This window comes from Dipodomys spectabilis, unplaced genomic scaffold (genome assembly GCF_019054845.1).
Source record: "Dipodomys spectabilis isolate Male_0828 unplaced genomic scaffold, ASM1905484v1 ptg000197l, whole genome shotgun sequence".
Classification (NCBI taxonomy): Eukaryota; Metazoa; Chordata; class Mammalia; order Rodentia; family Heteromyidae; genus Dipodomys; species Dipodomys spectabilis.
The window spans coordinates 15,364,494-15,434,531 of NW_024870874.1; the positions used below are offsets into that span (position 1 = coordinate 15,364,494).

Below are 70,038 nucleotides of genomic sequence, written 5' to 3' on the forward strand. Positions count from 1 at the left end.
CTGCCACCACCCACGGTTGCCCCAGCGCTGGCCCTGGCATCTGTCTCTCTGCCCTTCTCTCAGAGGGCTCAAGCTCCATCTTCTACCTACCAGACTGGGGCCACCACCACCAAGAGCCTAGCAACACCAGCCTCCAGCCACCAGCCACCGAGCATTCTGAGCAAGCAAAGGCTGGGAGCCCAGGTGGAGCCAGTGGTCACACCTCCCGTGCCCTCTTGGGCTGCTGACCAAGGGAGGAGAGTGGCTGGCCTGCACAAGGGCTGCTCTACAGTAGGCTAGCTCACAGGATGGTCCTGAAGCAGCATCCATCCTGGGTCCATGGGGCCCCTGGAACCTCATCCTGGCCTGTGAACCTGCCCAGCTGTCCAACCCAGCGCCAGCCAGCGGGAGTGAGAAGACCCGCCACTTACGAGTGCAGGCCATGCACACCACCCTCGATCTGGGCCGACATGGTCCGCTTCTCAAACTTGAGCTCTCCTGAGTACATCATGGACCTGGCAGGTGGGTGGGTGGGCAGGTCAGAAGTGCTGAGCAGGAAACACAGAGAGACAAGACACAGACAGACAGACAGGCAGACAGACAGACTGACAGACAGACAGGGAAGCAGGAGGAAAGCCTCCCAGGGGCCTCCACCTGCTGTCCCCTCTAACGACTGTGCTCACCGCAGGACAGACAGGCTCCGGGCTCCGATGTCCTGGCAGCCATGTTGGATCCCCGCTATGAGGTAGGGCACAAACTTCTGAATAGAGCCTTTGTCTTGGATGGAGCCCGAGACACCCTGTGCAATCTTCACCTTATCCCCTTCACTGTATGGAGGATGGAGAGGCTGAGCCCAGCAGTCTGAGGCTCAGAGTACCCCCACTCCCCTCTTCCCCCCAGAGGACAGGCATGTGTCCCTAGTCCAGCCACATGCCAGACTACAGTGGAAACAAGCCTGGCCTGCAGGCCAGGTCATCCACACTCCAGTCCTACTTTTGCTATGTATGTCTGTACCTCAGTTTCTAGAACTGGGACATAGGGACTAGGGTCATTGTCTGGGGAGGTGGGGACCCCAGGGCCAGGACCCGACCCCTGGGGCAGGCACCTGAAGTATCGCTTCTGGCTGCTGCTGCTCTTCTCCATGGCGTCCAGTGAGCCCATGCCCCGGTACTTCTTAAGCCTCACTCCATCGGAGAAGAAGTACTCGCCGGGAGCCTCTGTGGTGGCAGCCAGCAGGGACCCCATCATCACTGTGGGAGTTACAGAGTCAGTGCCTTGTGACTCACACTCCCCCTACCATCCCCACTGGTTCCCCAACCCACCCATCCAATCCCAACCCCCTGCCCGCACCTGTGGAGGCTCCAAGGGCCAGGGCTTTGACCACATGTCCCACGGTCTGGATGCCGCCATCAGCTATGACAGGCACACCAAAGCGCCGGGCGTACTCGGCCACTTTGTAGACGGCTGTGCCTTGGGGCCGGCCACACGCCATCACTGGGGAAGGGTGGAGTACACAGGCAGAAACGAGTCAACATTAGCCCAGAAGCAGGAACAGGAGAAGGTCAGCCCCTTCTCCTTGTGCCTACTGCCACTCTGGAGGCAGGAACAGGGCTGGGTGGTGTTCTGAGACCAAGGGTCACTGGAGGGCCCTCCACACACATCAACAGCACTAAGGAGACTCAGATTGGGGAATCCCACCTGAACACCCTGCTATACTCTGACCAGAGTATAGCACCTCCAGACCGGTGGTCCCCATCAGCACAATCTCCCCTGTGAAACTTATATTTGCAAAAGCTGTGACTACAGTTAGTTACTTATGGCCTCCTTGGAGATACTGGTTTGAATGACTTAAATTGTCCAAGACCCTAGCCAGGTGTCAATGGCTCACGCCTATAATCCTAGTCACTCAGGAAGCTGAGACCTGAGGATCACAGTTCAAAGCTAGCCTGGGCAGGAAAATCTGTGAGACTCTTATCTCCAATTAATCACCAGAAAACCAGAAGTGGCCCTGTAGCTCAAGTGGCAGAGTGCTAGCCTTGAGCTGAAGAGCTGAGGGACAGCGCCCAGGCCCAGAGTTCAAGCCCCATGACTGACCCCCCCCCTGCCAAAAAAAAATGTCCAAGACCCTTAAGTATCAGGGAAAGTGGAGATTCAAAGAAACCAGCAGTATGCTAGGGACAGGGGCAAAGTTAGACAAACTAGAGAAGTAGCTTTCTCTCTACTATAAGTCAAGGTTCAGAACAGTGCTTGGCACAGTAGGTGCTCAATTAATATTCATGAAATGAGAGCACCATGTTTCATCATGGAAGTTAGCTAAGATGAAGGGTAGAAACTTAAAAGGTGGAAGACCAGAAGGAGGAGATGTTGTACTCAGGGCTTTGGAGAAATGATTCTTACAAGAGGGGCCACAAGCAAGCCTCTAGGGAGGGACCCTCTCTACCACATAGGGGACACTGGGCAAGACTCCCCTCTCTGCCTTCCATGTTCATGCCAGCAACCTACCCTGAAAGAAGGCCTTCCTCTACTCTGATATCACCATATGGTGGATTTACAAATTCTCTACATGCTCTAGGACATGTTGTCTTCATGTCTTAGGTATCTGTCATGTCACAAATCCAACCTAAGCCTTCATCCAGTGGACCACAACGCCCTCCTTGGTGTGGGGTAGTCTCTGGGCACAGTTTCCTTGAGCAGAGTCTGAGAAGCACAAGCCCTCCTCTGTTTACCCCTACCTCACCCACATCTGTGGGTCGGATAGGGCAGAATGGTGCCTGAGTCACCCTGAGTCCCCCATCCCAGGAAGGGCCTAGTAGGGCCTCACTAGGCATCTGTGGAACAAGAACAAGGTGCTGGATGGCTCTAAATGGCATCCCTCTGGCCCTAGGCACACGTACCTTCCTGGGTGATGCAGATGGAGCCGCAGCCCATGCCAACACGCAGCCCATCCACACCAGCATCGATCAGGTTCTTGGCCTGGGCCGCTGTCACCACTGGGGCATTAGGGAAGAAAAGAGCAATGGTTGAGAATGGGATGCTCCCAGCCTGCCCAGAAGCTTCCTGGGATTTCAGTCTAGCCCCTGAAACCCAAGGTGACCCTAATCTCATCCTGCCCCTAAGCCCCCTCACCATCTAAGGGCAATGCCACTACTTAGAGGTGCTGAAGGACAGCTGAGAGTTCAGGCAAAGGGAAGGGACCTGCACTCACCATTCCCGCCAATCACCTGAAGGTGGGGGTACTTCTGCTTTATGTAGTGCACCATGGCGATCTGATACACTGAGTTCCCTTGGGAGGAGTCCTGGGAGCAGGGGAGAGAAAAGCTTAGAGTGGATGGCTGAATGAGGGGGGGGGGGACTCTGAGTGGACAAACCCCCCAATTCACAAGAACACTGTTATGATGAGAATGTTCTTTTTCCTGAAAGTCGTTTGACAAGTCCAAGCTCATTCTCAAAGGGTCCGCTTTCCCAGAAGGCCAACCAAACACTAAGGTAAAATCCTGAGAACTCCTTCCTACCACTACCCATGTCTATCCTCACAGCAAGGAATCGGCTCCGTTCCTATAAACTCACTAGCCAAGTGAGCCTCCTCTCCAGTTGTACTTTAAGGTGCCAAGGCAAAGATTAAATGAATGTGTATAGGTATAGGTCTTAGCTTAGTGCCTGGCAAGTAGGGCAGGGGGCCCTCAGTGACTGTGACCTATAATTATTAGGGTCAACTTACATACAAAGAAAACTCTCAGGGGGTCCCACAGCTTGTTCTGAGCTCTACAAGACAGTGAACAATTCTGACAATAAGGGAGCGTGCAGATCAGTAAGGGAGGCCTCAAGCTAAATGAGAACCCAGACTTGTATTTTGGGAAAACATCACCTCCTTACCAGCACAATGGCATCAGCGCCTGCCTGGGTGAGCAGATCTAGACGGTATTTGTCATCCTCGCGGGTGCCCACAGCTGCCCCGCACAGCAGCTGCTTGTGGGAGTCCTTGGAGGCCAAAGGGTAGTCTCGGTTCTTCTTCAAGTCTGTGCGTGCAATGATGGCCACTAACTCATCACGATCATTGACAATAGGTAGCTTCCCTGGCCAGGAAGGAAGAGATGAGATGAAGAAACAGACTTGAGGATGAATGGGAAGACTGGAATGTCTAGGGGTAAATATGAAAATGAACACAACACTCCACTGAAGTACCCAAACCAACCACTAGGTGACAGGATCCGACCAAGAAATGTTCCTAAGGTTCTGGATGGTGCTCTTCCCAGGAACAGGAAGCAAAGAAATCCCCCAGATCAGCAAGTTCCAGGAGCACTTCCTATCCTACTGCCTGGTGGGAGGGGCAGCCCCTGAGCACAAGCATTTTTTCACCTGCTGGGCTAAAGGTCACCCTGGTCAAAAACTCCCAGGCAAGGCACAAATATGAGGCTGCCTGTAGTGGGGACATATGTTCTACCTAACACATATGCTTTTACCCAATAAACTCCCTACTGTGGATCAGGACAGTAATAGCCCAGAGACTTAGTGAATGTAAAGTAAACGGCTTCAATATCAAATAAACTTAACTGAAGGACTTTCCAGAGCCTTTAGGAAGCCCATGGTTGTTGTTTTTTATTCATTTATTTATTGACAGGTTCTGGCTACATTGCTCAGGCTGGCCTCAAACTCACCATCCTCCTGCCTCAGTTTCTGGAGTGCTGGGATTACAGGTATGTACCACTCATCTGGCTTCAAGGCAATAAATCTTATGCAAGATGGAGGACATAGAAAGCAGTATTTTCCAGACTTAGTGCTGGAGATCAAACCCAGGGCCTTGCTTACATTAAGTTCTGCCACTGAATCATAATCTATAGACTCTGAAGATGACAAGGTCCTTTTTTAAGGGGCTGGGGACAAACCCCTCCCAGGACTAGTTTCATACTATATTGGGAAAGATACTAAATCAGGGACAGGTTTCCCTAAGCCAGGCAAAGGTCATCAGGAATCATGCTCCAGCATGTGTGGTGTCATTCAAGTCATTCAAGTGAGCATCTTGGGACAACTTGTGACGCTTGAAGGGATGGAGGGACCTAGACCTCAAGAGTTCGCCTGGGGTTAGAGTGTCAATTCCCCATCTGCTCCCTCATACCTTTCTTGCTGCGCTGCAGGATCTCATTTGCCTCTTTCAATGTCACACCTGCTGGAGCCACCACCAGGTCCATCCGCGGTGTCATCACCTGTGGGGCCAGGAACATTTGCCTGCAGGTTGGCAGGTGAGAGAGGAGCCAGACCTCCCACTGGTCCATGGTCACAGTCATCAGCCCAGGGCCCCCAGGGTCTAGGCACTTTTCCATACCACAGCCTTGATTTCCCTGCCCTGCAGGTACCTCACTAAGGAGGGTGGTGTGGTCCTTCTCAGCAAGGAAATCGATGTCTCGCGAGGTGACAATGCCCACCAATTTGCTGCCCATGGTGCCTGTGGCAGTGATGGGGATGCCGGAGAAGCCGTGTCTTATCTTGGCCTCCAGTACATCACCAACAGTGTGTGAGGGGCTCAGTACCACCGGGTCTGTGATGAAGCCCTGCTCAAACTTCTGTGGGCAGAAGGGGAAGCAAAGGCTAGGAGAAACCCACGGGAACTGGGTAGCATGGCCACAGGGAAAGATGGGGAACCTTTAATGGGGGGAGGAAAACGAGGGGTAAGCCTTGAACTCCACTGTGAAGACAGACAGATGAGACCACACCATGATCAGCCAAAGGATGCAGCTGCAAGGAGGAGAAGTTGGGGTGCTGCCAAGTGGCATCTTTCTGAGGATGGGCCTGGTACTTGCCTTGACCTTGCGCACTTCATTGGCCTGGAACTCTGGGGTGCAGTTGTGATGAATAAAACCAATTCCTCCCATTAGCTGGGGTAGCAAGAAAGTGTGGTCAGAGCCAGGGGCTAGCCCTTCCCAGCCCTACCCCTCTGCACCCTGCTCAGTACTCCCCCTCCCAGGCCCCATCAGGCATGGGACTCACAGCCATTGCAATGGCCATGTCGGCTTCCGTCACAGTGTCCATGGGAGAGGAGATCAGTGGTGTCTTCAGTGTGATCTTCCGGGTCAGGGCTGATGTCAGGTCCTGAGGACAAAGTAAAAGTCCATTTGTTCCATCACGTCCATTTGACAATCATGTCCCAGCACTGACTCATATACTATACCAGGACAGGCCCTGGAGGCTTGTCAGTGAGCCAGGCAGAGAGCTGATGCTCCACTTGGAAAGAAAGAAGGCAGGGCTGGGAAGGTGGATCAGTGCTAGAGTGCTTGCCTTGCATGCCTGAGGCCCTGGGTTCGATTCCTCAGCACCACATAAGCAAAAAGAAAAAAAGCCAGAAGTGGTGCTGTGGCTCAGGTGGTAGAGCACTATCCTTGAGCTGAAGAGCTGAGGGATAGTGCCCAGACCCAGAGTTCAGGCCCCATGACCAGACCCCAAAAAGAAAATCAAAAAAAAAAAAAGAAAGAAAGAAAGAAGGCAGGTATGAGCCATACAGGCAAAATGTTATCTTTCAGGATATAGGCTACAAAGATAGTTGAAGAACTCTAGTGCCCCTGGCAGTATGCACTGAGTGGGTTTGGGGTAATGAAGGCTAAGGCAAGGAGAGGAACAGCAAAGGATCTATTAGCCACTCAAGAAAACTGGTGACTAAAGGTCTAGAATTCAAAACAAGAGTCAAGATGGCAAATACAGGTTGAGTTCTCTAATCGGAAGATCCCAAATCCAAAATGCTCCAAAATCTAAAACTTTTTGAGCTCTGACATGATGCGTCCCTCATGTGACAGATCACAATAGAAATGCAGGTATACACAATATTATGTAAAATTATCTTCAGGCTATGTCCGGTGTATATGAAACCCATGAATTACTGGTTTGGACTTGAGTCCATTACCAAGGTACTGTTATATGTATGCAAATGTTCCTCCCCAAAAAAACCCTGAAATCCAAAATACTTTTAGTCCTGACCATTCTGAATAAGATATATTCCACCTGTATACATTTGGGAGTTACCTATTTAGGAATGGTATAGATATCAAAGACCCCTCTAAGATTCAGGTCAACAGCTGGCCAATCTAAACCCCAAATCCCACCCCCCTGTTTGTTTTTTTTCTTTTTGTCAGAGACAGGTACTCAAACACATTAGCTGATGCTTTTGCCTATTGGCTAGCTCTCTATCAACTGAGCCACACCTCTAACCCTTTTTCCTAAAAATCTGTCTGAGTCAGCTCTCTGCACATAGACTAAACATTATCTTTCCCAACACATAAATGATGTAGGCATGTAGGGCATGGTCTTTCATGAGAGTCAAACCAGAATAAATAGAAATAATAACAGCAACAGAAATGGTGAGTTTTTTTTAATGTGCATGAGTTCATCAACAGATCATCAAACTTCTTCTTGAATTGACTCATACCCTCATCACTGCCCCTTTTGGCTTCATACACTAATTGTTCATTGATTTGGCTCACGCTGAGCCCCCTGTGGAAAGCAAGACACGTTTCCTGATTTGTTCCCAAAATCCTAGTCCTTCAAACCCTCCTGCCAGTTCTTATCCATTGTGAGGTCAGTAGACAATTGCTGAACACTATATTCAGAGTGTATTCATAATTTTACAGCTTCCATTATGTTCTTGCTCAGCATTTCAAACATCCAATCTTTATAGTCTATACAAAGCAGCCACAGCCAAGCCCTGGCCTCACAGGGCCTTTCCCAAACCTCTCCCTCCCTACTGGCTCCAGCAGTGACAGAGCATCCTTCCATAAGCAAGGCCCTCACACAGGATAGGTCAGAATCATCCCCCTAGCTACCTCTGCTCCATCAAGCATAAGAATATGCCCCCAACAAGTTTCCAAGAAAAGTCTCTACGACATCCTGCACCTGAGCAAGAAGTCAGCCTCCTCCACAGCACACCCAGCCCCCTCCCTGTGTCAAAGGCAGAGGTACTTACCACCTCGTCAGCAATGAAGTCTATGAATCCCGGGAGGATCAGGAAGTCACTGCAAAGACAGAGTATTACTGGTGGGCAGGACTTTGCCACCCCATTGGAAGCAACTCAAAGTTCGGGATAAGGCCAGAGAAGCAGAGGTTAGGGTCTTCTGATCCCTGCTGTCACATCAGGAAGAGCCCTCTTCATTCCCCTTATTAATGTCCTACTAGCCCAAGTATTACAAACAAAGATGGCAGAAGGTCAGGCCTTAGGCACTTCCAAAGCAAGTGGCCCAAAATATTCATTGCCTGCAGGGCTCAGAGTTGGTCAAGAGACACAAGACTTTCCCACATGGCCAAACACACAACAGATAAACTGCCTATGCTTGATAATGTCTCAATCTCGTCAGGAATGACCATTAAGTCAACACAGAATACACAGAAACCAGGTCGCACAACTCAGTAGTGCAACAAGGTATGAGCATGGCCCAGCCCCGAGCGTACTGCGTACTCCAGCACGCTCCGGGGCAGGGGCTGCTGAGTCACACCAAGTTCAAAGCAGTGTGGTGGGACCCCAGGCGGCTGAGCGCCAGGCATGTTCTAACACAGCAGGCACTGGGACAGGAGCTACCGAAGATATAGCTAGAATGAGAAAAGAGGAGAGTAGGCCTCACATCCAGAGTGCCAGCTGACAATGCTGGCCCTGGGAACAGCAAAGCCCAGAAGGAGAGCCCAGGTCTGCATAGGCATATTAGGTGCAGAGCCTCGGCCCAAAGGCTTGATAGGTCCGACTGGCCAGAGTCACAGCAGGCCTTGACAAACAGCCTCAAAGCAAATATCTCGCCCTCAGAGAACACTCTGAACCTGACTAGGTGAAGCAGAAGGCACTGCCCATGCAGGAAGGAAAAGCCACAAGGTGGATGGAAGTAGGCCTACAGAAACTTCTAGGAGTTCCTCCTAGGACATGCCAGTGAAAACTATCAAAGATATACTCTTTCTCTCATCACCAATGGCCACCAAAGCAACCAGGAATCTCACTCTTCACCCCAAGCTCTTCTGAATAGGGATGAAGCCTCCCTGAAGAGGCCCTCACTTATGGGAAGACAAAGGGGAATCCTCTCCAGAAGTGATAGCCTATCCTGGTGTTTAAGAAAACTGCCTATCCATCAGGAATGCTTGCGAACCAAGGTAAAAATGGCAGGAGACAGGCCAGGAATGTTGTTGGCTCACCAGTATCCCCATTCTGCCCCAGTCCTGGGTTCTGATGCTCTTTCCTGGCAGGGACACAGTCCTGCAGCCAGGAGGTACAGCTAAGTGCCAGGCCTGCGGCTGGCAGGACAACTGGCCTAGGGCCCATGAAAAAGGCAAACTAAGCTAGAGGTACAGGTTGACGACGGGTGAATCAATATCCTTCTCCAAAGTCTTATGTGGACGTGGGAGGGGAAGTCACACAAAACTCACTGGGGTACCAGTGCCAACCTGTGGTCAGGCAGGGCACAAGTGGAAGGAGCGCTAAACAGTGGTAGAAGGCCCTATCCCACTTGCCCCCTCGCCCCTCTTGGGGGACACCCAAGAGACTGCCAATGCTGGGCTCTGGGGATGCCCCTGCCGTTGCTGTGAGCCAGGCAGGAAGGGGTCATCCCTCCTCATCATACAAGGTCTGGTTAAAGTCTCCCCAACACTCCCACAGCTGCTTCCCGTTCGCCCCAGGCCCCTCCAAGTGGCCAGGGCTGCCCCTGGGAGGAGGGAGGAGTCAGGCTGCCTCCCGATCCGGCCAGGAACGGGTCAAGGCACCCAGAGCCGTGATGTCGCTGTGCCACGTCCGTCTGCTCCGGGCGCGGGCCTCCTTCCTTCCCTTGCCCAGCCCCCCACCAGCCCCAAGTCACTCTTATTGGGCCAGGGCGCGCGGGCGTCAGCACCGGGCAGCGGTGCACGTGTGGATCGGGGGTAGGGGGGAGGGTTGGGGTTGGGGAGAGCGGATGGGCACAGCGCGCACCCAGATGCAGCCGAGCCCCGAGGCTTACTTGTAGGTGAGGCCGTCAGCGTTGGCGAAGAGCTGCTGCGCGGTGAGCCCATCCTCCGGCACGTAGCCGGTGCCGCCGCTGATCAGGTAGTCCGCCATGCTGCTGGGAGATGCGGCGACCCGACATAAACACCCGTGCGGGCCGCCCCGCTGCCTCCGACGCGCTCGGCGACCACGGCTGCGGCCAGGCCGGCGGGCCGGGGGCGGGGGCTGCGGCAGCGGCGGGAGGCCCGGGGCGCCGCCCTCTCCTCCCGCCCCTCCCTTCGGGGCCGCTGCCTCCGCCCCACGCCGCACAAAGGCCCTGCCCGGCGGCTGCCGCGCGCACGCCCCGCCGCCCGCAATGGCACAGCCACTCTGCCAGCCCTGGCGGGGGTGGAGGGGTAAGGGGGCAGGGGTGGGGTGGAGAGGCCTGGACACGCCCCCTTAGCCACGCCTCCGCGGGCTCCTGACCCCAGCAGTGCAGCTGCCGGGTTCGCCCTGCAGCCTGCGCTCCCCAATCTCCGGTCAGCCTGAAGCTCCGGTTGCCAACCCCAAGGGAACCACTAACGCACTTTCTACCTTTCCAGGATACAAACCCCCACTCTGACCAAGGTCTGGAGCCCTGAGATACTGGCCTGGGCCCACAGCTTCCTGACACACAGCAGATGGAAGTTGGACCACTACTCTCTCTCTCATCCTCATATCAGGGAGTCAGGCATTTTAAACAAAGACACGCCTTCACCTTTGGGCGGCCTTGGAGCCCTGGATAATCTACAAAGCATTTTTCATAAATGATCACATTTACTTCATTATCTATGAATTGCCAATTATTAGGTGTCCCCTCCTTTTTTTTTTTTTTTAAGATACCAACACCTACAGTTCAGAAAGCACTCTTGGTCCCAGGCACGGGTGGTGGCCAGCTCAGCTAGGAAACCGGGTGGAACCAGGGGATTGGCCCCGGAGAGGAAAGCTGGCTGTGCTCTGGGAGGGTCGTGAGAGAGGAAGAGCAAGACTTAGCTTAGACAGGCTTGACTTAGACACGTCAGGATGTGTACAAATCAGCACAAAGGCTGAGGAAACTTTTGAAAACTTCCCAGAGCAGAAGTTGGGTGACCCTTATTGCCCAGCAAGATACAGCTTTCTTCTAAGGGCAGAAAGATTAGGAAGCAAATCCCCTCACATGCTGCAAGATGCTTTCCCTCTGGTGATACTGCTTAATGCCCCTCCTTGTGCCCCCCCACCCCAACTAACTTCAGATGAGGTGAGAGGAGGCAGGCAGGCAGACACAACCCTCTTCCTGACCTAGGGGCTGTCCATGGCTTGAGCTCCCTTCCTCCCCTCCCCCCCCCCCACTCTGGGAGATTCCCTTTGTTTATCTCCCAGCAGTGTGGTGACTGCCAGGCCCCGGGGAGCTTTGGCTTCCAAGGCTCTCTCTGGGATGCCCAGCCTCCCCAGCGATGCCCCCGGGACCCCGCCACAAAAACACACTGTTCCATCCCTGTTCAGAGAGGAAGAGAGATCTCCCACAGAGCTCAGAGTTACAGGAGACTCACAGATGTCCTCTCTCAACTTTGGGAGGGTGACACCGAAGACACCCCCCCCCCCAAGCTTTCCTCTTCATTCAATGGAATCCAAAGGTGGAGGCATCTGAAAGCTCTCCGGCCAGAAAGGAGGGAGGGGAACCTTGGGGCTCCTAGCTCAGTGGGAGTTGGGACTAGCTCCCAGGGAAGCAAAGTCTCCAGCACTCAGAGGCCCATGAATGGACCAAATAGGGAGTAGGACCAACAGGAGGATCTCTCACTGGCCACTTGGGGCTAGAGCAGTGAGACCAGCCAGAGAAAGCACATTGCCATTCTAAGCTGGCCTTTTTGATTATAAAACATCCCGATGACAGGCTCAGCGCATGAGCCACTCCCCTGGGTTCTGAGACTTTCTAGGGGACCTGCTTTGGGTCACTGTCCCATACAATATAGATCAGGAATGGGTACTATTCGGGGTTCAGCCAGGGCTGACATCTAGCCTAGCCTCCTCTGGGCCTCACAGGAGCCTGAGTTGTGAGAATCATCTTCCCAGTGACTACAGACCTCAGGGCTTCATGCCTCTGCTTTGACCACTGTCAAAGCTCAGCCACACTCTAAGCTGCTGGACTCAGCCCTGAGTGATGCGGTCCTTTTCCAGAGACTTAATCCCCTCCCCTGGCTTCCCTCCTCCCTTTCCTGAGCTTCCCCAGCTACTTCCTCCACCGGGAGGAGACACCCAGGCAACCAGTGGACCTTCTCCGCCTCAGGAAGGGTGGTTGATCCCCTGAGACTCTCCACTAGCAGCTTCAAGGGCAAGAGGCAGGTCTAAGCCTGTTTCCTGGGGAGAATAGAGAAATGGTGCCCAGCAGGGCACTGAGGTCCAGGCAGGGTGCCCAGAGGCCTCTGTCTACGCTGGGGCTATTTGAAGAAACAAGATTTCAAAACATATTTAGAGGAGAATAGGCAATCACGTTCATATCATTGAGCTGGGACAGGGGGCATGGCTCACCCAAGATTAAGCCCGAGAACTACTAGCGACACTGGACTCAAGCCCAAGACTTCTCATGGCCTCTTCCCTTAGCTCCAGGTTGGTAAAGGCAGATGGAGGTCTAGCCAGAAGGTTTGGAATCTCGTCACACCAGTGCCCAGCTTAGGCTCAGGTTTTACACAGGCTCAAGTGAGTCTAAGTGTGGGGTAGGAGGTTACTGGGTTAGCACTGTCCTTTGATGTAGCAGTATATCTGGAGAAGGGATGCTCCCTAGTGACCCCAGCCTAAGTTCTAAAATGACATTTTCTTTCTTTTTTCCCTTTCTTTCTTTCTTCTTCTTCTTCTTCTTTTTTTTTTTGGCAATACCTGCTCTAACCAAAATACAGCTTCCACCAAGCATGCAGGATCTGAGTGTTCTAGCCTGAGCTATCCCCTACAGTGGCTCCTCCCTGTCTCCCTGTGTCCCAACAGCTGAATTTCTACCATAGGAGAAAGGATAGGGCTAGCATAAGCCAGAGTCAACTCTAGAGAAGCAGGCAGGGGGGGGGGGGGAGGGCTGGGGGAGGCGCAACTAGGCATCAGAGCTCTTTAAGCCCTTAAAAGTTCTTACATAAGCAGCCAGTCCTATGGGCAGTGCTACTGGGCTAATTCCCCCCAGACCCAGACCACTACCCCCCCCCCTTCCCAACCTGGCTGCCAGGTCACCTCCCCAAGCTGCTGAGCACCAGCAGATGGGACAGAGAAAGAAGTCCAAATCCTCTGGACCGGAAGGACAGTGGGATTGCATTTCAAGCAGCGATAAAATCCAGAGATTAGCCGCTGTCTCCTTTGCAGCCAGTTCCCTTGGGGCCCAGTTCACTAGCCCCACTGTTAGTAGCCCCACTTTCTCCAGGGACCTTCATCGCCTTCCAGACCCTAGCAGGGGAGGGGGGCGGGGAGGTGGCTTCTGAGTCTTCTGAGGAGGGGAGCTGCGAGGAACCTCCAGGCACGGTGAGGAGCGGGGAGTGTATTCACCTGCCCTCGGGGAAACAAGCACCCCGAGCCGACACACACCTCCCGGCCAACGACTGAATACCGTTCTAGGAGCAAGCAGCTGAGAAGGAAGCAAAGTTGGACAAGCACTGTTTGTACCACCGGAGTTGGAGCCACCTGGACCAAGTGTCATTGGGTGTGGGGCGATCCAGGGATACGATCTTAGGGAGCATTTTATGACCTGCTCCCTCTCCCCTGCTCACCCTAGACCATTCAGCACCCGGCCACCCTTCGCTCGGTGCCCGCTGGCATTCCGGTGCCGGGCTGCAGAAGGGCGTCTCGGGAAGTTCGCGATGGAGGTGGTGGAGGAAAAGGGTGTGTGGGGCCCGACCTTCCCCTCCCCCGCAGCGCCACCGGCTCCGGGAGCCGCCGCGCCCTCCAAGGCCGCCCGCCCCGGATGCGCCCCGCGCGCTCTGCCCTGGGCGTCACCTCTCGGGCTCGTAGCCGGCCTGCAGCAGGCGGGCGCTGTACCGCTGCGCCGCGGTCTCGTGTCCCGGGTGTTGCCGGGCTCCGGGCTCCGGAATAGCGGCGGCTCCGCCTCCCTGCAGTGGCGGCGGGAGCAGCGCCGACTCCAGTGACCGAGCGCACGGCCCCTCCATGCGGAGGCCGCGGCTCAGCGCGGCGGGAGCCTCTCCGCCTGGAGGCTCCCGGGCCGAGGCTGTGCACTGAGCGCGCCGGTCGGGTCCCCAGAGGGGGCGAGACCGGGGGCGTGGCCTGATCGAAGGGGCGTGGCCTCGCGTGTCGGGGCGGGGCTCGAGTGGCGCGGGGGCGGGGGAGGGGAGGACCGGAGAGCCGCCTGGGCCCCGCCCTTGGCGCGGAGCCCAGCTCGGCCCCCTCCGAGCGGCCGCTGTGCCGGAGGAGCTGGTACAGTATCTCTGATCCCTGATCGAGAGCGTAGATTGGGAAGGTGGAAGTGGGTGTGTGTGTTCCAGGGGTGGAACTGGAAAGGACCCCGCCCTACCCCGCCACACGGACCTCCCAGGTTCTCCTGCCCGAATCTGGGGAACACCCGAAGAAGAGAGCACCGAGGCTGGATCTCTCGGCGTCCCGTGCGGGTTCTTTGGTCTCTTTGACCTCCTGCGCTAGATCAAGAGAGACGAAGACACTCTCCCTTTTCCTACCGAACAGATTCCAACTTAGATGGGAGGAACGGTTTCCACTAGTGGCCCGAGGGAGAGCGACAGGCTGCACCTGAAGGAAAAGGTTCTAGTGCTTTCCTCTTGCAGTAGCCGAGCGAGTAGGGCTTAAATGTGTTCTTTTCCTGGCTACAAAGCATCTCTCTTCCATTTGTCAGGGTTACCTTGGTCAGTGTCGATTGAGCTGCAGAGATTACAAAGAAAAGTTTGCAAAGCCCTGGCCCTCGGGCAATTTATTTCAGGAGACAATAGAAGATAAACAGCTGATAATTCTTATACTGTATATTCTTACAAAGACTCTGATAATCTGAGGAAACAAATGGTAAACACCGAACGATTGGGAGCTACTGAGATGCATTTCAAGGAAGCAGAATTATGACTAGACTTTTCCCACAGGAAACTGAAGAAATAATGGTGAGATCTTGAACTTTATTCTTCTAGACACCTTTTCCTATACACCTGCACATGCACAACTCTCCCCCCCCCATCAGCATTAAAATAGTTTCTTTGACTCCTAGCCAACTGTGAAATCTTGTTCCCGTGAATGCCTTTCTAAACGAGATTATATATGCCACGGTTGTTTCCATGACTCTACAGAGTTCTCAAAGAAGCAAAGGTTAACTGGACTAAATTGTACACAATGATAAAGTCATTTTCTCTGGTCCTGATGAGCTGATTGTTCTGTACATGAAAAGAAGGAACACATGTTCCTGACTGTGAACAGGACAGTAAATGTATCAAGGAAGATAGATCATGTCCTTCAGTGAGCTGGATATAGGTCCAAATCTGGACCTCTTACTATCTAAGCACTTGTCACAAATTGATACTGTGTCAACAAAGAGTTGATATGTAATGTTCCTGGTTGCAGAGTAGGTTCTAAACAAATGCAAACAATAAGTATTGCAAACAAAGTAAGCTTTAGCTAAGTTCTTTCTACCCACAATTAAACACAATATATACCGCTTCTAGCACATATTTACTCAAGTGTGCATTGGACGCCTTTCGTGCAGTGCCAGATATTCTGGGCAAGACATGGAACCACTCCTGGAAGGAAACAATATAATAATAAATGAATGAATGACATAACGTACAGAACAGATGAACAGGAGTTGTGACTGAAACAGACACACCCTGCAGAGTGGCTCTGTTTTATTTCCAGACCTTGTTGGCTATAAATGAGATCTGCTAGCAAACTATTTATTAAAGCAATCAAATCAGATGGGATAGCCTAAGGGCTTCAGCATTTCACAGAACAGGAGTTTATTTTACCAACAATAATGTCCACACCACTGGTTGGTTCTCTGTGGGATGTTTGGCAATCTGGAGACATTTTTGATGGCCATAACCAAGGAGGGAGGAGATATGTCACTGGCATCTAGTAGAAGGAGAGTAGGGATGCTGTTAAGCGCCTGACAGTACATGGAATGGCCTCTTAAGACAAAAAGTTGAGCTGGGCACCCGTGGCTCAGGCCTGTAATCCTAACTACTCAGGAGGCTGAGATCTGAGGATCATGGTTCAAAGCCAGCCCAGGCAGGAAAGTCCTTATCTCCAATTAACCACTAGAAAACTGATGCTGTGGCTCAAGTGGTAGAGCACTCACCTTGAGCTGAAGAGCTCAAGGACAGCTCCCAGGCCCAGAGTTCAAGCCCCAGGACTGACAAAATATAAAAAATAAAAAGTAAAACAAAGAATTGCCCAGCCCCAATATCAATAGGGCTAAAGTTGAATAATGAAAATGGGCTGCAAGAACTATTGGAAGAAATAAGAACCAAAACAATATGACTTAATCTTCCTAAAGGCATCTGGACAATGAACTTTTTGTGCAAGAAAGAGCTGCAGTATCCTCACTGACCTTTGGTCTCTTCATCTGACAAATGAAAGCACTGAATGAGATGGCAATGAAAAGTTCTCAGTTTCAAAAATGAGCATAGGAATCAATATACTTACCGAATTAGCATTCAGTTAACATGGGCCACCTTGAATGGAGCCAGTCCAGACACTAGTCTGAATGGTGCCCTCACCTTCTAGACTTCCCAGGGCCAGGTGCTGAGTGCATTCTCCAAAACGATCTGAATTCCTTGCTCTTGTTTTTAGGGGCAAGGCAGAAAGATGCAAGGAAGAACTAGGTACTGTTCTTGTCCTTCAAGTAACCACAGCATAAGGGATCAGAAAAGGCAAGGGTAGCTACCTTAATGTGAGGAAATCTAAAGGCAGGTAGAGGACCAACAGCAAATTGTATACACACACACACACACACACACACACACACACACACACACACACATCACACAGGAGAAGGGAACATTTGTATACCTATCCCATGGATCCTCACTGTGTCCCAATACTTCTACCTATTTCTTTCTTTTTATTGTGAAAATACTGTACAGAGGGGTTACAATTACATGGGCAAGATAATGAGTACATTTCTTATCAAGCATTGTAGCCTCCTTCTTTGTTTCCCCTTCCCATCCCTTCCCATCCTCCCCCCCACCGCTCCCCCCCATTCTACCTATTTCTTAAACAAGGAAACTGAGCTGGGGATGTAGCTCACAGGTAGAGCACTTGGATGAGGTCCTGGTTTGATAACTTGCACAAGAAAGAGAGGGGAAAGGAAGGGAAGGGAAGGGAAAGGAAAGGAAGGGGAGGGAGAAAGGTAAAGCATAACTAGGAGGGGAGAGGGAAACTGGAAGAAGCAGGGGAAGGGGGAGGGAGAGGAAGAAGGAGGAGGGAAGGGGAGGAAAGTGATGGGGGGAGGAGGGAGAAGATAAGAAAGAGAAGGGAAGGGAAAGGAAGAAGAGAAAAACGAAAGCTCAAAAAGGTGAAGCAGCTTGACCACCAAGTGACAGCTGGCGGAGCCTTGGCAAGCTGCAAGCCTCTCTATTCCAGAGTCTTCTCTGGGGATGTACACTGCCAAGGAGTGCCAAAACAGGGACAGGAGCAAAGAAGGGAGATGGTCCATCCTGAAGGGCGAACAAAAGGGAACCTTGGTTAAAGGAAACAATCTGATCAACTTTTAAATATCTTCTTAACTGAGGTGGAGATTCACACGCATGATGCCAGCACTCGGGAGGATTTGGGTATTTGAGGCCAGAGAAATATCCTATTCCGAAATAAATATCTTCCCAGTAACTATCCTCTTCATTCCTAAAGAGCCTGACAGACACTATTAGTTGATGTCTAATAAAAGTTGCTCCTTGGTAGTAGCATGTTTCAGATTATTCTGTGATTCAACATTTTTTTCCCCTTTTTCAGTACTACTGGGGTTTGAACTCAGGGTCTCAAAATTGTCAGGCAAATGCTATACCATTTGAGCCATGCTCCCAGCCATATAATTCACATGTGTGTGTGCGTGTGCATGGGTGCGTGTGCGCACGTGCACATGCACAATGCACGTGCTTGAACTCAGGGCCTTATATTCTTCACTTGCTTCTTTCCTCAAGGTTGGCACCCTACTACCTACTACTTGAGCCATATAAAGAGAAGAGTTTCACAGGCTTCTGTACTGAGGTAGCTTAGAGCCATGATCCACAGATCTTAGCCTTTTGAGTAGCTAAGATTACTTGTGTAAGCCACCTGGCAAATATCATTCGAAATAAATAGATTCTGGTTTAGAAATATTTTTGTTGTAGATTACACTTATTGTCACAAGCGTTCTGCAGTAGTAGACATAGAAAAGTCCCTGACTAACAGTTGTCTCTCAGGAAGAGAGTTGGAAGAGAGTGAATTGATCTTTCAGGAACAAATTCGAATATCTCTACCCTGCAACAGTGTAATGTAAGCCAAAAGGTAGCTACAATAACTCCTTTTTGACTTTTAATGCTTGAAAAACTGTATTGATCTGTTCAACATAATAATGGAACACATGACACATATAATACTGAACAGTCACATGAGAGCACATAGAAGAATCCAACCAGGAAAGTGAAACAATAAAAGTTAAATAACCATTTTTTTTTAAGTTGTGGTTCTCAACAAGGGGGCAAGTTTATCTACTCAGGGTTCATTTGGCCATGTCTGTGGACATTTTTGGTTGCTACAATGAAGGATGCTGCTAGCATCTAGTGGGTAGAAGCCAAGGATGCCAGTGAACATCCTGAAATGAACAGGGTAATCCTCCACAACAAAAACTTAAGCAGCTCAAAATGTCAAGTGATTGGGAAATCTTGATATCAAAATCACATGCTTACTTTAAGAATTGAAAGCAAAAGCCAGGCACCAGTGGCTCCCACTTGTAATACAGTTACTCAGGAGGCTTTACATCTGAGGATCATAGTTCAAAAACAGCCTGGGTAGACAAATTTGTAATCAGAAAAATGTTGGAAGTGGAGCTATGGCTCAAGTGATAGAAAGCCAGCCTTGAGTGGAAAGAGCCAAGCAAGAATTTGAGACCCTGAGTCCAAGCCCCAGTACTGGCATAAAAGGAAAGAAGGAAGGAAGGAAGGAAGGAAGGAAGGAAGGAAGGAAGGAAGGAAGGAAGGAAGGAAGGAAGGAAGGGAGGGAGGGAGGGAGGGAGGGAGGGAGGGAGGGAGGGAGGGGGTGGGGGGAGGGAGGGAGGGAGGGAGGAAGAAAAAGGGGAAAGAAGGAAGGAAATAAGGGAAGGAGGGAGAGAGGGAAAGACAGAGGAGGGGAGGGAAAAGAAAAGGATGAAAGAAAGAAAGAGAAAGAGAGAAAGAAAAGAAGGCAGGCAGGCAAGCAAGCAAGAAAGAGAAAGTAGAGACCCACCACTATTATCAGCTGGAGTACTCGGGAAGGTTTCATAGAGAGGAAGGACTAGACTGAGTGTTGAATCAGAGTTATGATTTGGAAGTGAGTAAGTCTGGAGAGAATGTTCTAAGAAGGGAACATAAGCAGAGCTCCTTGGTGGAGTGAGCTGGCAGGTTTCTGGGGACAGTGAGCGGCCATCCTGGATGGGGGTGAGGCAAGCAGTTGGTGTTGTCATCTCTGTGTGTCACAGAGGAAACAGAAGTACAGAAAGCCTGTGAGAGGATCCTGTGTGCTTTCTGAGACGATGCCAGAAGCCAGTCCTGCTGATCTTGCCCCACAGGAACCTCCTCTCCTCATGCATGACCAGGAGACAGAGAGACACTAAGAACCATCACCAAACTTCCTTCTGCCTAGATCCAGCTGTCCTACTCTAGAACACCTTGTCTCCTTATTTAAAAGGACACACACACACACACACACACACACAGAGACGGGATGGGATTGAGAGAAACATAGATTGACATAGAAAAGGCAAAGACATGCTAGACATTGAGAGTTGGTAAGTGAATTGGTTGGTAGAGCTCTAGATAGTGAGCAAAAGTATCAGGTATAAAGATCCTGGTCTTGGACCAAGTGGGGGGGGAGGGAGATGGAGGGTGGGAGGAAGAGAGGGAGGGTGGGAGGAAGAGAGGGAGGGTGAGAGGAAGAGAGGGAGGGTGGGAGGGAGGGAGAAGGAGGAGAGGGGAGGCAGGCAAGGCCAGGGGAGAAGGGGGCAGAGGGCAGAGATCAGAGGACCATGTAGGAGTCAGATCCCCAAACTTGGATCTTTTTCCCACCCTTGCAGAGCACCAATGTCACATCCAAGTGGCAGGAGTCTATGGAAGCAGCAAGGATCCAGGCACCAGCCCCATGGCTCTCCATCCCTTCCAATCCCAGTCCTAGACTCTGAGCCTAAATAGCCTGCAAGCTCTGCCAGGCTTTGTCCTGCTGGGCATGCATTTCCATCTCTAGTGAGGATAAACTTGGGTCCTAGGGAGCTGGAGTAGCAGTGGGGACCACTGGAAGAAGCATCTAGGCCAAGACCTAGATGTTGCTTCTACCATGACTACAGAGCTCTTCAGCTTAAGGCTAGGGCTCTACCATTTGAGCCACAGCATCACTTCCAGTTTTCTGGTGGTTTATCGAAGATAAGAGTCTCAGGGACTTTCCTGCCCAGACTGGCTTTGAACCATGATTCTCAGAGTCTCAGCCTCCTGAGTAGCTAGGATTACAGGTGAGAGCCACCAGCGCCCAGCTTTTCTGTGGGCTTTGAAATGTGAGCTGCAGATCTCAGCCTCCTGAGTAGCTAGCATTATAGGCATGAGCCATAGGCTTCTCCCTTGCTTATTTTCAACCATTTCTCAGCCTGGCCTCATAGGAAAAATGTAAGCAATGTGCAGATTGCACTCTTCTCTTGCCTGGGAGGCCCTTCTATTATCAGAGCCACAACAAACCCTGATCTTCACCCCAACCCACCATTCCTACATCTTGCCTAGGGTTTGGAAGTCAGAGAGAATGAGAGTGCTGCTGCTGAGGTAGGGGCCCGGGACACTGGGGCATGGTCCAAGCTAAGGAGTTCCTGATGTGATCCCTTTCTACTCCCTGAGGTGCTCGAGGGCAGGAAGGGGAAGGTATTCTAGTCTAGAAGTACAATTGAATCTTAGGTTTAGAAAATGCCCTCAACCTTCCTCCTCGATTGCCTAACACCCTGCCACCCCCTGCCACTCCTGCCAGGCCACTGAAGGCATAGCAGGCTGCTGTGTTTTTCAACAGAGGAAAAAGGGCAGAGAGGTGAACCAGGTCTTCCTCCTGGGGTGAAGGCCCTGATGTTTCAATCACTCTCCCCAAACTCCATCTACTCCCAGGCCTTGCCTCTTACTTGGCCAATCAGCCCATGGGCCTCTCTGGACTCCTGAAAGGGGTACTTTCCCACCCTGCTCCCAGGCTTTGAGACCCCCTACATTGGTTCCCATAGCTGCCCACCCCCTCAGATGCACTCCAGTTTCCAACCCGTTTCCTCCTCCATCATCCACAGCTCCTGTTCATGGTGGGTGTGATGGGCAATGTGGTCCTTTGGCTGATACCCCAGCCCTGTGCAGACCTTGGCCTCACTTGGTTGTTTGAGGCCCAGAGCTATCTCCGTGGAGCTGCCTTCCCTCCCATAGGTGCTACTGCATCTCAGCCAAGGGCCTCCAGGGAGGAACACCAAAGTAGCAGAAAGGCAGCTCTGGGGTGGGGAATCAAAGCCTGCACCCCAGAGAACGTTTAACACAATTCTCACCACTACCACCTGCCTTCTACCAGACAAGCCTCTGTGTGTGTGTGTGTGTGTGTGTGTGCGTGCGCGCGCGTGCGCGCACGCATGTGCATGTGCACGAGCATACCAATACGAGGGCTTTGCACTCTTGCTTATTTTGTTTACTCATTGATCACTCAAGTGATAATCATTTGAGCCATCCCTCCAGTCCAGCATTTTGCTGGTTAATTGAAGATAGAATTTCAGAGGCTTTTCTGCCTCAACTGGCTTCAAACTGAGATCATCCAGGTCTCAGCCTCCTGAGTAACTATAATTACAGGTGTGAGTCACTGGCGCCCAGCTTAACAATGTTTTTAAATTATGTTTTAACTTTTTTTGGCCACTCCTGGGGCTTCAATTCAGAGCTTGGGCGCTGTCCCTGAGCTTCTTTTGCTCAAGGCTAGCACTCTACCACTTGAGCCACTGTACCACTTCCGGCTTTTTCTGGTTGTGGGATACTAAGGAATTGAACCCAGGGCTTCATGCATGGTAGGCAAGCTCTCTACTGATAAGCCACATTCACAGCCTAACTTTCTTTTTGGTGGGGAGTGGGGGGTAGGGGTCGGTTGTGGGGCCTGAACAGGACATAGCCTGGGCTCTGTCCCTGAGCCTCTTTGTACTTACTCAAGGCTAGTGCTCTACCACTTGAGCCACAGCACCACTTTTGGTTTTTGAATCCTAATTGGAGATAAGAATTTCAGGAGGACTTTTCTTCCCCGGCTGGCTTCAAACGTTTTAACTTTTAAAAGAAAAAAATCAAGTTGGTTTGAGTGGCTATGCACAATTCTATCTGGGGCTGAGACAAGGCTGCCCCCTTCTGGGAATTCTCAGTATTGCATGGACTCCTTATGCAGGTTGACTTGGTCTTCATCCACTGCAAAGGGGCGATGAGTAAAACCCTGCTGTGGTTTTCCCTCTTCACCACTGTGAGCAAGCAAGTCTTTTCACAGGCACAGATGGGCAGAGGACTGCAGTCCTCAACTGTGCCTTTCCAGATTCCTTTTTATTGGTGCTTATCTTGGGGACTGAACTCAGGGCCTGAGCTTGTTTGCTCAAGGTTATCACTCTACCACTTAAACCATAGCTCTACTTCTGGCCTTTTGGTATCATATTGTGAAGATAAGAGTCTCACAGACTTCCCTGCTTGAGGGGAGGGCATGTGGTTTGAACTGTGATCTTCAGATGTCAGCCTTCTGAGTAGCTAGGATTACAACATCAGCTCCCAGTCTTCTCTTTTGAGGACAGAGATGCATCTGCTTCTCAATACTGTCCATCCCTTGCATTGGAATACCATTTAAAGAACAGTTTCACATTCCAGTTTTTATGTCATAATAATCCTGTGAATTATGATGGTTTACAGATTGTTAATATCCTTTTTCATGTAAGAATATAGGTTCAGGCAGGTAATTTTCTCAAGATCACACACTCAAAAAGTGGGAAAGAAGTTTAGAACCCAAATCTCTAGTACCTACCCACAATACAGATGTTTTATTCTTGTTGTTGTTGTTAGTATTATTATTATTATTAGTCATGGGGCCTGAACTCTGGGTCTGGGCGCTGTTCCTCAGCTCTTCAGCTCAAGGCTAGTGCTTTACCACTTGAGCCACAGTGCCACTTCTGGCTTTTCCTGCTTATATGGTGCTGAAGAATCAAACCCAGGGCCTCATGCATGCAAGGCAAGCATTCTACTACTGAGCCACCTTCCCAGCCCTATTTTTGTTTTTAACGCTAAGAAAAATTTGCAGAACTTTATTGCATAAGCAAGAAAATGTACAAGTAGTGCTTGAGGTGTGGCTCAAGTGGTAAAAAAAAAAAAAAAAGTACAAGCAGACAAGCAGGAAGGCAGAGGTATACTCTAACAGAATGTGTGTACTCTCCAAGGAGAGACCAGATATTTTATTCTTAAAATATTTTGCTTATAATGTGCGAGGTCAATGATTCTTAATCTGGCTATGCACTAAAATTTCTGGGGTTTGGAGACTGGAAGTATTGTTCACATGGTAGAGCAGCAGCCTAGAAACCTCAAGGCCCAGAGTTCAAATCCCAGTGAAAGAATAACTTCCTAAACAATAACTTTAGAAAATGTTAGGTTTTTAAAAACCTAAGAACTGCACCACGCACGTGGTATTCAGGTAAGGGGTAGGTTTATTCAGTAGACCTGCTGGGACCACGTGGCTGGGAAAGGCCTGGGAATGAGAGAGAGAGCTGGGAAAAAGAGGAAAGAGAGAGGAAAGAGCTAGAGCAGAGAGAAAGCAGAGAGAGCTAGAAAAGAGCAGCGAGAGAGCTAGGTAGCAGAGAGAGCTAGAATAGAGCAGTGAGAGAGATAGGTAGCAGAGAGAGCTAGAATAGAACAGAGAGAGAAAGTCTGGGCCTGGGCTAGGCCTTATCTAGGGTATGGGCGGAGAAAGGTGTGGCCACATCAAATTCAGATGTGACCTCAGCGGATGCAGATGTGACCTCTTCCAGGTGTCCCAGTTGCCTAGGTAACGCAGGTACTGGGTGGTGACTTTGCTGCGAGGAGGGTGGAGTCTGCTGGCCATCCAGGAGCGGACCTTACAGAAAATATTTCCCTTGGATCTTTAAAAAAATAAGTAACTTCTCTTTCATGGCCACTCATAACTATTTTGGCTAACCTCTTCCCCAGATGATTCTAATGAGTAGCATTACACACATTCTCCTTTAGACCTCATTATGATCCCATCTAGTTGGGTATTTAATCCACTGGTACAGCTGGGCAAAACAAGGGGCACAAGGGCAAGTGCTTTGAACAGCTGATCTTGGGAAGTTCCTAATACCACAATTCCCAAACTGTTCACCAAAGTGTGGGATTCTGCAGGATATATGATTACCTCCCCCTTCCCCCGCTTCCCACCCCTGCCCTCCAACCCACAATAACACAGGGTCTGTAAACTTCTAGTTTATGGGTAGTTCGCTATTTCTACAGTAGAGGGCAGTAAATTCCTCCCAATGACATTATATCACTTGTAAAACTGGATGTTTCATGAAAATTAGTGACAGGGGTCATGGATGTGGCGGTGAAGAAGCACCGTGCCCAATAGACTGAGATATTGTTCTTGGAAAGTTACAAATAAAGTTAGTTTTTTAGAAGCCCGTTGGCATACCTGTAGTCCTGGTTACTTGGAAGGCTGAGGCCGAAAAATTACTTGAGCAAGAGTTCAAGGTCATCCTCAACAACCCAGCGAGACCCTGTTCCTCATAAATGTTTTTTTTTTTTCTTTCTTAACCATTGTTTTTGTGCTAAGACAAAAGGTTGGGGGGGGGTAACTGGGAAATTAGACCAAATACCCCCAAATCACTTGCAAACTCACCTACCCAGCCAGCAGGATTGTGGTTCCTGAGCGCCCAGCCTCTCACTGGGCCTCTGGCCCTGGTGGAATCTGTATTGGGTGGCCTTTGTACACTTAACTCAAGGCTTTGTGTTCTTGCTTGGCTTTTTCACTGGCTGCTGGAGCCACACCTCCCACTTGATGTACACTTGAACCACACCTCCAGTCCAGCATTTTGCTGGCTAATTGGAGATAGAGTCTTTTTTTTTGGGGGGGGGGGTCTGGTTGTGGGGCCTGAACTCTGGGCCTGGGTGCTGTCCCTCAGCTCTTCAGCTCAAGGCTAGCACTCTACCACTTGAGCCACAGCGCCACTTCCGGCTTTTTTCTTTTTGCTTATGTGGTGCTTATGTGCATGCAAGGCAAGCGCTCTACCACTGAGCCACCTTCCCAGCCCCTGGAGATAGAGTCTTAAGGACTTTTTTGTCTGCGCTGGCTTCCCTGAGATCCTCCAATCTCAGTTCTTGAGTAGCTAGGATTACTGGGATAGGCCACCAGCGCCCAGCTTGTAAAGCCCCTCTAGGTTGTGTGTGAGGGTATATACAGACACTTGCACACAGAATGTTCTGGGCCCACATTCTTCCCTAATTTTGACACATCAGTACACCCCTCCTTAACCCCTGAGTGATCCCAGACTGAATCTTTTCTAGCTGGCAGTACTGGTTTGAGTCTTGATGAACATGCTTTGGATTCCAGAAGAGCTGATGCGAAAGTCCTGGCCTTAAGTAGGCCTTGTAACCCAGGGCTGTGGGTCAAAGGTGAAGCAACCTAGCAAGGTGGAACCATTCTGACTCTGAGAGGCCTCTAGACATCACCGATGCCCTTGGAGAGGTCGGTGGAGACAGAGATGGAAAAGATGGTATCTGCTTTTTAGCTGAGGGGCTAACCCTCAGAATCCTGACCATATCCATACCAAAAGCAGGATTTGGCTATTCTGTTCAAACCTTTGGAGTTCTGCTAGTGCATAGTGTTAGAAGGTTAGACTTGCATTTGCTATTTAATGTCCACATGGTGGCATGACATTAGGCCTCCATGTTTCAGGCCAGGCCTGTAACCCATCCTCTTTCTCACTCCTTCCCTTCCTACCACCAACCCTGAGTTTCCTAATACAAAAGATCAACCTCAGCCAGGTGTCTACGGCTCACACCTGTAATCCTAGCTACTCAGGAGGCTGAGTTCTAAGGATTGTGGTTCAAAGCCAGCCTAGGCAGGAAAACCCATGGGACCCTTACCTCTAATAAACCAAAAAGCCTAAAGTAGAGGTGTGACTCAAGTGGTAGAGCACCAGCCTTGAGCAATAAAGCCTTGAGTTCAAGCCCCAGGACCAGAGCGTGTCACCAGATCCCCATACAAACTTATCATGTAAAAAAAACTGTTTCAAAGCAAAACTACTAAAGATGGGGAATTTCTCCCAAAGAGATACTGCTTCAGAGAAGCCTCGGAGTTGGCTTTTCAGCCCTTGACCTGCTTGTGACCAAAACAAGAACTCTGCTCTTCCTAGCTTTTGGGAAAGGCTGGGTCACTGTGACCCAGCCAGCCCAACCCAGCCCAGCCCAGGTTTGCTGACCTCATGGGGGCGGTGGAGGCTGAATTGGAGAGGACCTTTCCCCTCCTTCCTGCCCACTCATTTCCCTTTGCCAGCCATATGTCCCTAGGATGCATAATGAGGCACCTGTGAGCAGGTAGACAGACACACGTCCCACAGAGGCTGCCTACTTGCTGGCCTTGGGAAAACTGGACTCTAGATCTGTGCTTCTGATTAGGTCGGGGCTCCTGAGGACTTCTGGAAAGAGCCACAGGTGTGATGTGGCCATCTTCTGGAAGACGCAAGGGCTATCACCTTGACTTTTGGGACTGTCTCTTCTGGAAGCCCTTCTACATCCAGGGTAACATAAAGCAGGCCCTTACTCCTATGCAGGACTTGAACAAAGGGTGGTTTGGGGGGTAACTGGGAGACTGTTCCTGTCCAAAGGACAAAGCAGACCAAGTACCCTCAAATTATGGTAAACTCACTCTCCCTGCCAACAGGATTCTGGTTCCTGAGTGACAGCCTCTCCCTGGGCCTCTGGCCCAGGTGGGGTCTGTTTGTATTGAGTGGCCTTTGTCCATTTTCTGGTGCTGCCCCATTGACCTTGTGCCCCTTCCCTGGTCCTCCTCACGCGAATAGCCTCCCACCTCCCCAAGCTGTTTGATTTTTGCAGTCCTGGGGATTGGTGCAGTCATTGTACTTGATGGAGAACCTTTGCTACCAGCCATACCCTGGGGCTTGCCCCAAGGTGTTGTGGGTGCTTGGGGGTGGGGGAAAGCGGTTACTGGGGCTTGAACTCAGGGCCTAGGTGCTGTCCCTTAGCTTTTTTTGCTCAAAGATGATGCTCTACCACTTAAGCTACAGCTCTACTTTTGATTTTTTGCTGGCTAATTGGAGAAATAGAGTCTCACAAACTTGACTGGCCAGGCTGGCCTCTAACCCAAATCCTCAGATTTCAGCCTCTTGAATAGCTAGGATTACAGGTGTGAGTCACCCAATTTCCCCATATCAACTCCCTTTGTTTTTCTTCTCTATACACATATGGTCACAATGTTGCTTAAGCAGTAAGTTTACAAAGATTAAATTTTACTACTTTTCTGATTTTAAAAGTAACAGGTGCCCACAGGAAACATTTGAGAGAAAAAGTTCATCACATTACCCAGAGATGATTCTTAAAATGTTGTACCAGGGGCTTAGTGGCAAAGTGCTTGCCTACCATGAATGAGGGCCTAGGTTCTATTCCTCAGTACCACATAAAGAAAATTAAATTTTTTTTTAAACTTTATTTTTTTTTTTGGGTCCGGTCGTGGGGCCTGAACTCTGGGCCTGGGCGCTGTCCCTCAGCTCTTCAGCTCAAGGCTAGCGCTCTACCACTTGAGCCACAGCGCCACTTCCGGCTTTTTTTTTTTTTTGCTTATGTGGTGCTGAGGGATCAAACCCAGGGACTCATGCATGCAAGGCAAGTGCTCTACCACTTAGCCACCTTCCCAGCCCCTTAAAAAAAACTTTAAAAAAAGAAAAAAATGCTGTACCAAAAATATCCCAAGAATTAGTCATTCAGAACTGTTTCATTCTTTTTTCTCTTCCCAAAATGCAGGAAACAGTCCAGAGACAAATGATTCACTTAGTACAGATTTGTTGAGCACTGATTTTCTAGCCTCTGCTCTGGATTTAGATACATAGTAATTCTCCACACTGTCTGGGTCCTCATTCTAGTCTAGATTCTAGTGGGGGAAGCCATGATCAACAAGTAAACATAAGGTGGGCTTGGTGGTGCTGTGACTGTGAAGGAAAATGAAGCAGAGGAAGGGAGATGGAGCGGGTGTCAGGTACTGCTTTATCTAGGCTGTGGAGGAAGGCATCCCTGACCATGACATTTGCTCCGAATCAAGAGGAAGTGTGGGAGCCATTCACCCATCCATTCATTCGTCAAATATTTATTGAACATGTTTCCAAATAATCTAGCTGTGAAGACATTGCATTATCCTGATCTGAGTCATACATCCTTCTCCTGTTCATTGCAGAAAACTTGCTTATTTTTGTCCGTTGTAGGGCTTGAACTCTGGGCCTGGGCACTGTCTCTTCGCTCTTCAGCTCAAGGCTAGCACTCTACCTCTTGAGCCACAGTGCTACTTCCAGTTTTCTGAGTGGTTTATTGGAGATAAGAGTCTTCACGGACTTTCCTGCCTGGGCTGGCTTTGAACAGTGATCCTCAGATCTCAGCTTCCTGAGTAGCTAGGATTACAGGCATGAGCCACTGGTGCCCAGCTTTTTATGATTTATTGTTGCTTTGAGACGGGTCTTATGTAGCCAGATTGGTCTTGAATTCCTAGGTTCAAGGGATCCTACTCTCTCAGCCTCTTGAGCAGGTGTGACTACAAGTCTGTACCTCAATATTCAGCTGGAACCTTGCTCTGTTCTGGTTAGCACTAAATTATTCAGGAAGGAAAGGAAGAGAAAGAGCTACTCTTGACATTTTAATATGAAGACATATGAAGTCTAAAATTATCGACTTTCCTCTCCACTAAAAGGACTGGCTCAATTTTATCTCTGCTCCCTGTTCCTCTTAAATGTTTACCAATTTTTCTAGTTCATCCTGATTTTTTCCCAAATTAATCATTATTAAACATAGTTTTGAGTGTTCATAATTTGTTTAGAAAGGCTCTTGTGTTTTATAAATATTTATTCACCATTTCTTCTTGCCTCTCATTATTTCCTTTTGAGTTCAAGTTTTCTTTCTTAAGAACATATTCCAGAAGTTTCATAAATAAGAGCCTGTGGTGATGAACTCTCTTTATCTGAAGATGTCTTTAATTTGCTTTTTGAAAAAGGGCTTTATTTTTGTGGGCTGGCACCTGAGTCTGAACTCAAAAGCCTCGTGCTCTTACCTCAGCTCTTGGCTGGCATGCTACTACTTGAGTCATTCTTCTAACCCAGCTCTGTGTGTGTGTGTGTGTGTGTGTGTGTGTGTGTGTGTGTGTGTGTGTGTGTGTGTGTGTCTTGGGGTTTGAACTCAGGGCCTGGATGCTGTCCCTGAACTTTAAGTCTAGCATTATACCACTTAAAGCCACAGATTCACTTCCAGCTTTTTGGCGGTTAATTGGAGATAATGTCATGGACTTTCATTCTCTGGGCTGGCTTCGAACTGCAATCCTCAGATTATATAGCCTCCTGAAGAATTAAGGATTCCAGGCATAAGCCACCGGCACCTGGCATTGCTTCAATCTTTATGGCTGAAAAAGAATCCACTGTGGCACATTTTGGTTATCCTTTCACAAGTTGATCAACATCTACATTGTTCCTTTTCATGCTATTAAAAATAAGGCTGTGTAGCTGGGCACCAGTGGCTCATGATTATAATCCTAGCTACTCAGTAGGCTGAGATAGGATCAAAGTTCCAAGCAAGCCCAGGCAGGAAAGTCAGTGAGACTAACCAACCTCCAGTTATCCACCAGGAAACTCAAAGTGGCACTGTGGCCCAAAACTATAGAGCTCCAGCCTTGAGCAAAAGGAGGTCAGAGACAGCGCCCAGGCCCTGAATTCAAGCCCTACAACCAAAGGCTGTGAACCTTTGTGCAAAGGTTTTTCATTTTTTGTGGGTTTTGTGGCATTTTTGCTTTGTTTTTTTTGTTGGTTGCGGGGCTTGAACTCTGGGCCTGGGTACTGTCCCTGAGCTCTTCAGCTCAAGGTGAACACTCTACCACTTGAGCCACAGTACCACTTACAGTTTTCTGGTGGTTAATTGGATATAAGAGTCTCCTGGACTTTCCTGCCTGGACTGGTTTTTTTGTTGTTGTTGTTTTGGGAGGGGTCCGGTCGTGGGGCCTGAACTCTGGGCCTGGGCACTGTCCCTCAGCTCTTCAGCTCAAGGCTAGTGCTCTACCACTTGAGCCACAGCGCCGCTTCCGGCTTTTTTCTTTTTGCTTATGGGTGCTGAGGAGTCAAACCCAGGGCCTTGAGCATGCAAGGCAAGCGCTCTACCACTGAGCCACCTTCCCAGCCCATGCCTGGACTAGTTTTGAACCATGACCCTCAGATCTCAGCCTCCTGAGTAGCTAGGATTACAGGCGTGAGTCACCAGTGCCCGGCTGTGCAAAGGCTTTTGTGTAACCTGATGTTTTCAGTTCTCTGGGGATGTTCTCAGGAGTAAGATTGCTGGGTGATATGGCAAGTCTGTGTTAAACCATCTGAGAGAATGTCAAACTGCTGAAGTAACTGCTCCATTTTGCATTCGGAGCAGTCATATATGAATGCCAGTATTCTATACATCCTCACCAACACTTGTGCTTTTCTCATTTTGCTGTAGGATCACCGTTCTAACATAGTTGTATCTCTGTGTACGTTCTGTCTATCTGTTTTAACACGACACTTCCATTGCTATCATTTATTTGGTGCCTGTACTTGGGTCACCCAAGGCTGGCACTTTACCACTTGAGGCACACCTCCCCTTCTGGCCCTTTTTTCCCCCTGATTAATTAGAGATCAGAGCCTAGACTTTTCTGCCCAGGCTGGCATAGACCTGGAATCTTCAAATCATAGCCTCTTCATTAGCTAGGATTACAGGTAAGAGCCAACGGCTCCCAGCTTTTGTAGTCTTTTGCTTGTAAGATCTGTGCTGCGATGGCTCCTTAGACTTCACCGGTGGGACTATCTCAAAGGATAGTTCAATTTTGGGTTGAAGGGCGCAGACGGATCAAATGATGAACCAAAAGCTTGTGGGCTGAGCTAGGAAGTTTCCAAGCGCCTACCTGCCTGCCAATCAGCGCGTCCTAACTTTTTTTCTTTTCCGTCTTGGACACCTTTTCCTTCTAGACAGACCAGACAGCCTGGAAAGTAGGGGAAAGGTCACGGCTGGGATGACCGCCCAGGCTTCTCAGGGGCTCAGGCTTTTTTTAAACTTGCCAGTGGGAGCTCTCACTTTTCCCTCCCACACAGATCAGTACTTGCCGGTGCTCGCCCAACAGCCATTCTTGGGGCTCAGGGGACCCCTCTCCCCGCCCCTCGCTTTGAGTCATCCCTGCCTTTGAGGAGCTTTGATCCACAAGTCCCCTCCCCGGAAGGCGCCAAGCCGCCCCCGGGAAGGGGCGAGGGGAGTGCTGAGATGGGGTCTCGCTAGGGCCAGGTCAGGCCGTCCCTGTGCTCGCTTCAGCAGGAGTGCATCGCTGCTTCCCACCAATTAATGGCAACGCCTGGCCGGCCGAGCTGTGCGCGCCAGGCCGGAGGGCGTGCCCGCTTCCGAGGGGCTCGGGCCCCGCGCGGGGGGCACAGGCGCGGGAGGGACGGAGGGGCCTGACGCCCGACAGCGTGCGCTCTCCGAGATCTGGCTAAGAAGCTTTGTTTTAGTCAGGCGGGGGGGGGGGGGGGGGGGGAGGAGGGAACCTCGGATTTGGGGGTCACTATGGGCGTGGCCTTCCGCGACGTCGTTAGGGGGGTGAACGCGCTGTTCTGGCTCCTTCTGAAGTTTCCTCCGGCAGAACGCGGTCCGTGCTGATCCTCACGCCCCGTCCCGTTCCCGGCCGCCGTGACTCAACCGCCGGGCGCGCGCTCCCAGGGACAGTTTTCCCCAGGACCCGCCCCGCACCCGCTTTCAACCCTCGACCACTGACGCGCGCTGGGGAGGGGGCGTGGCCGCGGACGTGCGAGAAGGCGTGTGCATGCGGCCTAGAGTGCGCATGCGCAGACTCCGGACGGGGGCCTGTGCGGGGCGGAGCTACTGCTGTCGGGGGCGGGGCCTGGCTGGCCTGGTTTTGTCCGCTTGAGCTGCGCCCCGGTGTCCCGAGACCGGCGTGCTGGAGCTCCCGCGCTGCTGCTCGTTGGCCGCCTTTCCTGTGGACTCTTGCCTGCCAGCTGCGACAGCGAGCTGGCCACTCCTGGCTCTTCCTCTCGAGGTGAGAGGCCCTGGGCTTCCCAGGCCTGAGATCCCTTCCCCGGCTCCCCGCCCCCGCTCCCTGGGGCTGCGCGCCTGGCGTTTGGCCGCGGGGGCTGCTACCCCGCCCCAGCCTCACTCCTGCCCGCACAGGTCCTAATTTCCCCGGACCTAGGTCTAAGGAGGGTCCCCGTGGCCGATCTCACGCTTTCCAGTGCTGAGTTGGGCGTCTCTTCTTTGCCCTCCCAAACCGCCCTTAGCATTGCCTTCCAAGCACGATATTTAGCGTGCGGAGTGGCAAGGCCTAAGGGCAGGGCTCCTGTCTGTCTGCCGCGTGCTCACTGTAAGCATTCAGGTATGTTTTATAGACTTAACGCTTAGTTATTTTGACTTTGGAAAAGTGTATAGTCAGCTGGGATCTGACTGATAGGGGAGGAACTATTAGCAGTTGCCTTAGTAGGGGCTGTTCTTATAATCCCTTCTACCCCTTACCAAAATAAAAAAACCAAAAAACCCTTCAGGTGCTATGGTACTGGGTTTGTGCATTGCACTTGCCAGGAACAGTCTTCGGGAGAATTACAAGTCTTTGGTTTTTCTATTTTGGATGTTTTTGAGACAGTATGTATGTAACCCAAGCTGTCCTGGAACTCACTCTGTAGCCAAGCTGGCCTTGAACTCATCCTTCAAGATGGGATTCACTCCACCCTCTCCAGTGACGGGATTACAGATGTGACTTGCCCTTGTAGGCAAAAAGTCAAAATGTGTGTGTGTCTGTGTCTGTGACTGTGTCTATGTGTGCATATGAGGATATTCAGGCTTAAACTCAGGACCTGGATGATGTCCCTTAGTTTTTCTGTTCAAGGCCAGTGCTCTACCACTTGAGTCATAACTAGCTCCACTTCTAGATTTTTTGTTGTTTAATTGGAGAAAAGAATATCTCATGAGGGGCTGGGAAGGTAGCTCAGCGGTAGATTGCATGCCTTGCAAGTATGAGGCCCTGGGTTCGGTTCCTCAGCACCACATAAACAGAAAAAGCCGGAAGTGGTGCTGTGGCTCCAGTGGTAGAGCAACTAGCCTTGAGCTGAAGAGCTGAGGGACAGCGCCCAGGCCCAGAGTTCAGGCCTCATGGCCGGCAAAAAAAAAAGAATATCTCATGAACTTTGCTGCCTGGGCTGGCTTCAAACTGGGAACCTCAGTTCTCAGCTTCCTGAGTAGCTAGGCTTATAGGCATGAGCCATTGGTGCCCAGCACGCTTGGGAGTGTGTCTGCTGTAGGAGAACATGCACTGATCCACAACAGTCTCCCTGGCCATCAGAGAGGATCTCTTAGTTCTGGTGAGACAAGAAGGCTCCAGATTAACCCTTGCTCTTCTCTTTCCTCAGATCAGAGGTCCTCCAGAAGCAGAAGGCAGCTCCACTGCTCTCTGGGGGGCCTTTTCAGCCATGAGAAACATGGTGAACCTCTACCTGCTAGGTGTGGTGCTGACCCTGCTTTCCATCTTTGTGAGGCTGATGGAGTCACTGGAGAGCTTACTGACAAGCCCACTACCTGAGAATTCCTGGACCACCAGAGGTCAGCTTGCCAACACAGAACCCCCCAAAGGCCTTCCAGACCATCCATCCAGAGGAGTGCAATAAAACCTCCCTCTGCACCAGCCAGACCATGGACCACAGACATCAACATGTCCAGCCAGGTGTTCTGTTTCCTAACAAACTCACGGCACCAGTGTTTTCCAAGAATGAACTGGTATTAGGCCGGGAAGGGCCTGCTTGGATGCTTCTTGCCCTGAAAAGCTGTTGGATATACAGATGGGAGTGGGTTATGATGCTGTACTTTGCTGTCCTTGACAGTGTGGCTCTGTCACCTCTGAGGTGGGGACTTGGACTTGTGGTGCCTCAGCTTTAGCCAATGGTTAATGTATTTGACCACACATCGTAAATATCTGCCAGGGTTCCTTTGGCTATGGTTGTCTTCTGGTCTGTTCATTTGCTGTTTAGTTTCTTCTATGAGAGCTTTTCTGTGTTTGGAAAACAGTCTCCAAGGTATATGAGTTGGCTTGAGATGGGGGAGGGGGTGGGTAGGAGTGTAATATCCAATATGTAGTTCACATTGTTTTACATTTTTAAGTTCTTTCTCCAACACAGAATTTGTGTGTTCCAAAGGGAGCAGTGGGATGACTGAGTCTGCCCAGGACATGGGCATTATGGCCACCATGTGGTTTAAATTAGTTTGTTTTTTAACACAATAAAGTTGGATATATATTTCCACTATGTGTCATGTTGACTTCTGCCCTTGAAGTTAATGGTAGGGAAGGGTCTTAATTCCTAGATCTCAGTTTTAACATCTAGAACATTGAAACAGGAAAATGCTTATGGCTTGGTTTAAACATCAAACTCTGAAGCCAGGCACTAGTAGCTCATGCCTGTAACCATAGCTACTCAAGAGGTTGAAATCTGAGGATCCTAGCTCAGAGCAATCTGATATTCAGTTACAGTCAAAAGCAGGAAGTAGAGGTGTAACTCAAGTGGTAGAGCCAGCCTGGAGCAAAACAGCTAAGCAAGAGTGTGAGGCTCTGAGGTCAAGCACTAGTCCTGGCATACATACACACAAAATTAATCTCTGGGAAGTAGTGTTGTGGCTCAAGTGGTAGAGCACTAGCCTTGTGCTGAAGAGCTGAAGGACAGTCCCCAGGCCCAGAGTTCAAGCCCCATGACTGACAAAAACAAAACAAATCTCTGGATTGAGGGTATAGGTTAGGTCTGCCCTGTATCACACTCTGAACCTAGGTCAAGACTGTTGGAAATGAATCCAGATACCACATAAGCTGCAATCCTGGGGTCAACCAATTGCAGCTTGAACTTTTATGTGAAGGGGTGGGAGGAAGGATTATTGTGTTGGGATTTAAAGCTTAGCCTTGCACAGACTAAGCCAATGTATCCCCAGGCACTGAGTTCAAGCCCCAGGATTGGGGGGAGGGGGGAGAAAGGACGGGAAGTTATTCCTAGGTTATATGCAAATACTGTGCTATTTTATATTAGGAACCAGAGCATGCAAGTATGGCCTGCAAAAAATCCTGAAAACACTGAGGAATGATTCTTCAGTCCTCTGGTGATGGCCCATCTCTAGAGAGGAGAAATTACCCTTTCCTCAACCCCATTGGTCTTTAGGACTTCCATTCCAGGAGGCCTAATCATTTTTTTTAAGCTCCTGAATGTCTTATCCACCGAAGTGACTGCTCAATTATGTTTGTTCTCAGTTATCTGTAAAATACCTCTTACAGATGAAGCAGCCTCAGTAAGTGAGCCAGGTTGCCCTTGAACTTTAAATCCTCTCATCTCAGCCTCCCCTAGTAGCTGAAAATACTAAGACAGGCAAATGATTATTTCTGTTGGCTCAACATATCTAAGTAGCTTGGCTTTTACTAAAAACCGGAAGGGTTTTAAGATTAGGTTTGTTGTTGTTTTAGTCAGTCTTGGGGCTTGAACTCTGGGCCTGAACGATGTCCCTCAGCTCTTCAGCTCAAGGCTAGTGGTCTAGCCACAGCACTACTTCCGGTTTTCTGGAGGTTAATTGGAGATAAGTCTTACAGACTTTCCTGCCCAGGCTGGCTTTGAACCATGATCCTCAGATCTCAGCCTTCTGAGTAGCTAGGATTACAGGCATGAGCCACTGGCGCCCGGCAGATTAGTTTTAAATTGGTGATACATGCCTGTGATCCCAATATTTGTAAGGCAGAGGCACAAGGATGCAAAATTTGAGGCAGTCTGGTCTACATGGCAAGGCAAAACTCTGTTTCAAAAAAAAAAAGGTTTGCTTTACTCCTTTTGGCAGCACTAAGTTTCAAACTCAAAATCAGGGCCTCGTACTTACTGGGCAAGAGCTCTACCACCTTAGGCACATCCCATCCCTTTTTTGCTTTAGTTGTTTTTCAGGTAGGTTCTCAATACTTCACTCATGGCTAAAAGATCCTTTTACCTATAGCCTCTGGCATAACTGGGATTATAAACTCAAAACACCAAGTCTAATGTAGCAATTGAGATGGGAGTCTTTGTGTTTCTGAAGGGGGGTGTGTGTTTTTGTTTTTGTTTTTTGTCTGTCCAGGGGCTTGACTTAGGGCCTGGGCACTGTCCTTAGTTTTTTTGCTCACGGTGGTGATCTATACTTGAGTCATAGCTCCGCTTCCAGCTTTTGGCTGGTAAACTGCAGATAGAACTCTAATGGGCTTTCCTCTCTGACTGGCTTTGAACTGTTATCCTTAGATCACAGGTAGGATTATAGTTGTGAATCCCTAGCACGTGGCTACTATGAGGTTTCAACTAATGTGATAACCGACTTAGGTAAGTTGACCAGCTTCCTGTTGGCTCAGAAAGATTTCCACAGGGTGCTTGTGGCTCACACCTGTAATTCTAGCTACTCAAGAGGCTGAGATCTGAAGATTGCAGTTTGAAGCCAGTCCAGGCAGGAAAGTCCATGAGAATCTTACCTCTAACTACCAAAAAGGAGGGAGTGGGATTGTGGCTCAAGTGGTAGAATGCTAGCATTAGCCTGGAGCACAAAGGCTGAAGTCCTGGAGGTGAAGAGGGGGGGAGGGAGGAGAGGAGGAGTTAGAGGAGGGAGAGAGAGGAAAGATGGGAGGAGGGAGACAAGAGAGGAGAGAGAGAGGGAGAAGAGAGAGAGAAGGAGGAGAGGAAAAGAGAGTCTCCACAAAGCTAATTTGGATTTGAATTTTGTTCCTTCAAGCAGTTTTATCCATTACCAGTTTAGGATGAAAAGCAGCTACTCTGCCTACTGTGCAAACTCACCCATTTCCAGTTTCTCTAGACACTTCAGCCTGCTGATAAGTATTCTCTATGTCTTGTGGTCCACTATCAGTGGCCACAATTGCCAATTCATTCAGCTCTCTGACTCCCTCTCTCTTTCCCTTAGATCTGCAAGACTATTAGACACAGTAACTTCGGTGTCCCTCTAGGCAACAGTTCTAACAAATACTTTGCTACTACATAACAAGGGTTGCCATCTTTTCCCACGACCAATCTCTGCTATCTTCCAGGTAAGTTCACGTCATACAGATCAGGGTTTGTTGACTTCTTTTTTGCTTTTTAATATGTAACACTCTCCTCTAATCCCAGTATCTGTATCAGTCAAGGCCAAGTTAGGTTAGGTTACACTGTGGCAAGAACACTAAAATCTCAGTAACTTAAAACAATTGTGTGAGGATCCTCTTCCTGGCTGAGTTGGGACTGGGCACAGCATACCCTGCTCCCAGGGCACTAGGCACATACTACATCTTCTCTGTAAGTATCGTAGCCTCTAGGCTGCTATGTCTCCCATTCATTCTTCTTCATCCCAGGTTACCGCATTTAGCCTGCCTGTATTCTGTGCTGTATTTTAGAGATGTGTATGGGGGCAGGGAGATCTTTTGGTTTATAAATCTCCATTTCAAGCGACATCTGAGATGGAGAAACTATTGTTAATCACCAAGATTGTTAAATTTTAACTTGGTTTTGTAGCTAAAAGGACTTGGGTTGTTGCCTTTGCATTAGATTCTACCTGCAGGAGAGATGTGAGCTGAAGTGAAAGGCCATTAGTGTAGTCATTGGTATTCCCCACTATTTCTGCCCAAACACTTGATCAAATTGTGCATCCTGACCCCCTTATGGTTGGGATGGGGTCATGTGACTGATTCTGGCCAATGATTTGTGAGTAAAAGCAACTTGTGTCAGTTCTAGTCCAAGCATTTGTGTGTGTGCACACGTACATACTCACACATGTGTACACACCCTAGTGCTAGGGCTTGAACTCAAGGCCTTGCGCTCTCACTTGGCTTTTCCACGCAAGCCTGGCACTCTACCACTTAAACCCACACCTCCATTTCCATAGGTAGGAACATTGAAGGTTGATCCTCAAATCTGTCAGGCCTTCATTTATCTTCAGTTGCAGTGATCATAATTGATCTGTATAGCACTCTCCATTAATGTTCATTGTGGAGCAAAGATGCCACAGAACAGAGCCCTCATCTGATTCCTGATCAGTAGGAGCTCAACTTTTGTTGTGGAAGCTATGGGAATTTGGGGGTTTTGGCTACTGTTGTATAACAGCCCATCTGGATTGAGGCATTGTACACAGCACCACTGGATGCCAAGTACCAACCAAGATCTCATCACCAACTGCTTCAAATAACATACATGAGGTAGTTTTAAAATAATAATGCAGGCTGGGAAGGTGGCTCAGTGGTAGAGTGCTTGTCTTGCATGCATGAGGGCCTGGGTTTGATTCCTCAGCACCAGATAAGCAGAAAAAGCTGAAAGTGGCGCTGTGGCTCAAGTGGTAGAGTCTAGCCTTGAGTTGAAGAGCTGCAGGACGGTGCCTAGGCCCAGAGTTCAGGCCCCAGGACTGACAAAATAATAATAATAATGCATCATGGTTCTATGATAGAATATTTATATAGGATAGAAGGCACACCATTATTTGCAAGGGGATGTAAGAAACAGCTTCTTGCCTAGTGCTGGTGGCTCACACCTGTAATTCTAGCTACTCAGGAGTTTGAGATCTGAGGATCACGGTTCAAATCTAGCCCAGGCAGAAAAGGCCATGAGATTCGTATCTCCAATTAACCACCAGAAAACTGGAAGTGGAGCTGTGGTTTAAAGTGATAGAGTGGTAGGCTTGAGCAAAAGAACTCAGGGACAATGCCCAGGCCCTGAGCTCAAGCCACACAAGCAATAAAAAATAAATAAAAGAGCTTCTTAGGTGATCTGAATATTTTTGAAATTACTAGGTTTGATAGGAAGAGCATCCTAGGTGAAGAATAATGTGAGCAAACACATGCAGATGAGGCCGTGGGTGACACATTGAAAAAACTCCAAATACAAAATTTAAAGCTCTGTTAACTAAATGGTGGCCTGAACTCTCACGCCATCTAGTGGCCACTGAGGAAGGAAAATACTTTCAATGCTATGTAATGTTTTCTGGGTTTGAAGGACTGCGACTCTGTAACTTAAGATAATAACAAAATACTAAGAACTGGAAGGTATAACATATTCCAGCACTGTTAAATGAATGATAATGCAAAGCACATGTAAAATTTAAAATATTATAGTGGCCACATTAGAAAGTATAAAGAAACAGGAAAGATATTTTAACCTATTTGACCCAGTAGACTAAGCATATTACTATTCCAGCATATAGTCAATATAAAAAGTTATTAGTGAGGGGCTGGGAAGGTGGCTCAGTGGTAGAGCGCTTGCCTTGCATGCCTGAGGCCCTGGGTTCAATTCCTCAGCACCACATAAGCAAAAAGAAAAAAGCTGGAAGTGGCGCTATGACTCAAGTGGTAGAGCGCTAGCCTTGAGCTGAAGAGTTGAGGGACAGCGCCCAGGCCCAGAGTTCAGGCCCCATGACCGGACCCCCCCCCCAAAAAAAAAAAGTTATTAGTGAGATATCTTGACTTCTTTTTTGTTGGTGTAAGTGTGTATATGTATATCTTCTTTTTCTTTCCTATTTAAGCACCATTTTTCCTTTGTTCAAATAGACATTACTTCCAAATACTTTTTCTTCATAGTTTTTTTTTTTTTTGCCAGTCATGAGGCCTGAACTCTGGGTCTGGGCGCTGTCCCTCAGCTCTTCAGCTCAAGGCTAGCGCTCTACTGCTTGAGCTGCAGCGCCACTTCCGGCTTTTTCTGTTTATGTGGTGCTGAGGAATCGAACCCAGGGCCTCATGCTTGCAAGGCATGCACTCTACCGCTGAGCTACCTTCCCAGCCCCTCTTCATAGTTTTTTAAAGAATGTTGCCAGGCTAATGGCTCACACCTGTAATTCTAGCTATTTAGGAAGCTGAAGATCGTGGTTCGAAGCCAGCTTGGGCAGAAAAGTCCATGAGACTCTTATCTCTAATGAAGCACCAAAAAAGGCCAGATGTGGAGCTGTGGCTCAGGCAGTGGAGCAATAGCCTCCAGCAATAAAGCACAAGAAAAGCACCCAGGCCCTGAGTTCAAGTCCCAGGAGCAACACACACACACACACACACACACACACACACACACAGAGTATCCAGAGAAGAGAAGTTCATGTTAAACTAATGGATACACGACTTTTGGGAATCACAGGCATTAAAAAATTATTATTATTAAGGTGTTGTACAGAGGGTTACCACTTTGTAAGTAGAGAATCAGTATATTTCCTTTTTTTTTTTTTTTTCAGGTAAGGGTAGGTTTATTCTATTCAGGTAAGGGGTAGGTTTATTCATCGTTTCGGCTGGCACCAGGCCATCTTGGTCCTCCACGTGGTGGGGAAAGGCCTGGGAAAGAGCTGGGAAAGAGAGAGAAAAGAGCTAGAAAAGAGAGAAAAGAGCTAGAAAAGAGAGCATCTGGGGAAGGTGGGAAAGAGAGAGCTAGGAAAGAGAAGAGAGCTGGGAAAGAGAAGAGAAGGAAAGAGCTGAGAAAGAGCTAGAAAAGAGCAGAGAGCAGGCGTCTGGGCCTGGGCTAGGCCTTATCTAGGATATGGGCGGAGAAAGGTGTGGCCACATCAAATTCAGATGTGACCTCATTGGATGCCGATGTGACCTCTTCCAGGTGTCCCAGTTGCCTAGGTAACACAGTACTGGGTGGAGACTTTCCTGAGAGGAGGGTGGAGTCTGCTAGCCATCCAGGAGTGGACCTTACATTCCAGCCTTTTAATAATCATGAAATAGGGCACAGATTCTCTCTGGCTGCTTCCTGCTGACAAGGGGCGTGGACAATAGGGGTAAAAGGCTGGAATTTGTTTCCCTCCCAGAGAAGGCAGTGAGCAGCAGCTGTCCTTTGGTGGCGTAAGTCCTTAGATGAAGTCTGGAGAAGTCTCATGGGCATTGAGGGCCTGGAAAAAAAATACTAGAGAGCAAATAAACGGCAAGAGGAAGGACTTGGGGCTGAAAATGTTAGTAGAAATGTCCCTAGCTACTTCTGACATCTGGCGACTAGGTAGAGAAGTCAGGTGACAAAGGCAAGAATATAAATTCCTGTTCAGTTAATAGGTAGACAGGTATAGACATTGGATGGGCAGGCTTCTTACTTCTACTGACCTCCCGGCTCTGGTTAATTTTGAAAGGGCAGGCACAAAGTAGCTGATGTGACATCATCTCCTCTTATTCCTGTCCATGTTCCCTTGTTCCCAAGACTGGCTGAGTCTAGGTGCTCGTTGCTGGGATAGCTTGTCCCAGTTGGTATTCAAGGAGGATTGAACTCAAGGCCTGGGCATTGTCCCTGAGCACTTCTGCTCAAGGCTAGTGCTCTACCACGTTGAGTTACAATAGCACTTGCAGTGTTTGCTGGTTAGAGATAAGAGTCTTGAGCCACGCTTCCAGCCTGGCTCTTTGCAGGTTAGTTGGGAGATGGAGTCTTAGGGATTTTTCAGCCTGGGTTGGCTTTGAACTGAAATCTTTGCCACAAAAACCCTTTATTATTTCCAATTAAAGCAACAAGGAGATCAAGTAGAATAAGTAGAGCTTACCTGGTCCTTATCAAGAATTGCCAACAAATATTCTGAAATGACAAAACTCTTTAGATGTGATGAGAATTTTAGCACAGATATACCCAGTATTTTAGAACCATGTAGTCAGTAGAATACACAACACAAAACAAAAAAGGCAAATCTCAAAACCTAAAATTTTGACAACAATGTTTAGACATCTTTGCTAACAAAGCACATCACGTGGTTGGGCCTCAGTTACTGCGGCCTGTGAAAAGAGCAACTTGTTAGCAAGGCACCTTAGAATAGCTGGATGGAGTAGTAGGCTTGGTGGAAGGTTCAGGGTCCGATGGGGCCAAACCCTTAACCCACCATGTGGCCAAGATGGCGAATTTTTGAAAAAAAATGCAAAGAAACCCTGAACAAATAGATCAGCCTACACTGGCTAGCCTTTGAGAGGGAACCTAGAGGGGGGTCCCCGGGACCCAGCCTGTGTCGCACTCTTCAGGGCACAAGCCAAAATGTAGAAAAGAGAAAGGGACAGATGGGGAAAGTTGGACATGAATGGCAGAGAGAGAGCAAAGAGAGCCTGAAAGTAAACAGACTTCTGACCATTGACCATTGCGGTGGCAAAAACTACATCTGAGAACGGCATAAAAATGAGGCGCTCTGGCTTTCCAGGGAGCGCAGGAGGCATTTCAAAGGGGTTTCACCTCTCTAGTGTGATTCGCAGCACCCCATTAAATGAGTAGGAGAGTCAGTCTGGTGAGTGAAGGAGAGCTGACCAGGCAGAAGCAGCGTCCCGACTTCCTCCAGAGCCCTCTAGAGAGAAATAGCCAAGCCCCCAAAGCCAAGCATCCTCGGCTTCAGAGGTGACCGGCCTTTCAGCTAAAGGCTGTAGGAGCTCTCTGGCGTAGCACCACGTCTGGACAGAGACTGAGTGACAGAGAACCATAGAGAGTAGTTTCACTCACCAGAGTAGAGAAGCGGTGTGGACATGGATGTGAAGGCCAGCGATGGTATCGATGCACTGTGTCTGCAGCAGACTGGTTCGCAAAAAGGCCGTCAGAACTGTGGGTATTCCTCAGAGCAAAAAGGGAAAAACAAAACAACGACAACAAAAAAAAAAGAAAAAAAAAAACGGAGAGGAATCCCACTTATCCTGACTTTAAGCCCTTCTCGGGTTCACACGACACCATTTATGTTAGGTTTTTAAAAAGAGGTAGCCGAGTACCAACAGCCGCATGCACGTGGTATTCAGGTAAGGGGTAGGTTTATTCATCATTCCGGCTGGCACCAGGCCATCTTGGTCCTCCACGCAGTGGGGAAAGGCCTGGAAAAGAGAACTGGGAGAGCTGGGAAAGAGAGAGAGCTGGGAAAGAGAGAGAAAAGAGCTAGAAAAGAGAGAAAAGAACTAGAAAAGAGAGCGTCTGGGAAAGGTGGGAAAGAGAGAGCTAGGAAAGAGAAGGGAGCTGGGAAAGAGAAGGAAAGAGCTGAGAAAGAGCTAGAAAAGAGCAGAGAGAGCGAGCATCAGTATATTTCTTGTTGTTGTTGGATGTGGGGTTTGAACTCTAGGCCTGGACACTGTCCCTGAGCTCTTCAGCTCAAGGCAAGCACTTTACTGCTTGAGGCACAGCACCATTTGGTTTTCTGGTGGTCAATTAGAGACAAGAATCTCACGGACTTTCCTGCCCAGGCTGGCTTTAAACTGTGATCCTCAGATCTCAGCCTCTTGAGTGGCTAGGATTTCAAGTGTGAGCCACTGGTGCCTAACTTAAATACTTTCTATGTTTTATTGGTCATAGGGCTTGAACTCAGGACCTAGGTACTATCACTGAACTCTTTTGCTCAAGGCTAATGCTCTGCCACTATGAACCAAATGGCCCTTCCAGTTTTTTTGGTGGTTAACTGGAATTGTCTCATGGGCTTTCCTGTCCAGGCTGGCTTTGAACTGTAATCCTTAGATCGCCTGAGTAGCTAGGATTATATGTGTAAGTCAATAGCACCAGGCTTATTTCTTTTTTGAACAATGCCCCTTCCTCTGCTTTCTGACCCCCTCCCCATTTTCCCCTTCCCATCCCTGCCCACAAGTTGTACAATTCATTTTCCACATAGTGTATGTTGAATACCAAGGGATTTTTTTTTTTTTTTTTTGCCAGTCCAGGGGCTTGAACTCAGGGCCTGGGAAATGTCCCTGAGCTTCATTTGCTCAAGGTAGCACTCTACCACTTAAGCCACAGCACTACTTCCAGCTTTTTCTGTGTATGTGGTACTGAGGAATCAAACCCGGGGCTTCATGCATGCAAGGCAAGCCCTGTACCACTAAGCCACATTCCCAGTTCATCATGGGCATTTTTTAACACTGTCAAATTTTTATTTTATTTGTTTATTTATTATTTGTGACAGTACTGGGGATTGAACTCAGGGCCTCATGCTCTGGTTAGCTATTTTACTCAAGGTTGGTACTCTACCACTTGAGCCACACCCCCGCCTCTGGCTTTTGGCTGGTTAACTGTAGATAAGAAGTCTCTTAGATTTGTCTGCTTTGGAATAAGATCCTCAGATCTCTGCCTCCTGGGTAGTTAGGATTTCAGACGTGAGCCACCAGCACCTGGTTCATATTTTTAACATATTATGTAGAAAACATGCCCTGTAACTGGGAGAGAACTCGGGGGCCTAAGAATGGATATTTGAAAAAGTAGGATGGGCCATGAATGTTTCTGGTTTGTAGCCCATAGACAGAAGTCTAAAGGAGTCCCACATATCTTCTATTCTTCCCGTTCTCTTCTTCCCCTTTCTTCTTGTTACCCTGCACCTTCCTTGATGTCATTCATGCCATTGTGAGCTGACAGGCCCTCCTAGCCCTGGTGGATAGCTGGAAGGAGGGAAGACAGGTACAGCTGGGGAGGAGGAGGGAAACAGTGGTCCCACCAACACCTTGGACTTGGGCTGGGTCAGCGTGGGGCCCCAGAGATGTTCCCCAGCCCTTTCTTACCAAGAACCAATGAGTAAAATTAGGGGCCTCCCTCCTGCGGTCAGTGACTCAGGCCCTGGAGTGGAACTTGGGGTGGAAGATGGCCTTCTTTGTCAACTGATTCATTCTCCAGAATTCAACTTGTTCCCCGACTCTGTGGTGTTTGAAAGCAACTTTATCCAGGTATCCCTGCACAGGTCAGGGCTTGCCCTTTCCAAAGCCTGTCCCCAGGGGTGGGTGAGAAGATGCTGTGGACATTGGAAGCCCCGGGAGAAGGAAGTCATGAAAGCCAGAGCAAACCTGCCAATCTGGGTCTCATGCACTTTTAGTTTATTTCTTGAAAGTGATAGTTATGCTTATTATAAAGGGAAACACTTTCAATAGACTGAAAGCTGGTCTAGGGGAAGAATGACAATAATTGTTACCCCGACACAAATTTTTATTCAAGTGTAAGGGGCTTGGAGTGTTACTATGCGTGTCAAAGAGCCAGATTCAAATCATACAAAGCACTCACAGCTCCATCTCCTGCATGTCCACAGGCGCGCTCTCTGCAGGTGCCCCCTTCTGGGCTGCTTCCCCCAGAGTGGTGAGATGATTCTTGGAAGCAAGCATTTGTGGCCTAGGGAAGTGAAGAGTGTGATCCCGCTGGAGTGTGGAGTGCTTGTCTGAGTACAACATGTCATCTCACGCAGGTACTGCCTGCCTCCCACAGCCACCAACGTGACTTTGTGAATCTGTTCTCCTTTGCCTTGTGGTGTAATCAGTTAGCCAGCAAGCACACAAAAATGCTTACTCTATGCAAGGCAGGGCAGAGCAGGAGATACATAAAGCTTGTGAGTTAGTTTCACCTGTTATAAAAAAGCAAACTCAGAGCTGGGAAGGTGGCTGAGTGGTAGAGCGCTTGCCTTGCATGCATGAGGCCCTGGGTTAAATTCTTCAGCACCACATAAACAGAAAAAGCCGGAAGTGGGGCTGTGGCTCAAGTGGTAGAGCACTTGCCTTGAGCTGAAGAGCTGAGAAACAGTGCCCAGACCCAGAGTTCAAGCCCCATGACCGACCAAAAGAAAAAAAAAAAGAAGCAAATTCAGTCAGATATTTGAGAGGAGCTGACCCACAGAGAGTGGGCAGCGAAAGAAGACCCAGAACACAGGGGCTTGAGCCACTTTTGCTTTTTTCTTCTTTTTGCTTTTTGTTTATGATACTTGGGTTTGAACTCAATGCTGTGTGCTTGCTATATAAGCACTCTACCACTTGAGCCACACTCCTAACCCTTTTTGAGACAGGGTCTCACTACCAGCCCAGAAACATGCCTAGATCACGACTGCTGTTTTAGGCTTCCCACAGTATCTAGAATAACAGGTATGTGCCATTATACCCACTTCTCAGTTGAGAAAGGGGGTTTTGTGAACTTTCCTGCCTGGCCTGGCCTCAAACTGCAGTCTCCTCTGGGCACTGGTGGTTCACTCCTGTAGTCCTAGCTACTCAGAAGGCTGAGATTTGAGGATCACAGTTTGAAGACAGCCTGGGCAGAAAAGTCTATGAGACTCTTACTTCCAGTTAACCAGCAAAAAGCCAGAAGAGCAACTGCAGGCCTGGTGGAAAAGCACCAGCAGAGTGCTCTTAGCCCTGAGCTTAAGCCCTAATACAAGAAAGAAAGAAGGAAGGCAGGAAGGTGGGAAGGTGGGAAGGCGGGAAGGCGGGAAGGTGGGAAGGCAGGAAGGCAGAAAGAAAGAAAGAGAGAGAGAGAAAAAGAGAGGGAGGGAGGGAGGGAGGAAGGGAGGGAGGGAGGGGAAGGGAGAGAGAGAAAGGAAGGAAGGAAGGGAGAGAGAGAGAGAAAGGAAGGAAGGAAGGAAGAGAGAGAAAGGAAGGAAGGAAGGAAGGAAAAAAAGAAACAAAGAAAGAAAAAAGAGAAAGAAAGAAGAAGGAAAGAGAAAAAAGGAAGAAAGAAAAAAAGGAAAGAATTGCAATCTTCTCAATTTAGCCTTCAAAGTATCTAGAATTACAGGTGTGAGTCATCTGCACCCATTTAGTATGTCTGAGACTTTGATAAGTAGAAAAGTGAAGGTGGAGGCGGGCACTGGTGGCTCACGCCTATAATCCTAGCTACTCAGTAGGCAGAAATCTGAGAGTCACAGTTCAAAGCCAGCCCAGACAGGAAACTCCATGAGACTCTTATCTCCAATTAACCACCAGAAAACCAGAAGTGGCGCTGTGGCTTAAGTGGTAGAGCACGCACCTTGAGCTGAAGAGCTGAGGGGCAGTGCCCAGGCCCAGAGTTCAAGTCCCATGAGTGACAAAAAAAAAAGAAAGAAAAAAGAAAAGAAAAGTGAAGGTGGATGCACCTTCAAAGTACCTAGATAAAGACAAGCCTGGTGGAATAGACAAAGGGACATGAACTCAGGACAAGTACCCATCCAAATGGAGGGGAAGAATGGAGTCAAAGAAGAGAAGATGGGAAGCATTTGAATTGGGTCTGGGGCTAAATGTGAGTTTTCCCTACTGTGGTCCCCCAGTTTTAGAAAACTATGTGAGGGGCTGTGGTCCTCCATGTTCCAGTGCTTCCCAGGGGTGATGAATAGTTGGAGGTCCTCAGGTAAGCTTGGGGTGAGCTCATTTCCAGCACCCTTGGGAAAGGGCAATGGGATCCATCCTCAGGATCCACTTTCTAGTCATTTCTCTATGAACATGGTATTTCAGCAAGCAGATGTGTCCTCTTTCCATGTTCTATATTTGCTCTAATATTAAAAATGTTTTTGTTTCTCTGACTGGACACAAAATAACCCCAGCTGCAGAAAGCTCAGAATGTGCCAGAAAGAGGTAGGCCCTCTCTGGAGGTCAAAGTGCACTTGCAGTGATTCACCCCACATAGTTATCATAGGATCGTATTGTCTCCTTCTGTCTCATCTCCCCTTACCATCACCATCACTATCATCGCCTCAAAGCCCAGTTCCTCCAATGTGTGCAGTCCTCTATGTTTTGTAGGGACTATGCATTGCATTCCACAGCAGGTGTTCCTAGAAATCTCACCCCTCCCCCCAAAAAAAGTCAAAACTCATTTTCCTTGGAGGACTACCTGGTCTGGTTGGTTGGAATGAAATTCCAGTTCTTCCTAAGGTTTCCCCCTTGTCCCCAGTTCCACCAGGGGTTGGACAGAGATCTTGACCTTTTTGTAAAATCTAGAACAGTGCAAGAAAATCAACTGGTATTGGACTCATAGAGGTCTTCTCCTATGTGCCTGAACCTGGCTCCTATAGCTCTGAGCAGCTGCCTTTGGTGCTTTTCTACACTGTGTCCCTGTGGTGGGCGCCCTCCCTTCCTGTCCTACAGTCCCTGGGTTCTCCAGCAACCATCTGACCCTTCCTTATACTGGGGGAAAACTTCAGACCTTCTTCAAATTGAGCTGCTTCAACAGCTCAACAGCTCTTTCTACTCTCCTCATCCACTTGTTTTGCACCATCTCCCTTCCAAGCCATTAGAAACCAGTGCTAGCTTCTCCTATCCAAGGGAGGAGTGAAAACAATATGTCACTTAGCTGTTACTACCTCGTCTTTCTCCCGTTAAATAATGCAGAGGTCATTGAGTGCTGGTTCATGCTTGCATCCTAGTCAGGAGGCTGAAATCTGAGGATCATGGTTTGAAGCCAGCCAGAGCAGGAAAATCCCTGAGACTCTTATTTCCAATTAATGACTCAGAAAAAGCTGGAAGTGGTGTTGTGGATCAAGTGGTAGAGAGCTGGCCTTGAGCAAAAGGAAGCTCAGGGACAGTGCCTGAGCCCTGAGTTCAAGCCCCAGGACCAGCACCAACAGACAAGAAAAGAAGAAAGAAAGAGAGGAAGAAAGGCAGGAAGAGAGGGAGGGAGGGGGGAAGCAAAGGGAAGGGAAGGGAAGGGAAGGGAAGGGAAGGGAAGGGAAGGAAGCAGAGTTATTGTTGAAGGGAAGGGAAGGGAAGGGAAGGGAAGGGAAGGGAAGGGAAGGGAAGGGAAGGGAAGGGAAGGGAAGGGATGGAAGCAGAGTTATTGTTCAAGTATTAGACTGCCAGTCGAACAAAAAAACTGACAGTATCCAGGTTCTAAGTTCAAGCCCCAGTACTGGAGAGCACATAGTGTGTGCATACCACACACACACACACACACACACACACACACACACACACACTAGTAATAATTGCAGGGATCAAAGGATTTATTGGTTGGTTGGTTGGTGGGTTGATGGTCCTGGGATTTCATTCCGAGCCTCACATTTACTTAGGCAAACACTCTACCACTTGAACCACAAAATCTCCCAGTTGTTTTTCAGATAGTCTGTGTTTTGCCCAGGCTGGCTTCAGACCATGAGGCTCAGATCTCCTCTTCCCAAGTAGCTGGTATCATACTTGTGCTGCCTAGACCCAGCCACACAGGGTTTATTGCCCAGAAGTTTAGTTTATTTGAAGAGACCCAACAAAAGAAACCAATAGCTGCTTATGGCCCATTCCAGTACACAGCATAGCTGTCACTAAGCTGACGTGTCCTTTTCTTCTAGCATCTGTATCCTTCCGCCCGTCTTCTGCATCTTTCTGACCCATGTCCCTGGGGCTGATTTCCAGGTCACGAAGGCAGGGAACTGGACGGATGTCTTTGAAGAATCTACCATCGTGATCCTTGGGGTGACCTCTTCAGTGCCTTCCTTGCCTCTCCCCAACATCCTCCTGATGGCCACCATCTCCTGGCCCCAGGGTCCATTTTCCACCTGGATCACACCCGGTGCTGCCCCTGTCATCACCCTCAGCAGGTAAAGAAAGAAAGGAGGGAGGGGCAAAGGGGATGACTGACAAGTGTATGCATTGTTCTGCAGCTGGATTTTAAATTAAGAAATGAGTGTTCTTTAGTCTATCAATGATTTAGAACAAATTCATTCATTTCTTTGACAAAAGTTTCTAGTATCTGTACATACCAAGGGTAGAACAGTTCACAGTTCTGCGTCAGGCCCATGTTTTTTGCTTGTTGTTGTTGTTGTTTTGGTGGTAGTGGTGGTGGTGGTGGTGGTGGTGGTGGTGGTGGTGGTGGTGGTGGAGTGTGTGTGTGTGTGTGTGTGTGTCTAAGAGGGAGTACTGAGGCTTAGACCCTAGGCACTGTCCCTTAGCTTTTTCCCTAAGGCTAGCACTCAACCACTTGAACCATGACTCCACTTCCAGCTTTTTGCTGGCTTAATTAGAGATAAGAGTCTCAAGGATTTTCCTGCCCAGACTGGCTTTGAACCATACCGGGTTCAAAGATCTCAGATGTCAGATCTCAGAGTAGTCAGGATTACAGGTGTGAGCCACCAGCTCCAGCATTAAGCCTAGTTCCTGAGGAGCTGGGCTTTCTTTCTTTTCTTTCCTTTCATTTTGTCAATATAGATGTAGGTGATTTCTAAAGAAAGGACAAACATATGAAAGCAAACAGCACCTTAAAGTGTTGAGACTAAAAGAAAAATGGATATATAGGCAGTATCATTTTTCTCCTTTCTCTTTCAACACAAGTGCTGGAGATGTAAGGAGAAAGCCTAGAAATGGAGTAAGGAAACCATTCCAATTACCACTTAATAACAGATCCAAACTTGGGCAAACCACTGAGCTTTTCTGAACTTCTATGTAAAATCTGTAAAGTGCAATAAATAATCCTTACCTTCTCATCATCAAAGAGCTGGTGTCATGTCAGAATTGAGACATTACACTACAGTAACAGGGGTGGTTAGATGTGGGCAGATTAACAACAAACACCCTAGAAATCAGAAAAGACTCAAGTTTTAGTGGTCATCCCCACACCCAGACCATGAGCTTTCTGCTCTCCAACCATCTCCAAGAAGCAGGGAGAGGTGCTGACACAGGAATTTCCTGATTATGCATAGGATTCTTCCCCTGAAATATGTGGAGTTACAAATCTATGACAGAATCCAGCGCATTCTGCGTGTTAGGACAGTGACTGAAAAGATCTACTACCTGAGGCTCCACAAAAACCATCCAGAGGCTGTGTTCCAATTCTGGATCCGCTTGGTGAGAATTCTACGGAAAGGTCTGTCTATCACCACCAAAGACCCAAGAATCCGGTTCAATCACTGTCTAGTGCCCAAGAGGACCAGACACTCCACCGAAACAACGGTAAGTAAGGCCTTGCTCTGCTGTCTGTGGCAAAATAAACCAGACGTTGTGTAGCATCTATGGATGTGGATCCATCCATCTATATAAAATGCATACAAATACACACAAATAAACAGTTGGTCCTTCATATATGTAGCTAGATTCCTCACCCATGACTTCAACCAAAAATATTCATTCTTTATTTTTTTTCCAGTATTGGGGCGTGGCCTCAGGGCCTCATGCTCTGTCTTGACTCTTTTACTCAAGGCTGGCACTCTACCACGTGAACTACACCTTCCACTTCTGGCTTTTTACTGGTTAACTGGAGATGAATCTCACAGACTTTTCTGCCTAGGCTGGCTTTGAACTGCAATCCTCAGATCTCAGTCTTCTGAGTAACTAGATGTGAGCCACCAGTGCCCAACTTCAGACTAAAAATATTCAGAGAAGAATTGCATCAGTGCCAAACATGTCAGACATTTTCTTCTTGTGAGCATTCCCTACACCATACAGTATGCCCTGGCTTTACATATCATTTAGAGTGTACTAGGTATGGTAAGCCAGAGAGGATTGCATGTCTCTTAGGCTATTTATATAAGAAACTCCAACATGCATAGGTTTTGTGTTAGAGGGAGTCTGGACCCCATCTCCATTGGGTACTGAAAGACATCTGTATATATTACAGAATACTTTGCTTTTTCACTTTAGATTGTATCACAGGCACTTTTTTTTTGGGGGGGGGGGGTCCGGTCGTGGGGCCTGAACTCTGGGCCTGGGTGCTGTCCCTCAGCTATTCAGCTCAAGGCTAACGCTCTACCACTTGAGCCACAGCACCACTTCCGGCTTTTTTCTTTTTTGCTTATGTGGTGCTGAGGAATCGAACCCAGGGCCTCATGCATGCAAGGCAAGCGCTCTACCACTGAGCCACCTTCCCAGCCCCGACAGGCACTTTTCTTTAACCACAGGGCACTGTTTCCTTTCACAATCAAGTAGTAAAAGTTTGTGTGTGTGACCTCTTCTTTTCATTTGGCTTTTTAGCCCAAAGCTGATACCCTACCAATTAAGCCATGACTTCAGCTCAGGCTTTTTGCTGGTTAATTATAGTAAGAGGCTCATAGATTTTTCTCTCTAGGTGGTTCCAACCTCAGCCCTCAACCTCTTAAGCAACTAAGATTATATGCATTAGACAACACCCAGAAAATAGTATAAGTTTTAATACATTTCTATTAAGATAGGTAAAAAGTGGCATTTCTAATCTTCAATGAGTTTGAACACTTGGTACATGAATATTCACACATACTTTATTTCCTTTTGCTTCTTCTTTTTTTTTTTTTTTGTCAGTCATGGGGCTTGAACTCTGGGCCTTAGCACTGCCCTTGAGCTCTTCAGCTCAAGGCAAGTACCACTTTAGCCACAGTACCTACCAGAAAACTTCCAGTTTTCTGAGTAGTTTATTGGAGATAAGAGTCTCACGGACTTTCCTGCCCAGGCTGGCTTTGAACTGTGGTCCTCAGATCTCGGTCTCATGAGTAACTAAGATTACAGGCGTGAGCCACTGACGCCTGCTTCTTTTGAATTCCTTTTTCTTTTGGACGGGATCTCACCACAGCTCACACCGGTTGAATACTTGCTGTGTAGGGCAGGCTGCCTTCCAACTCACAATCCTCCTACCCTAGCTTCCCTCCCAAGTCAAGTGCTGTTATTACAAACATGTACTACTATGCTCAGCTTCAACTTTTTTTTCTTGCAGCACTAGGGGTAGAACCCAGGTTTTACTTGATACTAAGAAGCCTTTCCAAGACCTGTATAGTGTAGAAATACAAGAAAAGAAGCTTGACAGATTGAATTGCTCAGAACCTTCAGATTTCAGAACCTAAAAACTTTCCTGCTGTCATTCAATTGTCATTCAGGGGTATAATCATCAGCTTTGAAAGCTAGCTACAACTTACATCTTGAACTCTGAACAGAGTAGCCTTCACAGCCCAACAGAGAGAAGATGGGATCCTGTCAGCAGTCTCTAGTTGGTCAGATAGTTCTGTGGCTTAATGCTTGAGGGCCAGCTTTCCAGGGTTAGTCTGCAAAACTTAGAAGGAACCCTACCAATTCCTTCAGTGCTCTGTCCCATGAGGCCATGGGTGCTCCATAGCATGGCTTTGACTTGAATTTCTTCACACAGCCTGAGAGCAGCCTCCCATCATCCTCCCAGCCCAGTGAAACTTTCCTGCTGCAGGAAGCCGAGCAGACTACTGACAGATTCTTGGAACTCTCAGGAAGGACCCAGCCCCCAGCAGACAGGTGGGTTTGTTCCCAGCCCAGCATCACAGGGCCAAATCACTCTCAATCAACCTGGCTCTGTTCCTTCTTTTTATTCTCAATAATAATGCACCTGACTTTGTCCCTCAACTCTGTGGTAACCTGTCCTTGAAAACACAGTTTATGGTAGTCAAATCTCTTTGATCTGACAGTTCATTCCATACATAAGCCCCAGAATTTTCAATGGTATATACTCAATAAGAGAGATGAATAAATTCCAAAATGCAAGCTAGCTCATGGCTGATGTCTCATACCTAGTGACTTGAGGATCTCAGTTGAAAACCAGACTGGGCAAAAAAATCTTTATGATCTTATCTCCATATGGCAAAAGCAATGCTGAGAGGGAAGCTTATATATAGCTCTAAGTGCACACAAAGAAAACAGAAACAGCTCAAAGAAATAACCTTATGATTCAACTAAAACTGCTAGGAAAAAAAACCAAACCTAAAACTACTAGGCAGATAGAAATAGCAAAGATTGGGCTGGGAAGGTGGCTCAGTGGTAGAGCGCTTGCCTTGCATGCATGAAGCCCTGGGTTCGATTCCTCAACATCACATAAGCAAAAAGAAAAAAGCCAGACGTGGTGCTGTGGCTCAAGTAGTAGAGCGCTAGCCTTGAGCTGAAGAGCTGAGGGACAGCGCCGAGGCCCAGAGTTCAGGCCCCACGACCGGACCACCCCCCCACCCCAAAAAAAGAAAAGAAATAGCAAAGATTAGGGCAGAAATTAATAAAAATAGAGACTAAAAATTATGCATAAAATCAATGAAACAAAAAGCCAGTTCTTTAAAAAAAAAAGTCAATAAAACTGACAGATCACTAGTGAGATTGACAAAGGAAAAAAAAGATGAGATTCTAATCAATAAAATCAGAGATGCCACAGGAAACAACCAACATCCGAGTGATCCAAACAATTATAAAGGACTACTTTCAAAATCTATACTCAAAAAAGAAGGAAAACCTAGTAGTTGACAAATTTCTAAAGACATACAAACTGCCTAAGCGAAACCAAGAAGATATAAACCAGTTAAACAGGCCAACAAGATTAAGAAAAGGCTAGGCCCTGATGGATTCACCACTAAATTCTATAAGATTTTTAAAAGTTAACTAACACCAATACTCCTCAAGCTTTTCCATGAAGTAGAAACAGATGGAGCAATTCCAAACTCATTCTATAAAGCCAGGATCACACTCATCCCAAAAGCAGGTAAGGATCCAATGAAAAAAGAGAATTACAGGGGCTGGGAAAGTGGCTCAGTGGTAGAGTGCTTGTCTTGCATGCCTGAGGCCCTGGGTTCGATTCCTCAGCACCACATAAGCAGAAAAAATAAAAAAGCCAGAAGTGGCACTGTGGCTCAAGTGGTAGAGTGCTAGCCTTGAGCTGAAGAGCGCAGGGACAGCGCCTAGGCCCAGAGTTCAGGCCCCACGACCAGACCAAACCCCCCTCCCCCCAAAAAAAGAGAATTACAGACTAATTTCCCTGATGAACACAGCTGCAAAGCTATTTAATAAAACAGTAGCCAACAGAATCCATAAACAAATTTTTAAAAAAATTATATATTTTGACCACATAGGCTTCATTCCATAGATGCATGGCTGGTTTAACATCTATAAATCAATAAATGTAATTCACCACATAAACACAGCCAAAGACTTAAGAACCACATGATCATCTCAATAAATGCAGAAAAAGCTTTTGACAAACTACAACATCCATTCATGTTAAAATCTTTGGAGAAGCTAGGAATAGAAGGAACGTTCCTAAAAATAATAAAGGCTATATATGACAGACCAATAGCTAACAACATACTGAACGGGGAAGAACTAAAACCGTTTCTCCTGAGACAGTAACAAGGCAAAGATATCCAATCTCTCTTCAATATAATTATGGAATTCCTAGCCAGAACAATAAGGCAAGAAAAGGACCTAAAAGAGATTCACATAGGGAAAGAAGTCGTCAAACTATTCCTATTTGCAGATGACATGATCTTGTTGTGATGGTGGTGGTTGTTGTTGTTGTCAGTTGTAGAGCTTGAACTCTGGGCCTGGGCACTGTCCCTGAGCTCTTCAGCTCAAGGTGAACACTCTACCACTTGAGCCACAGTGCCACTTCTGGTTTTCTGGTAGTTAAGAGATAAGAAGTCTCACAGACTTTTCTGCCCAGGCTGGCTTTGAACCACAATCCTCAGATCTCAGCCTCCTAAGTACCTAGGTGTAAGCCACCAGCGCCAGGCAAATGACATGGTCTTATACCTAAAGAACCCAAAAGACTCTATCCCCAAGATCGTAGAGCTGATCAATCACTTTGGTAAAACAGCAGTATACAAAATTAACACACAAAAATCAGTAGCTTTTCTGTATGCCAGCAATGTACAAGCAGAAAAGGAAATCAACTCCATTTGCAATAGCCTCAAAAAAATATCTAGGAATAAAGCTAACCAAAGACATAAAAGGTCTTTATAGTAAAAACTATAAAAATATGAAGACAGAAATCAAATAGGACACCAGGAAATGGAAAGACCTTCCATGTTCATGGATAGGTAGAACTAATGTCATGAAAATGGCCATACTGCCAAAAATGGTATACAAATTCAATGCAATTCCTATCAAAATCCCAGTGACGTTCTTTACTGAAATAGATAAAACAATAAAAAATTCATATGCAATAATGAAAGACCTAGCATTTCTGAGCAAAAAAAACAATGTGGGTGACATCACAATAGCAGATTTCAAACTCTACTACATAGCTACAATAACAAAAACACTTGGCATTGGCACAAAAATAGACCCAAATATCAATGGAATGGATTAGAAGACCCAGAAATAAAACCATACACTTACAGTTATCTGATATTTGATAAGGGACCCAAAGACATACAATGGGGAAAAAATAGACTCTTCAATAGTTAGTATTAGGAAAACAAAATCTATACTTCATGTGCAGAAAACTAAAAGTGAATCCCTGCTTGTCACCACACACTAATATCAATTCAAAGTGGATCAAAGACCTCAATGTCAGACCTGAAACTCTGAAACTTCTGCAAGAGAGAAGGAGAAACATTAGAACTTATAGGTCGAAACTTCCTGAATACAGTCCCAGGGACTCAACAGATAGAGCAGAGACTTGACAAGTGAGACTACATTAAAATAAAAAGTTTCTGGGCTGGGAAGGTGGCTCAGTGGTAGAGCGCTTGCCTTGCATGCATGAGGCCCTGGGTTCGATTCCTCAACATCACATAAGCAAAAAGAAAAAAGCCAGACGTGGTGCTGTGGCTCAAGTGGTAGAGCAGCGCTAGCCTTGAGCTGAAGAGCTGAGGGACAGTGCCCAGGCCCAGAGTTCAGGCCCCACGACCGGGGCCTAAACTAGAAAGACAGACAACCAACTGGGAAAAAAATCTTTATCAGCAATACATCAAAGGCCCAATATCCACTATGTACAAGGAGCTTAAGAAACGAATCCCTCCCAAACTTAAAACACTAATTACTAATGGTGTAAAGAGCATACAAGGGAGGTAAGGAGAGACTTCACCAAAGAAGAGGTAAGATTGGCAAAGAAACACATGAGGAAATGTTCATCATTCCTGGTCACAAAGAAAATGCAAATCAAAACAACTCTGAGATTCTATCTCACCCCAGTGAGATTGGCCAACATTGTGAATTCAAACAACAACGAATGCTGGCAGGGATATGGGGAAAAAGGAACCTTAGTGCACTGCTGGTGGAAATGTAAATTAGCACAACCACTCTGGGCAGCAGTCTGAAAGTTCCTCAAAAAAGTAAGCATAGATCTTCCCTACAATCCAGCCATACCACTCCTGGGCATCTACCCTGAACATCATGAGCCAGGATATGACAAGGACACCTGCACATCCATGTTTATTGCCACACTATTCACAATAACCAAGGTATGGAAACAGCCCAGATGCCCCACAATAGATGAGTGGATCCAAAAACTCCACTCATTGTGTATAGGTACATACACACAATGGATTTCACAGCCATTAGAAATAAAATAATGTCATTTACAGGGAAACGGATGAAACTAGGCCAAATCATGTTGACATAAGCCAAGCTCAGACACGTGGCTCGTGCTCTCTATGATATGCAGAAATTAGATCTAATATACACTGGGACATGATAAATTATACAGGACTCTAGCTACACGCAGTGAGACCAAAAGAAGATACACTTATAAGAGAATCACAAAAGACGCAATGCCAAAGTGTCATTTCATATGTATCTAAATGAACTGCAAGATTTTTGTTTTTTAGCTTTGTTTTTGATGATTCTGTCTTCTTTGGTATTTTTTTTTTTTTTTTTTGTGGTTCGTGGGGTTTGAACTCTGGGCCTGGGTGCTGTCCTTCAGCTCTTCAGCTCAAGGCGAGCACTCTACCACTTGAGCTACAGCGCCACTTCTGGTTTTCTGGTGGTTTATTGGAGATAGGAGTCTCACAGTCTTTCCTGCCCGGGCTGGCTTTGAACCGTGATCCTCAGATCTCAGCCTCCTGAATAGCTAGGATTACAGGCGTGAGCCACCAGCACCCAGCTAGATTCTGTCTTCTTTATGTATGGTGTGCTCAAGTGTATATCTTCTGAAGGGCACGGGAGAGGGTACAGAACACAAGGGAAAAAGGGTGAAAAAGTGCAGCAGTGGAGCTCTTTGGATGTTGATGAAAGTAAACTATACAACTCATGGGTAGATACAGGAGGGAGAGAGTAAGGGAACAGAAGACATTGTACAAAAGGAGAAGTACTCATTACCTGACATGTAATTTTAATTCCTCTGTACATCACCTTTATAATAACAACAAAGTAAATGAATTTTTAAAAAGACCATATCTCCCATGAACCAACAAAATGCTAGTTCATTGACTGGAAGTGTGACTCTAGTGGTAGAGTGAGGCTAAAAGCTGATCAAGAATGTGAAGCCCTGAATTAAAGGTCTGGTACCAAAGAAAATGCAAGCTTGTGGGGTTAGTTAGCCATTAACCCAGATCACAAGGGTCCCTTGGGTAAGACTCTGCTTTTTTTTTCCTTTAACTTATCTCTTCTGTAAAAATGGACAGGACAGTACAGAATAGGCAGTACTACTCCCAGACTACTACTAGCTCCAAAGTTCTAGTCATTTTCTGATTGTATTATATTCTGTACCAAGGATAAAAACTGAAAACAAGAGTATGTGATCAATATGCCAAACAAGTAAAACTTGTAGGATAGCATCAAAATGCCAATTTAAAGCTGAACACTAGTGGCTCATGTCTGTAGTCCTGACTATGCAGGAGACAGATCTATCATAGTTCAAAGTTATCAAGGGCAGGAACATTATGAGACTCTTATTAACCACCAAAAAAAGCTGGAAGTGGAGGTATGGCTCAAGTGGTAGAGGGCCAGCCTTGAACAAGAAAGCAAAGGGACAATACTTAGGCTCCTGAGTTCAAGCTCCAGTACTAGCAAACACACATGCACACATGTTCAAGCACATGCACACGCAAAACTAATTTTGTCGCCCTTTTATGTTTGTTTGTTCCCCCAGTGGAAGAAATTTTCCTCTTGCCCCAGGACAAAATCTGCCTCTGGAGAGTCCCCAAAGCACATGGCCTCCTCTTACAATATGAAAGGTCTTCTGGTGCCTCTAAATTGCAAAACACACCCACTCTCAATTCTGCCTAAGATTATTTTTTTTAAAGGTTTGGAAATGTGGCTTAGTGGTAGAGTGCTTGTCTAGCATTCATAAAGCCCTGGGTTCAATTCCTCAGTACCACATAAATAGAAAAAGCCAGAAGTGGCTCAAGTGGTAGAGTGCTAGCCTTGAGCAAAAGAAGCTCAGGGACAGTGCCCAGGCCCTGAGTTCAAGCCCCAGGACTAGCAAAAGAAAAGCTGGAAGTGGAGATGTGGCTCAAGTGGTAAAGGGCCAGCCTTGAGCAAAAAAGGCTAAGGGACAGCACTCAGAACCTAACACACCTCCCTGCTATCCTCAGCCTGACCCCCACCAAGATGTCTTTTCTTGGGCATAAGGGCAATGGGTTGACACTCCCCTGACAGTTCCCTAATGCTTTTAGCTGACTTTTCAGAGCTTTCTTGAATTCTTTGAAGTTCTCAACTCCAACACAGGAAAGGCTGTGACACTTCCCTCTTATATGGTCACCAGCCCTGTCTAGGACTGGATCTTCAGAGTCCTTGAGACCTGGCATTAGCAATCAGGCATCATCTTCATCCTTTTAAGGAATTGTCTTGAAGGATTTAAAAGGCTTATATTGGCTTTCAGCAACTCTGTATTGTCCCAACCAGGAATCCCACCATCTCATCTCTCTTGTCCTCCACATGCCTGGGCAAGAGTGTGCCCCAGTCACAGGTTCTCCAGACCCAGGAGCCACTAAGTTCTCAACACACCCACATAATATTCCAGGTGCCTGTTCCTCTTCATTGGGCAAGCCTCAGTTCTCACCTAGCTTCTCCTTTTGCTTTATCCTGGGCATACCTTATATGCTCCCATCATTACCCTTCATATCTATATTTCTATAGCTGTCTTTGGTATACTCATGTTAGACAAGACATATGCAGAAAATGCACATGGAATCCAGTCCTGGGGCTTAAACTCAGGGACTTGGCACTGCTCCTGAGCTTTTGTGCTCAAGGCTAGTTCCCTACCACTTGAGCCACCACTCCCATTTCTGGCTTTTCAGTGCTTAACTGGAAATAAAAGTCTAACAGATTTTCCTGCCTGGGCTGGGTTTGAACCACTATTCTCAGATCTCAGCCTCCTGAGTAGCTAGGATTACAGGCATGAGCCAGTAGCACCCAGAGAAAATGATTTTTTTAAAGTAGATTTTTAACAATGTTTCCCTTTTCTTCTTTTTTTTTTTTTAAATTTTATTTTATTGTAAAGCTACTATACAGAGGGTTACAGTTACATGAGTGAGGTAATGAGTACACTTCCTCTTGAACATTGTTATCCCCTCCATTGTTTTCCCCCTACCATCCCCTCCCTCCCTCCCTTCCCCGAGGTCCCTTTTCTTCTATTGTTTCCAATGACCCCCAAATTCCTGGCCTCTTACAGAAACACCAACACTGCCATCAAAAAGGACGAATCCAACTGCTGCAACATACTTTCGAAAGTGGCATCTCCAATCACTATAAATATACCCATGAGAGCAACCTTGTGGCACAGCCTCTGGGAACAGGAAGACCCAGGTGGGCACTGCCTGCAGGCTCCTGCAGCCAGTTCTCTAGGAGAGAACTTTTGGGGACCCTGATACCTAGCCAAATGTATGATCACTGTAGGCATCTGTTTATTTGCTACACCTCCTATGATGTTGTTTCCCACAGCGGGCCACGTGACCATGGGAGAGGTAAGATGGTGTTTATAACAAGGTGTTTCTTTTCTTTTTTTCTTTTTTTTTTTGGGGGGGGGTGTCCAGTCTTGGGCCTGAACTCTGGGCCTGGGCGCTGACTCTCATCTCTTCAGCTCAAGGCTAGCGCTCTACCACTTGAGCCACAGCGCCACTTCCGGCTTTTTTTTTTCTGCTTATGTGGTGCTGAGGAATCGAACCCAGGGCCTCATGCATGCAAGGCAAGCACTCTACCACTGAGCCACCTTCCCAGTCCAACAAGGTGTTTCTGTACTTCCACTAATAAACCTCCAAGAAATCCCCTGTTTGTGCACACTTTGCTATAGGGAGGCTGGGGCTGGAAAGAACCCACTGGGAACAGGAGCTCACTCCTTCAGAAAGTAAATTGGGGAAAAAATTACTGTTTGCTCATTTGAACTCCCAAACCATCTTCACCATGCCCAGAATGGCCATCCAGAGGAAAGAGACTCTAGAGAGAAATTCGACTTTCTTTGTATGTACATATGGAAATGTCACAATGAAATCTCTTCTTATACAACTAAAATATGCTAATCAAAATCTTTAAAATAAAAAGGAGCTAACTTGGGGTCATACCAGTGGTATGGTAAGTAGAAGAGGCAATCTAACTCTGAAGCCCACTCTCCATGCCCTTCTAGAATTTTCCTTGTCCATTCCCCTTCCACCTTCTAATAGAGCAACACTTTTGAAATATATCCCACCAGACCTTCTCCACTTATAATTTTTTCTTTCCTTTCCTTTTTTTTCTTTCCTTTCCTTTTTTTTCTTTCCTTCCTTCCTTCCTTCCTTCCTTTCTTCCTTTCTTCATTTCTTCCTTCCTTCCTTTCTTTCTTTCTTTCTTTCTTTCTTTCTTTCTTTCTTTCTTTCTTTCTTTCTTTCTTTCTTTCTTTCTTTCTTTCTTTCTTTCTTTCTTTCTTTTTGAAATAGGATTTTACTTCTAGCCCAGGCTGGCCTGAAACTCGCAATCCTCCTGCCTTAGTTTCCTGAATGCTGAAGTTATGTGCCACCATGTGTGACTAAAACCAAACTCGTGTGTGTGTGTGTGTGTGTGTGTGTGTGTGTGTGTGTGTTAGGGCTTGAACTCAGCACCTTGTGCTCTATCTTCTTTTTTTTTTCTTTTTCTTTTTTTTTTTTTTTGCTCAAGGCTGGCACTCTACCACTTGAGGCCACACCTTTACTACTTTTTTCTTTTCTTTTGGTACTATTTGAGTTTGAACTCAGCCTTGGGCTTGTTAGGCATGTACTTCCATTAGCTACTAGCTAAAACTAAACTCTTTTTTTGTTTTTGGTTGTTGTTTTTTTTTTAATTTTTTTTTTGGGGGGTGCCAATACCAGGGCTTGAACTTACTGCTTGGATACTGTCCCTTAGCTATTTCACTCAAGGATGGCACTCTAAAGTTGAGTCACACCTTCATTTCTGGCTTTGTGCTGGTTAATTGGAGGTAAAAGTTTCACAAACTTTCCTGCCTTGGCTGGTTTCAATACTTTATATCAGCATCTCTGAGTAATTAGGATTATAGGTGTGAACTACCGGCTCCCAGCTAAACCCAAACTCTGTCATGGATGGCCAGGACCTATCATCACTCCATCCTATCCACTGGCCACTACTCCTTGATGCTTACACTCCCACCATGCCAAGTTGCTTGTGATTTCTTAAATATACTGCGTTTGATGACACTGTAAGGCTGTTGTCTTTTCATGCTACCTGAGACACCTCTAGATTTCCTACCTATTGCCCTCAAGATAGCTACTCTCTTCTATGCTACTCATATGCCTTGTGTCACAGTATTTATTTCATACTCCATTGGAGTTGTCTACATATGTGTCTCATGATCTTGGAGACGAAATAACATTTTAGAAATAAAAGTTTATATTTTTAGATCAGTTAGAGTTCTTCAGTTTCCAGTAGGAGAATCTGACTCTTAACTTAAACCCAAAGGATTTTTTTTGTGTATATGCCAGTACTGAGACTTGAACACAGAGCCTGGGCACTGTGTGCTGGCTGATACTAACAAATGCCCACTGCTGTTTGACTTTGCTCTCTGTTGGGAGAGCCAGTCTGCCAAATGCTTTGATCTGTATGCAGCCTGCTTAAATAAGCCAATTTCAAGGCCTTACTGTCCACAGACCCAAGGTGTTTCTGTGGCTAGTCATAGAGGTGATTAAGGAGATCAAGGTAAACTTATAACTCCTTTACTCTCCTGGGGAGGAGACAGGCTGCTGTAAAAGCTGAAGAGCTAGTAGCCCAGGGCACTCAGCTGCAGAGCCACTCACACAGGTAGGACCCACATCTGGGCCCATCCTACAACTTGGGGCAGGGCAACTAGTCCAGCTGTGTAGACATTCCCACTGTTTGCAGTGCTGGTAGGATAAAACTGTCTTGCTTTGATCCCTTGAATCCTTTTACCCACCCATGCAATTGTGGTAAGTTAACTTGCTTGCTTCATACCAAGTCATTTAGATTTTAGAGTATTCTCATTCTTCATCGTCCTCTGTGAGACATAGATTCATCTCCAACAATGTCCAAACCCATATTCTCTTGTGTGTGTGTGTGTGTGTGTGTGTGTGTGTGTGTGTGTGTGCTGGTACTGGGGCTTGAACTTTAGGCCAGAGTACTGACCCTTAGCTTTTTCACCTAATGCTGACACTATCACTTAAGCCACAGCTCCACTTTTGGCTTTTTTTGGTAGTTAACTGGAGGGAAGAGTCTCATGGCCTTTACTGCCTGAACTGGCTTTGAACTGTGATCCTCAAATCTCAGCCTTCTGAGTAGGTAGGATTACAGGCATGAGCCACATGTACCCAGATCCCACATACACTCGTGTTCTATAATTTTTTTTTCACTAGGTCTGTGAGACCTGTCTCCAGTTAACCACCCCAAAAAGCCAGAAGTGGTTCAAGTGGTAGAGTGCTAGCCCTTGAGCACAAAGTTCAGGGACAGTGCCCAGGCCCTGAGTTCAAGCCCCAGGATTAGTAACAAACAAACAAAAGCTGGGCACAGTGGCTCACAATAGTAATTTCAGCTACTTAGGACTAAGGTGAAGATGAAAGATTGTGATTCCAGGCAGCTCCAGCAAAAGTTAGGGAGAACTCATCTCAATAAGTTAGGCCACAGCTGGTGGCTCATGCCGGAAATCCAAGTTACTCAGAAAGCTGAACTCTAAAAAGATCCAAGTTAGGTATCAAATCTGATAGAGAATGAGCATGAGTGAAAGAGTTGAGGGAGAATGTGAGGTCCTGAGTATAAATCCCAGTATGTACAAATGTATGTACTTACACACACACACACACACACACACACACACACACCTTGAATTTGGCAAGGTGGAAGGTGAAGATGAAATTCCATCTCTCATAAATGGAATTTCTGTGTCCCAGAACTCCTGGAATCCTGTCTGTTACCAAGCAGATATGTATAAATTATACCCAAGGGCTCTTCCTGCTCTGGGTTTGGCTAGGAGCAAGCCCAGGTAGGAGACCAGCTGGTAGAGGAGAGTAAGTCACTTCTGTCCCTCATGGTCACACAGTCTGGCTGGGTCCCTTAGTAGTAGAAAGTGCTGCTGCTGGCCCCCAGGAGACTACCACATGCGGAAGAGGCAGAGTTCACCCCCCTGCCAGACACCTCAGTCCAGGCTCGGTGATGGTTTGTGTAGTGGATGAGAACATGGGTGTGGGATTAAAAGCCTCTCTTCTTTTCTGCTCCCTCCTATGGTCCTTCACGTCCATGGTATGCATGTAGCTACCTGGAAGCTCTTTTCCTTTCCTAGATTTTACATTTGTGAGGGGAATGTAACTCTTTTATAAGAAGGTGGACAGCATCTGTAAGAAGTGGGACAGCATCTTACCAGATAGTCCTGACATCCTGACTGGCCAGTCATCTGGCTTCTGTACAATTATGGTTTCCTTATTCTCTGCATCTCAGCAGCCTTCCAGAGACTCCTCTTGGCCACTCCTCTTGGACAGCCATGGAAGCTAATTGATGATGTGATGCTCCAGGAAAGTAGATGCTGTGCAGGCATCCATATGCCAGCCATATGTGGTGTATTCATTTGAGTATCCTCCAGTGCCTCATGCCTACCAGACACCTAACTAAAGACTGCTAGATGGGTCTATTTTTGCCATGGCCAGCTCTGGCTCGCAAGCTGTTCCTCTTCCAAACAAAGGAAGGGACGCCAGCCCTTGCTGAATGGGTTTCTCGTGGCAATTGCTTTTCCAGACACTATTTCTTAGATGAAAATAACCCCACACAGAAAATAACTCCACACAGCTTTCAATGGCTGATAAACACATCATCTAAAAGTGAAAAAGAAGCAAGATATTGTTATCTACAGTCGAGGCTACCAGGACATGATGTCTGCAAAAACAGTCCCCTTGATCAATGTAAAAATGCATTTTAACAAGTTCTGAAATGAAGTCAGGCTCTGACAGCTTATGTCTTTGTAAGCCTAGCTACTCAAGAGGCTGAGCTATAAGAATTGTGGTTCAAAGCCAGCCCATTAACCAACAAAAAGCTGGAAGGGGCGGGGGGGGGGCTCAAGTGGTTGAGTACCAGCCTTGAGTGGAAAAGGCTAAGAAATAGAATGCAGACTTTGAGTTTAAGCTCCAGTACTTTCCAGTACTTTCACAAAACAAACAAAGAATTGTGAGATAGAATTCAGAGAAAAGCTCTCAAGGAATAAAAATATCAAGACAGACCCACTTCACATGTATGGAAAGGTGACCAAAGCTCCACAACCGCCCTTGAAGGTCTTGAGACAAATAACAGAGGGCCAGTGGAGACTCTATCCACGCTGACACGACTGCAGAGAGGGAACAGGTAAGCTGGAATTGGGAATGCACAGAAATACTCCATTCTGACTACCACATTCTGTACCACAAGATTCTCCAGTGGCTTCTCAGGACCACAGACAAGAGCTTGGAAAAACAGAAACAAAAGGGGCCAATCCCAAAGCATCGTTTGAGAAAGGGAGAACCACCAAGGCGAGTGGTAAAGCTCTGATACTTGAAGTGAACATTTAGACTTATTAAGGCTAAGACCACCTATTTACAGAGCTATTACTTGAGCAAAAGCAACCACAAGTCCGGAAATCCAGAGACATTCTTTAGGAGAAGGACTGTTTGATTTTTGCTTTGCTTCTAATTCTTCCCTGATAGAACAAATCAGTATATGTATCTCTACTGTAGATGTGGATTCTTTTTTGTTAAAATATTATCAAGGGGAGTTGGAGACATAGATCAGGTGGTAGAGTGCTAGCCAGTGAGTGAAAGAATCCAGTTTCAGACAAAAAGGAAAAAAGAAAAAAACATATCACCCAGCTAGATCATGGAGGTACACACCTATAATTCTAGCACTCAGGTGAGTTAGGAGGACAGGATGTGCCAGGCCAGCCTCGGCTATACAGATACAAAAAGAAAACAAGGCCCTGGCCATCATTAAAAAATTTAACTATGCTGAGCAAAACACTACTTTGGGTAATAACTGCCACAGTAACTGGAAATGTGCCATATATCCATGACATACAAAGAAACATTCATAGATGGCTTATTCCAAATTTGTTGTTGTTGTTGCTTGGTGCCACTCTTAGGGCTTGAATTCACAGCCTGGATGCTCTCCCTGTGCTTTTGCGCCCAAGGCTAACACTCTACCACTTGATCCACAGCTCCACTTTTGGCTTTTTGGTGGTTAATTGGAGCTAAGAGTCGTGGAATTCATTTTGATAAATATTATTTTATATGATCAGAGGTAGAGAGGCATTGTGTGAGGCCAATAGTTCTTAAAGATAAAAAGGACTGTTTCTATGCATTTGTAACAAAGAACCCATGAAAACATAAACTTTGAAGAAACAGAATTTTGTAAGAGATACCTGCCACAAGTATTTTCCATCCCTGAGCAAAAGGAACCTTTTAGAACAATACAAAAAGGGGTTATTTTCTCCAGGATATTATAAACACAGGGAAAATATTATGTCAGGTCCAGCTCTTTGCTCCAAGATGCTAATTAGAGACACCACCATGCAGAGGTGAATGAAGGGCCATCAGAGTAGAGAGATTGATTAACTTACTGAGGCACTCCTGAAGAGGGAGGGTAAGCATACCAGCCCATCTTTGAGACACTGACTGCAGCCTTAGATTTAAATAAAGGAAAAAGGGCAGAGGGTAAGACTTGGTCCAAGAGTGTGCTCTGGTCTATTTGTTAGCTTTAAAGAATACAGAAGTCATTGGTGCCTGAGGGGTAGATTCAACATTTGAACCAAGATGTTTATACATAAATCCTGACCTTCCAGAATACAAGGAGACTACAGCAGAAGAAAGAGAAGAAAGTGGGCTGGGAAGGTGGGTCAGTGGTAAAGTGCTTGCCTTGCATGCCTGAGGCCCTGGGTTCGATTCCTCAGCACCACACAAGCAAAACGAAAAAAGCCGGAAGTGGCACTGTGGCTCAAGTGGTAGAGCGCTAGCCTTGAGCTGAAGAGCTGAGGGACAGCGCCCAGGCCCAGAGTTCAGGCCCCACAACCGGACCCCCCCAAAAAAAAAAAAAAGAAAGAGAAGAAAGTGTTGAAGATCCAAGTAGAGAGTAACTGCTTTTATTTTATTTTATTTTTTTGGGGGGTCTGGTCGTAGGCCTGAACTCTGGGCCTGCGCATTGTCCCTCAGCTCTTCAGCTCAAGGCTAGCGCTCTACCACTTGAGCCACAGCGCCACTTCCGGCTTTTTTTCTTTTTGCTTACGTGGCACTGAGGAATCAAACCCAGGACCTCAGGCATGCAAGGCAAGCGTTCTACCACTGAGCCACCTTCCCAGCCCCCTAACTGCTTTTAGATAAAGCAGTTTCTAACTACCTGTTACAGAAGAGTTGGTTGAGATACATCAGACTCTCATCTTGAAATTGTAACCAAATGTAATGTGTTTGTGTGTTAGTCAAAATCAAGTAAGGCCAAGAACAGAAGAATGGAGGAAGATTTATTGCATGCAGCATGTAAGAAGAGCACCAGAGTTATCTCCAAAGGGCTGCCCTCTCAGAACCAAGGAACAGGAAGCCTTTAGGGAATTTTTTTTTTTTTTGGGTCGGGTTGTGGGGCCTGAACTCTGGGCCTGGGCGCTGTCCCTCAGCTCTTTAGCTCAAGGCTGGCACTCTACCACTTGAGCCATAGCTCCACTTCCGGCTTTTTTGTGTGTGTGCATATGTGGTGCTGGGGAATCAAACCCAGGGCCTCAGGCTTGCAAGACAAGCGCTCTACCACTGAGCCACCTTCCCAGCCCCACTTTTGGGAATTTTATCAGAGAATCTATTCACTTAGCGAGTATTTCAGGGGCAGGCACATTTCTGAGCATGCTCAGTGAAGTAGTACATTCCTCATGGCACTCCGTCCTGGTGTAAGAAGGAATGGACACATTTTCGGGGGCATGTTTAATCCACTGTCATGGAGCACTTTATCCTGGTAAGACTTAACTTTATGCAAGACACTTGGAAATTTCTTTTCCCATGTAATCTTTTTTTTTCTTTCCATTTGTGGGGTTTGAGCTCAGGGCCTGGGTGCTGTCCCTGAGCCACTTCCAGTTTCTGAGTGATTAATTGAAGATAAGAGTCTGACGGGGAATTTTCTGCCCGAGGCTGGCTTCGAACCTTGATCTTCAGATCTCAGCCTCCTGATTACTAGAAATACAGACATGAGGCACTGGCACCCAGCGTCACATGTGGATCTTGAAGAGCTGTACTTTTACATGAAACCTGAGTCTCCTGAGCCCCCAACTCTTCTGTGCTCAGTCACTGGTGGAGCAGCAAGCCAGAGCAGGGGCAGTGGGGATGGTCTTAGTGGCCATGATGCAGTGGTGATCCAGAGAGGCAGTAGATGAGGCCTTCTCACAGCTAGAGATCACCACAAACTCACTCAAACTGAGAACAAAAACCTTCATAAAACGTCTATTAATACACCTTAAAACTATTTTAAAGAATACAGGTCAGCTGGATGCTACTGGCTCACGCCTGTAATCCTAACTACTCAGGAGGCCGAGATCTGAGGATCATGGTTCAAACCACCCCAGGCAGGAAAGTCTGTGAGACTCTTATCTCCAATTAACTACCAGAAAACCAGAAGTGGCACTGCGGCTGAAGCGGTAGAATGCTAGCCTTGAGCTGAAGAGCTCAGGGACAGCACCCAGGCCCAGAGGTCAAAGCTTACAACTACACACACACACACACACACACACACACACACACACACACACGCACGCACGCACGCACGCACGCACGCACGCACACACACACACACACCACAAATAATACAATTTAGGAGAATGGCTTAAGTCTTTCTTGAAAATGTCTTTCTTGATTTTTTTGTTTGTTTTGTGCCAGTCCTGGAGATTGAACTCAGATTGAACCCTGAAATTCTTTTTCTTAAGGCCAGTACTCTACCACTTGTCCTCAGCACCACTTCTGTTTTTTTTTTTTTGAGTAGTTATTAGAGATAGGAGTCTCACAAACTTTTCCGCACGGGCTGGCTTCAAACCACAATCCTAAGCCGGGTGCCGGTAGCTCCACGCCTGTAAACCTAGCAGCTCAGGAGGCTGAGATCTGAGGATCATGTTTCAAAGCCAGCCCAGGCAGAAAAGTCTGTGAGACTCTTATCTCCAATAAACCACTAGAAATCTGAAAGTGGCGCTGTGGCTCAAGTGGTAGAGTGCTAGCCTTGAGCTGAAGAGCTCAGGGACAGTGCCCAAGCCCAGAGTTCAAGCCCCATGACTGACAAAAATCAAACAAACAAAAAAACCCACAATCCTCAGGTCTCAGCTTCCTGAGTAGCTAGATAGGCGTAAGCCACCAGTACCCAGCTGTGTTTTCTTTTTATATTATATTTTCCATTCTTTTGCGTAGAAAAAAAATCAACACACAATACTATACATTGTGTAAAATAATGTTTTATGAGGTTACTTACCAGTTTTGTCTTTCTTCCTTTTTCCTTGTCTCTTCATTTCCTTTCCTTTCTCTTCCTTCCCCCTCCCTTCTGTCTCTTTGTTCCTTTTTTCTTTGACAGAGGCCTAATGAACTTGTGATCCTCCTGTCTCAGCCTCCCAAGTACTGGGATTACAGAAATATAACAACACTTCTAACTCCTTTTAAGATTTTAAGAAGTATTTTCAAGGGGGAAAAAATGGTTGCTTCTGTGGGACCTCTGTACACCCTCTTGTCCTTAGTTAGACTCAGGGAGTGGGTCTTAGAAAGGCAAAGTCAACTGGGGAAGGCAGGCAAGTACCGTGGGAGCTGGAGGGCTGCCTATCTTCCTGTCCAGTACAATATCGGAATCACTGCTCCAGGAAATCCAAGCCTGAACCAAGACTTCCGATTTTTTTTTTTCACACAGCCATCTAAGCAGAAAGATACCACTAGATGGTGTCACACTACCGTTAGGCCCTAGGAGGATAGGCTCTGCCACTCAGTGAAGCAGGCTAACCACAAGGTTTTTATTGACTTGGCAATAACCAATATACCCCCAGG

At 47.4% G+C, this 70,038-nt stretch overlaps 3 protein-coding genes across 4 annotated transcripts in view; 2 read left to right on the forward strand and 1 right to left on the reverse strand.

The window, feature by feature from the left end:
* Positions 1 to 14,136, reverse strand: part of Impdh1 (inosine monophosphate dehydrogenase 1) — a 15,649-nt gene extending 1,513 nt beyond the window's left edge. The window contains exons 1-14 of one of the 2 annotated variants that reach the window (XM_042696057.1): positions 13,874 to 14,136; positions 9,927 to 10,025; positions 7,925 to 7,973; positions 5,962 to 6,063; positions 5,775 to 5,849; positions 5,331 to 5,537; positions 5,093 to 5,180; positions 3,853 to 4,052; positions 3,185 to 3,275; positions 2,874 to 2,969; positions 1,330 to 1,473; positions 1,085 to 1,229; positions 663 to 806; positions 411 to 494 (exon numbers count right to left, since the gene is read on the reverse strand). In XM_042696057.1, coding sequence (XP_042551991.1) covers positions 411 to 494; positions 663 to 806; positions 1,085 to 1,229; positions 1,330 to 1,473; positions 2,874 to 2,969; positions 3,185 to 3,275; positions 3,853 to 4,052; positions 5,093 to 5,180; positions 5,331 to 5,537; positions 5,775 to 5,849; positions 5,962 to 6,063; positions 7,925 to 7,973; positions 9,927 to 10,025; positions 13,874 to 14,043 — 1,694 coding nt within the window. In that variant the 5' untranslated portion in view covers positions 14,044 to 14,136. Of the gene's footprint in view, positions 1 to 410; positions 495 to 662; positions 807 to 1,084; positions 1,230 to 1,329; positions 1,474 to 2,873; positions 2,970 to 3,184; positions 3,276 to 3,852; positions 4,053 to 5,092; positions 5,181 to 5,330; positions 5,538 to 5,774; positions 5,850 to 5,961; positions 6,064 to 7,924; positions 7,974 to 9,926; positions 10,029 to 13,873 lie in introns of both variants that reach the window. The other variant, XM_042696056.1, reaches the window with a different exon arrangement.
* An 18,093-nt stretch (positions 14,137 to 32,229) lies between these two features.
* Positions 32,230 to 34,598, forward strand: Hilpda (hypoxia inducible lipid droplet associated). Its single transcript, XM_042696014.1, has 2 exons — positions 32,230 to 32,380; positions 33,741 to 34,598. Exon 2 carries the CDS (start codon positions 33,801 to 33,803, stop codon positions 33,993 to 33,995), a length of 195 nt encoding a protein of 64 aa, XP_042551948.1. The 5' UTR covers positions 32,230 to 32,380; positions 33,741 to 33,800; the 3' UTR covers positions 33,996 to 34,598.
* A 10,123-nt stretch (positions 34,599 to 44,721) lies between these two features.
* Fam71f2 (family with sequence similarity 71 member F2) lies at positions 44,722 to 60,435 on the forward strand. Its single transcript, XM_042696063.1, has 5 exons — positions 44,722 to 44,959; positions 49,361 to 49,545; positions 50,644 to 50,893; positions 53,049 to 53,167; positions 60,240 to 60,435. The coding sequence occupies exons 1-5, from the start codon at positions 44,807 to 44,809 to the stop codon at positions 60,433 to 60,435; spliced, it is 903 nt and encodes a 300-aa protein (XP_042551997.1). The 5' UTR covers positions 44,722 to 44,806.
* Positions 60,436 to 70,038: the final 9,603 nt, after the last annotated feature.

Excerpts from the sequence above, each read along its gene's own strand:
- Hilpda (XM_042696014.1), top strand. The coding sequence starts at position 33,801 with ATGAGAAACATGGTGAACCTCTACCTGCTAGGTGTGGTGCTGACCCTG.
- Fam71f2 (XM_042696063.1), top strand. The coding sequence starts at position 44,807 with ATGAGTAAAATTAGGGGCCTCCCTCCTGCGGTCAGTGACTCAGGCCCT. Across the intron at positions 44,960-49,360 it reads TTGAAAGCAACTTTATCCAG|GTCACGAAGGCAGGGAACTG; the intron begins GTATCCCTGCAC and ends GCTGATTTCCAG. Across the intron at positions 49,546-50,643 it reads CCTGTCATCACCCTCAGCAG|GATTCTTCCCCTGAAATATG; the intron begins GTAAAGAAAGAA and ends GATTATGCATAG.